The following is a 72,089-nucleotide window of genomic DNA, read 5'->3' on the forward strand; positions in this document are numbered from 1 at the left end:
TATATTTTTTCTCATTTTTAATTTAGGTCCTTGTAGTTTATTTTATTTTAATTAAACTCTTATTTGATTGATTAAATATGTTTGTTCTTGAGTGTTAAAAGATTTAATTTTTTATTTTAAAAAAATAAAATTAAAATATTTTATATTTTTATTAAGAAATTATATACTTTTTAGAATTAATTACATAATTTTTATAACTCAAGATTTCTATGTAATTGGCTTATGTCCTCTAAATAATTTTTATGCATATAGAAATTTTATAAAAAAATTAAATAAAAATGTAAAATATTAAATCAAATCAAATTTTATTTTTTCTCATTTTGACCAAAAGTATTAAATATTTTTTTATGAATTTCAAAAATAGTAATTTTTAAAAAACTCAATTATTCATTAATAATTTTGAATTGTAGAGATTAAAAAATTTAATTTATCAAACTATAAGAAATTAATTACAACAAAATAAATTACAAGAACTTAATTTAAAATTGAAAAAATTAGTAGAATCTGCATGTTAATTTTTTTTTCCTTATATTTACCAAAAATCTAGTCTCTTAAAATTTCAATAGAGCTAGCACATATTTTAATGTAAAAGGATGAATAGGCCCATAATAATTATCTTTTAAATCAACATGACTATAAAAAGCAACTCAAATATTTGCAGGAAGGAAACCTTGATTGCCTATTTGATCCAGGCAAAGACAAGACAAGCTATGCAAAGCATTTATATAAATGAACATATGATTATTTAGTAAAACTAGTAATTCAAGCTAATCAGGTTCAATTTAAAAAAATTTATTCAAATTGAGTTTAAAATATAAAAAAGTTTAGATAGCCAAGCATTGCATTAATATCTCGGGCTTATTTAGATTGGCCCAAATATTTAAATTATTAAATCTTATTTTATTTTTATTTTTTTAGCTAATTTCAATTTTATTTTTTAAAAATTAATATTTTTTAAATTTTTATCTTATTTAATACTATTTTATTACTAATAAATAAATAATTCACATATTTGAGCTAAACTCATTCTGTTTCAAGCTTCACCCGAATTTCTTTGAATTTATACGGGTGGCCCAAATAAGTTTGCAATAAAAAAAATATTTTAACTTCCATGCCCATGCCTGACTTTAAAATTTTTTAAATTCATTTGAGCTAACCTATTAAGTTTGGCCTAAAAAATTGCTTCCAATATTTAGTTACTTCTAAAATGAAATTGCATCAAAGTAGAAAGAGACAATTGCATCAAGAAGAAGAAGAAGAAAAAGAAAGAGAAAGAGACCATTGCGTGTGAATAATCCTACTTGGTTTAGTTAATTGTTTTAATTAACCAACTTTATTCCAATTTTGTCTAAAAAAGAGTTCATCTGTAGTTGAGTTACGTCAATATTTTAAAAACTCTATTAATGGTAATCCTGAAAAAAATGTTACATCTTCTCTTATCAAGTTGGTACAAACAAATTAAAATTTGAAAAATTTTATTTAAAACTCTTGGATCATACTTAATGAGAATTCACTTCAAACCGGAGGAATTGAAGTAAAATTAAAATGTAGAATAAAATTATCTCATTGTTCCTCATATCCTTTAATTTTGTACTGAAATTATTTCCTTACATGAAGTTATTTGTTAACTTATAGGAGTTTCTTATAGTATTGTTGAATCTTGATTTTCTTCCAAATGTTTTCATCATGATAAAATGAGTTGTTTATTTTTCTACATGAAATTGTTTATTGACCTACATATATAAAATTGTTCATTGACTCTAAGAGGTATTTATATCATTACTAAATCTTGATTTTATTTGAAGTATTATAATTATGATGAGTTGTTCATTTTCCTACATTAGATTATTCATTAACCTACAGTAAGATTGCAAGCTAAAATTAAATACTTAAATATTTTATTTCCAAAATCATTAATTTTCAAAATTACTAAAAGCAAAAAAAAAAATTACACCAGTAAGAACGTATAGTTAATATATTCATAATACTACATGCTAAATACTCCTGTCCCATTTCAATTGCCGTTTTAGCAAAATATTTTTGTTCCACTTTAACTGTGATAATTAATATTCGTCTTTTTTTTCTGTCAAATTCTTCTCTTAACTAGTAATATTGTTCGACTTGATAAAAAAAGAAAATACAATAACAAAAATTTAGTTAAATCACATTGCTGTCGTTAAGTTATTTATTGTTTTTCTTAATCATTACGCCAAAACTTCAATGTAAGAGACTAAAACAGAACTAGATTTAAGTTATATATATATATATATATATATATATATATATATATATCTCAAACTACCTTTTAATTACTTTCAAAGTTGCACGTCATTATAGGCTTGCTGGGATATCTAGACCTGCGTAGGGTCTGATATATGTTGTTCCTGCGGTTGTCTGACTAAAATCTTGTTAATTACTTGGTTGAGATAAAGAGAATTATTAGTTAAATATAAAAAAATATTTTTAAAATTATTCTTAATTAAATTAAATATGCTAATCCCTGGATCTTTCAAATTATCAAGACGGATGTTTTTGAAAGAAAAATGGATCTCAATTTTTTATAATTAGACCTAGTAAAAATTTACTAATATAAAAAAATTATTTTTATATAATGGATCTCAAGAATTACTAGTTAAATATATAAAAAATTATCTTTAAAATATCTCTTAATTAAATTAAATCTACTAATCCCTTTGGATCTTTTGACAAAAGAGAAAGGAGAGTCTTTTCTAGATCTAATTATAAAAAATGAATACATATGGTACATATTGTCTCAAGCATTAATTTAATTTTTTAAAATATTTCTTTTTGTACCTTTCAAATGATCAAGATCTTCGACCTGCATGCATGCATGAATGAAACAATTATTTATTCTGGCAAAAAAAATGAAACAATTATTTATTTCTTTTAAAAAGATTTGTAGAGAGTACTAAAACTAAAAGTGAAGGAGACAACAGACAAATTCATTTTTTAAAAAAATATTAAATATTTTTTTTATTAAATTTTATGAAGGATAATAATAGGTAGAGTATTTAATAAATTAAATTTTTGAAATGAATTGTATGGATTACAAATTCTAGGTTTATTCTTTTTTTTGCAAAGGTTAAATGACAATTTTTTACCCCTAAATTATAAATCCAAGAACATCCAAGACTATACATTTATTTTTAATGTAATGTTCTCTTTTAATATTTTAAAACAATGCAATATTGTTCATATCGGTAACAAATGTGAATTTTGATCATTACTTAACTATAAAATTCTAGAAAATTAAATTTTATGTACTGTGAGGCAAACTTTTGTGCTTATTTACTTTCTTAGCATGCCTTAAATTTTGTTGATAATTTCAAGTGTGCTTTTGATTAAATAAAACTTTTTTTTCAAGAATCAGTGAATGATGAAAAGATTGTGTCTCATTTTATAAGCTAATGTAGCTTGTATCCATTTTTTGAATTAACAGATCTTTATATTATTCAAAAAAATTCTAGAAAATGACCTTAAAAAATGGCACAAAACAAAAAAAATTGCATAAAAGTCTAATCTTTTATATAATTTTTAGGTTCTTATCTATAATTTTTGATTATTTTTCAGTCATTTTAATTTCTTTTTTATAATTTTTCACTTAATTATAATTTAAGTTAATTTTTATTAAAGATCCAAATAACATTATATCATTTTTAAAGAGCGGAGTAAAACATTACACTAAAAAGTACTCAACCCTCTCTCTCTCTCTCTCTGGATTGAAAAAGGACTCAATTCTCAATTCTCTAGTTGAAGAGTGAAATTGCCAAAAAAAAAAACTTGTTAATAAATTAAACATTAAATGTGAAGCAAAATTGCTACATTGCATGTGAATATATTGATAACAACAGATCTTTTGAAAAGTTTTCCTTAGGTAATGATAACACATTATAGAAGGCCGATTAACCGAAGTGCAACTTTGTCACGAGGAAGAGAGAGTACACGTGTGACCAGTGCAGCGAAAGAGAAGAACATCAGAAGAAGCTTTTGCGGCACAAAAGAACGCCGTTCCCCTAACTATAATTTCTACTCTTCCCACAAACTAACTCGCCACGTAACCCTCATCTGCGTCCCACTAAATGAACACAATACCCAAAGTACCCCCTGATTGATACGTGTCAACATAAACTCACAACTTTTACCTATGCTGCATTCCACCTAATGAATGGCATCCCAACAGTTCGTTTTTATCTCAGTTTTTCTTATCCCTTCTCCAGTCTCTTGGCAGCTTCTTTCTTTGTTTGTTCTTTTTTTTATTTGGCGGCTTTGGTTGTTCGCTTTCCGTGATTATTATTTCACTAATTAATTAAATTAATATAAATTAGGCTGGTACTAAAAATTAGTATTAATTGGACTATGGATCCTATACGCATATGAAGCTTACAGTGAGCCACAATTTATGTGTAGACTTATAAATTTCCATTTAGACCTGGTATATAAAATATGGCAAAGATGAAATGGGTGTAAAAGTTATCATTAGATTTTTTTGGTTATGACAGTTATCATAGGGTTAAACATTGTTAATGTAACAAAAATAAACTTCCAATAAAATTGACATTATATATTGATATATTCATATTTATGATTTATTAGCAACACTTTTTTTAGAATTACACATATTATGTATGAGGGAAAAATCACAACATTAATGACCTACAAATAATATATTTTTCCTATTTTTTTAGTACAAATTAAATATATTGATATCTTCAGGTTTACATATCTATATTGTATTGATGCAGAAAGTTGCATTGTATTTGAGTGATGCATACAGTGTGATTCGTTCACACAGACTAAGTATTTTATACATATGATATCAATATTAGTATATGGATTGATGATAGATTATTATATTAAAATATATCGAATTTCGTGTGTTGCATGTAGATGGTGAAATGGGCAATACCACCACTCATTAAAATTTTTATATTACGTGTAGGTAGATAAGAATATTATTAATGATTGATACTGATAATTATAATTAAATATTCATAATTCTAACTAATTAATATTGTAAGTAAATATCTAGGTCACAGCCTGCCAGCAGACTTAGCTGGCAACTCTTCATTTTTTTTTTTAATTCATTTTCATTTTCTTCCTCCCTCTGTTCTTCATCGAGTCCTCCGGAAGAGAAGAGAGAGACACATTCCGCATCATTGGAATTCTCTCTCTCTCTCTCTCTCTCTCTCTCTCTCTCGTTTTTGACTTCACGTTGATTCATCTGCACTCTCCTCAGAATTATCGGAGTTCAGGTTCTCACCTCGGTGTTCATTTTCTCGGGAAAGATTTAGGCGAGAAAACTGTCGCGCACACATTCGGCCGTATTTTGAGGAAAGATCTGTGCGCTCAAATTTGGCAGGTTCAACTTTTTCATTCCCCTGTTTTGTCACTTTTCTCCGAAGAAAATAAAAAAAGAAAAGAATAAAAAAAGAAAAACTCCGCCGGAGCCGATTCTTCTGGTCACCGACCGGCAATCTCATGCGGTTGCCTTCAACTCCAAGATTAGGATATTGATAAGCTCCAATTTGTCTTCTCTTCTCCAAGACGCAACCGATTAAAGTCTCTTGTAAAAAAGCTCTGTAATGCGACTCACCTGTTTCTAAAACAGTTTGTTACAGCCATTGGTTCGAGTGGACGGCTTCAAGTTCAAACTCAGATCGCTGAGACTCGCAGTCGCGGCAACGAGAGATCTAATTATTCTAAGCTTCGTTTGGCTTTGGAAATTGGAATTCAATTCACACAAACACTTCGTTTCTCGCGAGGAAGAAGATGATGAAGATGAACGGAATCTCAGGCGAGCCGCCGGCGGCGGCGGAATGGGAAATGAGACCTGGAGGAATGTTGGTACAGAAGCGAAGCGCCGAGGCGGATCGGAACTCGGTGCCGGCACCGACAATCAGAGTTAGGGTTAAATACGGGTCAACTTACCATCAAGTCAACATTAGCTCGCAAGCCACATTTGGTAATAAATAACTCTTGCCTTATTTACTTTATTTATTTCATGTTACTTTTGTTTATAAAACACTTATTTATTGTTTTTTATGGGATTATTATTATTATTATTAATTTACAGGGGAATTGAAGAAAATGCTATCTGGGCCTACTGGGTTGCACCACCAAGACCAGAAACTGTTGTACAAAAACAAGGAGAGAGATTCAAAAACGTTCCTTGACATAGTAGGAGTGAAGGACAAGTCCAAGATAGTGTTAGAGGAAGATCCAATTAGTAAAGAAAAGAGATACTTAGAGATGAGGAAAAATGCCAACATGGAGAAAGCTGCAAAATGCATATCACAGATCAGCTTGGAAGTTGATAGACTCGCAGGCCAGGTATTGAATCTGAATCTGGTTAGTGATTGATTATGGAATTGATTAATTATGGAATCTGATTAGTGATTAATTGTGAGACTAATTGGCTTAGGTGGGTGCTCTTGAATCGATTATCAGTAAAGGGAAGAAAGTTGCTGAATCGGATGTGATTAGTCTGATTGAGCAGTTTATGAATCAATTGCTTAAATTGGATGCTATAATGGCTGATGGAGATGTTAAATTGCAGAGAAAAATGCAGGTAAATTTTTATTTACCTTTCAAACTGACCAATGAGTCTGAGTTCTTGTCATTATTGATTAGATTTTTCAGTTCAACCAAAACAATAACAAATTATTATGTAATGTTTGAGAGCTAGAAAAGTATTTTAAAAAAAGGTATTAAAGAAATGAAAAATATATCTACCACATTTTTTAGACCTACTTTCCCTTTTCTCTTTATTTTTTCTTTTTTTGGCATGCCAGACATAATATTTTGTCTTAATTTGATTTGGTTTTAAATGTTTTCAAAAGGAGTGTTCAACAAACCCAGCAGCTTGTTAGGCCCTGTCCTCTTGCTATATCCGGTTGGTCTCAAACCAGGCTATGTCGGCCACTTATTTAAAATAATTGAATAAAAAAATAATAATGGAAAACAATAAAAATCAATTAGGAATATATAGAAAAAAGTTACATTTATAATTTTTATTTAAAAGCTTAAAAAGTAGTCCCTCCTATCCCTATTATAGAATACCTTTTAGAAGTATTTTTTAATTATAAAATAAGATACACTATGGGATATGTATATTATGTTTTCCCAATATTACTTCCATTTAAACTTATTGATTATGAGAGAGTGTAATGCAAATTAATAAAAATATAAACATTGTATTAAATCAAAATTTTTTCCTTTTTAGCCAAAAATATTAAATCAAAATTTTTATAAACTTTAAAAGTATTCTTGTTTTGAAAAAGTTTATCATTCATTAATAATTTAATTTTTAGAAATTAATATTTCAAAATTATAAAAGTTTGATAAAAAATAAATAACATGGATCTAATAATTTTAAATTAGGAAAAATTAGAGGCCTATTTATTACTTTTTCACATAAGTATATACAATATAAAATTTGTAAAAAGTCACACTATTCATGAGTCAAGCGTATTTTAGGAGGCTAATTTTTGTGCCCATTTTTTAGCTATTAATGCTCAGGATCACTTAGGTGTTTGAATTATTTTTGATCAACTTCCACCTTACTTGTCAAGGAGGTGGATGAAGAGAGGAAGTCCTCTCTTGATCCTGGTTGATGTAATCCTGCTTTGTTGGGGTTGCTTTGCTTCTTTTCTATTTAAAAAAAAAAAAGCGTATTCTATTTTAGATTTGGTACCAAATACAGGTTCACTTTCGAAGTCAGTATTATAATGGTAATAAATTATAATGATGTACAGGTGAGAAGAGTTCAGAAATACGTGGAAACACTGGATATGCTGAAAATCAAGAACTCAATGCCACACAAGAACGCAGGTCACAAGCATAATACCCAGCAAAAGCAAAGTCTTGCCCCAATTGTTGAAGAGCAACCACAACGGTATTCAAACGCTGGAGGAGTTGTGGTCACCACCAATTGGGAGACATTTGACTCTGCCCCCTCACCATTAATCCTTGCCACGTCACCACCTGCTTCCACGTCAGCCACCAGAACCACCACAACCAATAGTAATTCGGTTCTTCCCAGGTTCAATTGGGAATTATTCAACTAATTAATAAAAAGTCATGGGAGTACCACGTATTTGTTGTTGTAATATGTGTCGTTTTGCTCTTGGTAGTGTCTTTTTGTTCTTCATTCTTTTCTGTACTTAGATATCTTTACCAAACCCCTTTTGTTTGTCACTTAGTTCTTCTAAAGAAAAAGAATAAAATAAAATAAATGGGGTTGATATTATGTGATACGATAGTCATATTATCATAAAAATTGTAGCGCTCTTGTGATTCGGCTACCATTTGTACGGTCCAAATTTTTGTATGGATATGTAATATATGTAATTGTAATTTCTGTTATTGTAAAATTGGCCCACCCATCTATGCAGACTGTGGCCATATTTGATATTTTTATGTAGAAAAGGAAGTTACTTAAATTCGATCCCTTGCTTCTCTCGGGGGAGAGAAACCAATAAAGCAAAGTAAGTTAAAAATAAATAAATAAATAAAGAGACGTCTGAACTGAAAGTCTAACAAATTGATGATTAAAAATATTGTAATTTAAAAATTTTCAAAGGTTATCAAAGAAAATCAATATTGAATAACATGATTATACTATTTGGGTTATAAATAATGTACCTTCTCTGGACATTGTTTATTACAACTATAGCTATCTTTCTTATGTTTATAATGTGGTATTTTTTTAATGTTATTATTGGGGGAAAAAATCTCTTGATGTTATAAATTTTATAACTTGTACTCCATATGGTCTTAATTATAAGTAAAATTTTAATCCCTATTTAGTTCTAAATACAAGGAAAAAATATAGTAGTTCAATTTTTTTTCCAACCCTCCCCCTTCTTAACTATAACAAGTTGTTGATATAACATTTCAAATTTCTAATTCAGAAACTAATTATTAATTAGAAATAAATTATTAAATTAGTAAATTAATTGAAAAATCAAGATTTTGGATGGTAAATTGATATTTGGACATGTTAGAATGTTGAATGATTAAGATTGAATGAAAGAATGGCAATTTGGCATGAAGTGTGTGAGCTATAGTGGGAAGTTTCTCATTGTGCCATGCGTTGTGACATATGTGTCATGGATCAGACGAGAGGAGAGAAGGAAAAAGGGAGGAGGAACATGAAAGAGAGGGAGGATGTAACATCTTAATTTTTAATCCCCTAATTTATTAAGCTTAATTATAGTAATTAAGCAAATTATAGTGGTGTATGGCTAAGGAAGTCTAATGACTAGTTTCGATTGTGTTTCAGCCCTAATTGTGGGTTTGGTATGAAGTCGGTCCACCCGAGCATCAAAAGAAAAAGAAAATAAAGATTTAGTTTTACTGTGCCAGATGCTGCGGCACATGGACACAATTGATGTGAGAAGGGAACCTCTCTATGCCATGCGCCACGACGCATTCAGTGTTCGTCGCGGCACATGGCCATTTTTTACAATTTATCAGTCCTAAATTAAGGCAAAAAAACAGAAAGAAGAAAAGAGGAAACGAAGAACTAATAGAAAAATCGGCTAAGGTTCATCTTTAGAGGATATTTAGGACATTTTGAAGCTATTAAACACTTAAGGTAAGTACCCTAAACCCCATTCCTCATATTTCTTTCATATTTATGAGTTTATAGTTAAGGTTTGATAGTGGAAGATGATTTTCAGTTCATATAAGTTATGGGTCCGAATCCATTGATTCAAATGGAGCTAATGGGAGTAGATTATAGTATCTAAACCTAGATATATTTGATTTTGGTACTTTTGGTGGTTAGGCCTCATTATTATGCAAAAATGACATTAATGAGGGTTATTGGAAGAGTGTGATGGCATTAATGAAAGTTTAATGACTTACCAATGGGTAGGCCCAAACTTAGACAAAGTGAGCATTGGGTAATTTGGAAGTAGAGATGAGAGTTGAAATGTGTGTTTTTGGCAATGTTGATGAGTTAGAGAATTAGCAATTGAACTCTTGGGACATCAATTTAGCTTGGGAATTCAAGCTCGGAAATTATAATATTGAGGGGTAAACCTTTGACCTCTTAAAAGTTTGAGGTAACCGACAAAACCCTATTTTAGGTAGTTATATATCAATTGATTGTTAATTGTGGATAATGTGGATTGTTACATGCATGAGTTGATTTTAATGTGAAAACATATTAATACTTTTGATCTATGTTTTGAAAATATGAACGTGCATGATGTTATATCTAACTTGTATTGCAAATGTGAAATTAAGATAGTTTTCAAACTATGAGCATGCATATACTTTTGGAAAGATGAATGTGATATTAAGTTGAGGTAAATGTGGATTAATGAAGAAATAGAATGTTGTGACAATGAGAATAAAGTAGTAATTGTATGTGAAAATGGGTAATATAATATCATGTTAGGCTATAGCATCACTAGACTAATGAGGTAGTGGTGAGCCTAAGTAGAGCAAAAAACCTTAGAGGGTGTGGTGAGATGTTACACTTGAAAGTGAAAATAATGTTGAGGAAATGAGATTTGTAAAAATAAGTAGGCATTATACATGGTATGATCAGTTAGCAGGAGTTCTACTAGGGATTGGAAATAGTTAAAATCCATATGGTATTTAGGCTACCCTCTAGTGCACGAGGGTATAGACTTATCCCACAATTTGTCGAGGGACTATTCCATAATTTGTTGAGGGATTAGAACCTAGTTTTCTCTACCAATTTATTGAGGAGAATAACTTAGGGAATACAACATCCTAGAGATTCAAGAGTAGGGGAAGCTGTGGTTTGAGAGTGAGTCTTATGATTTTTGACCAAGTTACACCTTACGATTGGTGAGTTTGGGTAGTCTAGTCACATGGATGGAGCCCTATTCAGTGTTATAGTCCACAGTTTCAGTCAAAGGAAATAAAGAGGGTATAATGTTGGTTGATCATTGTCTATGTAAATTTATAACGTGTTACATATTTTGAGTTGTGGCAAGTCGTGTGATATATTGGGTCATAGTCATATGTTTAAGTATTTTGTAATTATGTACCAAGCATGTGTGAGATAAAAATGTGTTAAGTGGATTAATAAGTTATGAAATGTGCTTAAGCATGTCTTAAAAACTTGGTTTCATATGCATGTGTATGGTTACAATTAATATATAACTGCATAGGTTAGGTTTTACCTTAGTTACTAAGTAGCTAGACTTACCCTTTTCATTTAATATTTTACAGGCTTTAGTTCTAGTGTAGAGAGGGAGAAGGCTTAAGAGGCTAGGAATTACTTCATTTTTATTGTATGTCTCTAGATTATATTTATTTTGTGTAGCAGAATATTATTGCCAATTTTAGGTTGCATATTGTTGCAAATATCTAAATTGTATTTTAAGCTCTAAGTATTTGTGTATGATGAGATATGTGTTGATAAGGCCAAAATACTAGTGCAAATGTAGAAGTGATGTTTTGAGCATGTTGTGATTAGTTTTGATGTAATGCAAGGCAAATTACCTCCCCTTTTTGTTTTTGGTGAAAAAGGGATTGATGAGTAATTTTGTGTTATATTATTAATTGAGTCTGCATGATATGTTGTACTAATAGTCCTAGGTCCAATGGACATATTCGAGAATTATGAAAGGCTTTTGGCACTTGTTTTGGATTTTGGACACCCTTTGTTGTGAAAAATTGTGAAAAGTAGTCAAAATGGATTTGGGTATTCAACTTCTTGGTGTGACTTGTTTTAAAAATGAAACTTATGCCATTAGCTAGTTTATGAAAAGACCTTTCCATAAACACCTAGATCATGGCATTTGGACATCAGATGGAGAATCAGGATGTATTCAAAGTTCCCCAATTCTATTATAAAATGACACCAGAATTTGCTGTTATTAATGTGCACCATGTTGCGGCACATTGGCACTTGAGCCGCAGCACGTGGCATAGAGAGAAACATTCCGCGACGCAATGTGCACAAGCCTCAGCGCATTGCCTTGTCTCATAACAAGCATGTCGTTTTTTAACTATTTTCAATTTCTTTCACTCTTCAGAGAAATCCCATACTTCTGTAACTTGTTTTTAATCTGATTGATAAGTCAAAGAATGATTTGAATATATTTTTAACTTAGGAAAACTTGGGATCCCTTATTTTGAAAACTAAAACTTGGTAATCTCCTAAATGGGTTAATCCTTCGATTATCATGATTTTTATTAGTTCATTGAGTTTAGTACTAAGGGGTTTTATAGAGGAGAAGCTCTGCTTTGCTAGGGCAAGAGATCTTGGAGAATTAAGAGATAGTTCCCACAAGTCGCTTATTGGATAAGTTTTATATCACCCTAGTTTCTCTTAGTTTAGGATATAAAGAAATTAAATCAAGGAGTTTTAAAGGATTTTTTTTACCCTTTGATAATAAAAAGGTTTATAGGGGTTAAAATAAGGTTTTGTGATTGGTTTGGAAAGTAACAATTAAAATTTGAAGCTATAAGCTCAATTTAACCTAAATTATGAAGTTTAAAGGAGTAATAATGTGTGTATGGTTGAAAAGAAGCTAATGGAAGTGGTAGAAGGTTTATGTAGCATGGTTAGGACCTAATGTAGTTATAGGAAAGTGATTAGATAATTATTAATGGTTAATCATGTTAATTAGTATTTTTGGTCAATTTAATAATTGATTTATAATGCTAATTTGTGTAGATTGAGGTGATTGGTGTGAATTGAACAAGAGCAAGCTAATAGGGTGAAAAGAACTATGGATAACTTTTATAGTAATAAAAGTGTTGAGATAACCAAATAATTCATTCTGCCTGTTAGTTAGATTAACTGATTATAAGTGAATGCGCATGGTATGAGTGTGATTTTAATTGTTGGCATGATTTGTAAATTTACATGATTTTGTATCAAAAAGAAATTTATTTACAAAATGAATAAATTGTGAAAGTGGTTTTAGAAGTGAACTATTATTTCATATACATATATATATATATATATATAAAGAAAATGGTATGCATATATTTACATCATTTGCATTAGAGAGGGTAGGAGTTCACTTTGTATAGAAGAGATATGCATGAAAAACTATATGGATTAGCTAACACCAGGGGACCCATGGTGTAGCAATATTAGGGGACTATACTCTAAAAAATTCAAGCAGTTTGACAACTCTTTAGTGTTTGCAAGGATGAGATTAGGAGTCAACAACAGCCCGGTTACGCATAATTAGGGGAATTCATAGTTTTGAAGTGAGATAGAACACATTGGCCTAATGGTTCACCTACAGAAAGTTAGGTGAGAAATAATCTCTTGGTGATAGTCAGAGTCACCTATAAATTCATTTGGGCATGTATGAGGAATGGATGGATTAGGATGATCATATGTGTGAAAACAATTTAGTCAAAATGAATATACATATTACGTATATCCTTTGAATTGAGAAAGATAAAGTTGTAGTTACTTGTTTATGGTTATTCTCTTTAATATATGGTTTTGAATTATCTTAATTACTGAGATGTAAATCTCACCTCATGGTTAACATTTTATAGCTTTTGAGATTGGTAGCAATAGAGAGAAAGTTGGACCAAGAGTAGTGAGACTATGATTTCTCTTGAGTTTTGTGTAATGAATTAGTAGTGTTGTAAAATATATACATGTTTATAAGTTTCTATAGGAATACATGCATATATGTTGTTGATGCACTTTGCTGGATAGGCTGGCACCTAAAAGGGGGTGAATTTGGTGACACTAATTTTTTTTGGAGACTTTGAAGGAGAGGAAGATAGATGCAAGAAGTTAAGAAGTAAGACACAAGAGATTTATCTTGGGTCAACCCAAATCTTGGCTTACGTCCAGTTCTCAAGATCACACTTGAGATTTTTAACTAAATTCACAAGATTTAATATGTGCTTGCAATCTTAGTAAAACTCTCAAGATTTGACTAGTCTTGATTCAATAAAAAACCTTGCTACAACTAGTAAGTTATTACAAATCATTTAAAAAATTCCTTTTCAAGATTTCAACTAAAGTATATAATTCTCAAAGAAGAACTCTTTTAAAAGAGTAGATTGATTACAATTGAAAGATTAGAAACTTGTGATAGCTTTTTCACAAACTTTATCAAGAATGATAAATGAATAAATGAAAGACTTTAATGCATGACTTTGAAAGCTTTTTAAGAATACTTAAATGATGAATAGCTCACTAAAAAAATAGAATTCTTGTTCTAGACATGAATTGAATCACATATGTAGTTTTAGCAGTTGATAGATCATTAGAACAATATTTATAGCCATTGGTGACATTTCTTGCATGAAACCAAACGATTCACGTGTGAAATGGAGCTAACCAAGTTCCAGTCAAGCATATGTGACAATTCAAGTACAAATACTCACACATGTTTTTGTAGAATAAAGAGATATAAACAATTATGTATGACAAAACAAGTGTGTGACCCTTAAGTTCCTACGTGTGAATTGGTTGGTAGAATGCCAAAGCCATTTAGTGTGACAAATCATGTGTGGGACCAACATACTATCACGAGTGAAATGACTGGTTACATAACCTAAACCATTATAGAAGACAGCTCACACATGGAACACTCTACAACACACGTGTGAAAGGCTAGTTACAACACCAAGCCATTTTGAAAGATAAATCACACATGGAAGCAATGTGCATTCAAGTAAGGATTGTCTGATTGAAAAGACTTAGAATAATAAGTGACAAATCACGCAAGTATACATGATGAATCAGGCTTGAAATGGCTTGAGACTCACTTAGGCAAAATGTTTTCAAAAGACTTAGTGACATAACACACGTGAATATTTTCCCATTCAAGCGTGAAATGGCACTTCATAATATGCTGGGGAATACAAGGTGACAATTCAAGCGTGCATATATAAGGATATCTTGAGTGAATTAGAGCATAGAAGCTTTATCATGGTATCACACAAACACAAGTGACAAATCACACATGGATCACTACTAATTTAGGAGTGAAACATCAATCAGTATGCCTAAGGTGACAAATCACGCATGGGACCATACTGAATCACGCATGAATTATCAGATAGAGAAAAGCTCAACTTTTATGATCCAATATAAGCAAGAGTTACATTGCACCAAAGCTTAAATTGATTAAGACAAGTCCTAAGATGCACAAATAACATTTATGAGCTTAAGATGATGCATTCATTTAAGATTGATAACATGTGATTAAGCTCTTAAAGTTTTCACATTGAATTTAAGAGAATTAAATAACTTATTCTATAAATTTTTTCTCATCTTGATTTTTTATGCTCTTGAGGTTTTGTCTTCATCTATGTTTCTTTATGTATCTGCACATATAATACACATCTCTTCTCTTAAATTTGTAATCATTAAAACCTATGATTCAACATTCTCTCCCTTTTTGATGATGACAAAACCTTAAGATTAAAGTTCTTTGTTTAATGCAATACTCCCCCTTAATCAGATATGGGAGCTTAAAAATTATAAGTGTAGAATAATAAACTTAAAAAGTAAAGATTGAAGAGACATGAACAAAATATTTCATGGATAAATGACAAAATACAAGAAGTGTCAGAACAATTCCTCCAAAAACTAAGAAAATTCTTCCTAAGTCTATGATAATCCTACTACAACTCCCCCTTAAGCCTATAATCCATCCTAGCATTTTCTCCCCCTTTGGTATCATAAAAAAGATGCAAGTTATCAGAGGAGAGAATGAACTCTTGATCTAAGATAGGCTTCCAAAACTTCTATTACATAGAGAATTTGGTTTGTAGAGTTGTGTAGAGGGAACCATAGCCCATGTAGAAGAATCATTTAGATCCATAAGAGGAATAGGATCTAATGTAGCCATTGAGCCATCAGTAGCTTGAACATTTTCATGCAAACATAAGGATCATTTTCAATAATCTCCCATAAATCAAGATTTAATGCCTTAAAGAACAATCTCATTTTGCCTTTTTAGATGGTGTAGTTTTTGCCATTAAATATTGGTAGCCTATTAATATCGGCACCTTTAGGGAGAACACTATTACCAAAACCAATAATAGGATCCTCTTAGACTATTAAGTCCTTGATTAAAAGTTCAAACTCTGATACCAAATGTTGGATAGGTGAGCACCTAAGAAGGGGTGAATTAGGTGACACTAAATTTTTTTGGAGACTTTGAAGGAGAGGAAGATAGAGGCAAAAAGTTAAAAAATAAGACATAAAAGATTTGCCCTAGTTCAACCTAAATCATAGTTTATGTCTAATCTTTAAGATCACACTTGAGATTTTCAATTAAACTCACAAGCTTCAATGGGTGCTTGCAATACAACTCTCAAGACTTAACTAGTCTTGATTCAACAACAAACCTTGCTACAACTAGCAAGTTGCTGTAAATCTATTGAAAAACTCTTTTTCAAGATTTCAATTAAAGTGTAGAACTCTCAAAGAACTCTCTTAAAAGAGTAGATTGATTACAATTGAAAGTTTAGAAACTTGTGAGAACTTTTTCACAAACTTTATCAAGAATGTTTTATTAATGAATGAATGTAAGATTTTGACACACGACTTTAAAAGCTTTTTAAGAATGGTTAAATGATGAATATTTCACTCAAAAATCAAAGTTCTTGTTCTAGACTTGAATTGCATCACATATATATTTTTGATAGTTGATAGACTGTTAGAATAGTGTTTATAGCCATTGGTGACATTTGTTGCATTAAATTAGAGGATTCATGTGTGCAATAGAGCTAGCCAAGTTCTAGTCAAGCATACGTGACAATTCAAACATAAACATCAGGGTGACTCATACGTGTTTTGTAGAATAAAGAGATGTAAACAATTCCATGTGACAAAAAAAGTGTGTGACCTTTATGTTCTCACGCATGAATTGACTGGCAGATTGCCAAAGTCATTTTGTATGCAAATCATTTGTGAGACCAACATACTATCATGTGTGGAGTAGTTGGTTACATAACCCAAACCATTTTGGAAGATAGATCATGTGTGGAACACTCTATAACACACATGTGAAATGACTAGTTACAAAACCAATCTATTTTGGAAGACAAATCACGCGTGAAACTAATGTTCATTCAAGTAAGGATTGCATGATTGAATAGACTTAGAATAATAAGTGACAAATCATTCAAGTGTACGTGATGAATCAAGCTTGAAATGGCTTGAGACTCACTTAGGCAAAATGTTTTCAAAAGACTTAGTGACATAACATGCGTGAATATTTTCCCATTCAGGCGTGAAATAGCACTTCATAATATGCAGGAGAATACAAGGTGACAATTCAAGCATGCATACATAAGGGTATCTTGAGTAAATTGGAGCACAGAAGCTTCATCATGGTATCACACAAACACAAGTGACAAATCACACGTGGATCACTACTAATTCAGGTGTGAAACATCAATCAGTATGTCTAAGGTGACAAATCACCTGTGGGACTATACTGAATCATGCATGCAACATCATATAGAGAAAAGCTCAACTTCTATGATCCAATATAATCAAGAATGATATTACACCTAAGCTTAAATTAACTAAGACAAGTCCTAAGATGCACAAATAACACTTACGAACTTAAGATGATGCGTTCATTTAAGATTGATAACATGTGATTAAGCTATCAAAGTTTTCAAATTAAATCTAAGAGAATTAAATAACTTATCCTATAAATATTCTTCTTTTCTTGATTCTTCATGCGCTTAAGGTTTTATCTTCATCCATGCTTCTTTATGTATCTACACATATAACACACACACACACCTCTTCTCTTAATTTTGTAATCATCAAAACCTTTGATTCAACACACTCGTGTAAGTGTGTGTGTCTTAGCCTTGAGGTGTGGTGATGTGTTTGATGGTGTAGAATTTGGCCATGTGTGTGTGTTATTTGAGAAAAAGTAATCTTGTGTGTGAAAGGCTTAATTGTGGCCAAACTTGAATATGTGTGTGGAATTGTGTGAATTGAGGTTGAAAGGACTAAGATACTAGTATAAGTATATAATTGTATGTTTGGAATGTTTGTATCTTGAGAATTTGGCCATATAGGTGAAATTCTGGAAATATGTGGAAAAAAAGGGCCTCATTGTGTGGTAAAAAGCATGTTAACAGCCAAATTTGGTTATTTTTGTATTTATGATGTGATATGTGGTTAATTAGGTAAAAAATTTCCCATTAGATGTGGTTAAGCCCTTGAAAGTGGCTAATTACATAAGATGCGATTTTAGGACGCTTGGGTGAGCGAAAATGACATAATGTGGTCATTTTGCATGTGAATGTCTAGCTTTTAAATGGAAAGTAAAATTAAAGTGAAAACTTATGTTATTAGTTATATTTTAAAATAAGTTTTGTGTGGGTGCTTAAAAATATTGTTTGTGGAAATGACACTAGTCAAAAGTTCATGTCAGAGAACTGTCATGACATCAGAAAAACTGTCATGTGCACCATGATGCATGGTGACATGCTGCTGTGCATGACAAACAATGAGAACTTATGGCTTTGTACCACATGTTGCAGTACATGTACCACATGTTGCAGCATATAGTCTAGTTTGGAAAAATTTAGTATTTTGCCCTTGTTTCCCAGTATGTAGTATTTATGCATTCTTAAACACTTATGTCTTGCATAAATACATATTTTTGAATTGTTTGAATAGTTTTCAAAAGATATTTGTGACTGCTACTTTTTAAAGAGTTAATTTCTATATTTTAATGTTTGTAATTAATTGGTAGTTTAGAAGCTTGAGGAGTTTTGATTACCTAAATGTGGTTTGTGCGCATGAGTTTAGTTGACATGCTTTTAATTTATATATAATACTTTATTATGATTATTAATTTTAATGAAAGATAAAATTGAAAAGTTACATATTTTTATACAAGTTTTAAGGTATCAACTATTGGATTTAAATCTTTTTCATACTCTCCATCAATATACCTCTCTGTGCCCAATCTCATGTGTGCATTTAGTTAGTTATTATTTGTTTGGCTTAACAGTGTAAACACTACTTCAATAATTGCTAATTATAATATTAAAATAAATATATTATTCATTATTATCACTTAAATACTTGTGAAATTAATATTTTAATACTTCTTTATGGTTGTCATTAAATAGATAATATATTTACTTTAATGTTATAATTAAGTAATTAACAATAATCTTACATTGTTAAACCAAACGAAAAAATAGACGGATGAGACTCTGGTCGTGTGTGACACTAGGCAATTAAAGCCGTCACCTTTATGCAAAAAAAATTGTTCACTTACACCCTACATAACCTATAATTATTTTCCTATTAAACATTAATGTTAATTATATATTTTCATTTTGAATTTAGTACTTGCTTATATTCTATAAAATTGGTCACTAGGAAAAGTTATATGAATATTAATGAATAATATTCCCTTTGATCCTTGTTATAATGTGCTTTCAACTATTTTACTAAAATTAAAGAATGACAATTAGTTCATTTAATCTGTCTTAAAATAAAAAAATTTCTAACTTTATCTCTATTAAAAAGGGCATTTGCAAATATAACTTATGTTAAAGGACCAAATGAAGCAAACAGCTCAATATTCATTATATTTACATCATGACCGATTTATTATATTTGTTAATGATATATCATTGTATATCAATGATAAACTTCTTGTAAATTTTTAAATTATCAATGATAAATTGGCCGTGCTTTCAACTTTTAAAAAATTTGGTCTATATTTTTTGGACACAATATTCTTTTTTCAATCAGTGAGCTAGTTTATCCTCTTAAAAATAGGAAAAGAGAGAATGGATAATATGCGATGAGTCATAAAATTAAGTTTATAGTAGAGGTAAAATTGAAAAATAGTAATAAATGACCTTTCATGTGTCTAATATTAAGGACCAAAAAATTCTTCTAAAATGTATCTTATAATAAGATTGCCTTAGGTCCAAAACTACTTCATACATCTTTGATGAGACTGGGTATAGAAAAATTCATTGAGGGAAGGTAAAATCTATCAAACCATCATTTTTTAAGCTTGGTCAGTAAAACTACCAATTCTTAATAAACATAAAATTAGTGAATGTTATTTTATAATTAACTTTGAAAACATCATAAAGGATACTTTGTTACGATAATCATGAAGAGATACTCTGATTTTTAGTTTCTTTGAAGTTTGAGAACTATTAATTCTAGAAGCCTTGGGTCCCCTTATATTATTTATTAGAAGAATTACGTTAGAGCTCCATATAAGAGAATTAATTATTATAAAATCAATTAATAATTAAACTAAGAAAAATAATAATATATTGTGTTGTCAATAATTTTAGTTTAATTGTTAATAGGCGTTGTAATAATTAATTTTTTTATACGAGACTTAATTATAATTCTCCCTTATTATTTCCAAAAAAAAAGTGAGATAAAGAGTATTTTAAAGTATTTGCAAGTCAGCATTTAACAAATCAGCCCAATGATACGAAGCCGAGTCTGAAAAAGGAATCAAAAGCAGATATGACCTTATGATTATGGATTAGTTTAACTAATTACGGGGTTACCATGGGTGTGGTTGGGCATCTCTAGTGTTTTCACCCGACCTATTCTATAAACCATCTTTTCTTTCCCTGACGGACAAATTAGTATTGATGATAAGGATCCCATAGCCTGCTAAGTACTGGTTTGAATCCAACAGATGTGACCATCAATATAATTAATAAACACACTCTTTATTAAAAAAAATAAGATATTTTTTTTGGTAGGATTGTTTGTTTAAAAATATAAAATGAATATAAAAAAATGATGTTAATTTAAAAATAATTTATTAATTTGTAAAGAATAAAATTTATTTAAAAATGACTTATATTTTTTAAAGGGAAAGTAATTTGTAAATATTAATCTGAGTACTTTTAAAATTTTGAAACAGACCCAAAATTGAATTAGATTTTAAAACTCAACTCACATAAATTTTCATTTAAAAAACCACTTTTTTTTTTGTTTTGCCAAAACTATTTATTTTTCAACTTAACCAATTTATAAGCGGTCAAAAAAAAAAAAAACCTTAACCAATTTATATTTAACTAGTTTAATTTCAAACCCGTGTGACACCAAACCTTTTTGAACGCTAAGTAAAGCCTAAATACCATGATGACTTACGAGGAAATAAAACAATGGGAAACATGGATTCAAGCGTGGGGCGGACCTAGGTTTAGCCTTATGGGGTAGCGGCACCACTGAAATTAATGAGGTCTTTTTATTATAAATAATAAGGGAAAATTTTTATGAAAAAATATAATAAAATTTCTTCAAATTATATAAACAATAATTTAATCCCTTAAAATATAATAATACTAATGAAGTTTTTAGAGACATATTTATCGATAATTTTTTTTAAAAAAATAGTTTACCCTTATTGAAAATAAAAAGACTCAATCATAACTTTTATTTAAGAAATCACAACTTTTATTATGTAAATCGCAAGAGCTGAACAAGAACTTATAATTTATCAAGTGTAATTTCTATTAATAAAAAACAAGCCTCAATCATAATTTTTGTTTAAGGAATAATAACTTTTATTTTGTGAATTGCAAGAGTTGAACAAAAAATTACATTTTTTCAAGTGTAATTTTTATTATTAAAAAAAAAACTTTTAAAATAACAAACTCCATTCATAACTTTTGTTTAAAGAATCACCACTTTTCTTTAAAGAATTACAAGAATTGAATAAGAAATTATAATTTATTAATAAGAATAAAATGGTATTTTTTCTAAAAAAGCTATTGATGAAGAGGTTTCTAAAGACTTCATTGGTATTATAGCATTTCAAGGAATAAATTATCATTTATATAATTCAAAGTATTGTCATTTTAATGAAGAGGTTTCTAAAGACTTCATTGGTTTTATTGAGTTGTCAACCTATAGATTCAGTCAAAAGATATGAGGAGAGTATAAGGTGGTGTGTTAATCATGCATATTATTTTATAGCGATATGCATGTGTATGTAACTTGTTATATGTGTTTTAAGCACCATATCACATGCTCACTATCTATTCTTATGCATGACTATTTTGATTAGACTATTTGGTTATTGAATCCTTGACTCAACCTATGGTTACATATTTTAGGTGAAGGCTCTAATAGAGGCAAAGGGAAGGAAGGTACTGCTAAGCATTGAGAGGACTTATGTTTGTATTGTCCTTTCTATTTCTTTTGGTTTTGTAACGAATTAGTTATGTTTATACCAACTTAGGATCATAAAGCCATTTTATTGTCACTTGCATGAATTCTGTTATAAATTATGGTTTTCTCAACCTGAAATATTGTAGTTGTGATGAAACAGTTGTGAAATGTCAATATACTAGTATAAATGTTGTTTGTGTATTTAAATGGCCATATGTATGATTATTGAATTGTTGTTACTCCTTTTTGGATTTATGTTAATTCGGGGTTTAGATGGCCAAATTTTGTATGGAATGATATTGTTGTGATTTAATTGTGCAAACAGGTTGTTGGTGGTCCATTTGAGTTAGTTCAAGTGGTTCCACTATTGGCACTCTGTATGTGAATTTGGACACCTTAGTTGTTGTTTTGGAAAGAAAAGATATCATTTTGTGTCTGGGTATCCAAGTTTTAATTTGAATAATATTTGGTTGTGAGACCAGTGATAACAGTTAGGTGGCTCAAAAAGCTATGTGTGGATGCTTGAATCACTTAAATCAAATATCAAATGGCGAAATGACACACTCTAAAAGTTAGCTCGTAGTGCTGCGATGATAGCAAGCGTGCACCACATCACATAATAGGCACGCTATGGCGTAATGCACAGAGAGGGACGTAGTCCCTTTGTGCCATCTGCCTTGATGAACAAGGAAAATTTTTGGTATTTTCTAGATTGTTTTGGAATCGGATTTGTGTATCAAGTAATGAAGAGATAGGGAAGACGATCCTAGATGAAGCACATTGTAGTGAGTATACTATTCACTCTAGTGTCACCAAGATGTATCGAGATATGAAGTAGATGTGGCAGTGACTAGGAATGAAGAAGGATGTGACATAATTTATGGCTTGATGTTTGACATGTCAAAAAGTCAAGATTAAGCACCAGAGGCCTAGTGGTGTGTTGCAACCATTAGAAATTCTAGAGTGAAAATAGGACAGTATATCCATGGACTTCATCACTAGTTTTCCTAGTGGATTATGATGCAATATGAGTGATTGTGGATCAATTGACAAAGTTAACACATTTCTTACCTGTAAAGATAACTTATTCATTGGAAAAGTATGCTAAGGTTTATGTGAATGAGATCGTGAGGCTCAATGGAGTGTCAAAGGACATTGTCTTTGACCGTGAATTGAGGTTCACATCAAACTTCTAGGGAGCATTACAAAGAGTAATGGGTACTAGATTGAGATTTAATATGGCCTATCATCCACAAACAGATGGCCAGACTGAGAAGACCATTCAGACATTAGAGGATATATTGTGCACTTGTGCACTATAGTTGAGGGGTAGTTGGGACACTATCTACCTTTAGCTGAATTTTCCTATAATAACAGTTATTAGTCTAGAATTAGAATGGCTCCATGTGAGGCTTTATATGGAAAGTGTCGATTGCCTTTATGTTAGACGGAACTAAGTGAGAGAAGTTTGTTGGGTTTAGATTTGGTAGATCAAATCACCCAAAAGATTTAATTAATCAAGCAGAAGTTGTTGACAGCCTAGAGTTGATAAAAGAGCTATGCAGGTTGATGTAGAAGGCTGTTAGAATTCTTGATGGGTGATCATGTGTTCTTGAGGGTCACATTCATGACTGGCATTAGGAGATCGACAAAAGGTAAGAAATTAACTCTAAGATTTATTGGTCCCTTTGATATTTTAAAAAAGTTAGGACTTGTGGCATATCGAATTGCCTTGTCACTAGTTTATCGAGTGTTCATGATGTTTTCCATGTGAGTTAGTTGAAGAAGTATCACCCAGATCCTTCTCGTATCATGGAGCCAGAAGATGTAGAATTGTGAGAAAATCTAACATATTAAGTTGAATTAGAGCAGATTATGGATGTGAAAGACTGACAATTAAGGAATAAGACTATACCCTTGGTTAAAGTCTTTTGGAAGGGAATGACTCCTAGTGATATGACTTGGGAGACTAAGGACAAGATAAGGCAATTGTATCCGCACCTATTAGCTTAGGTATGTGATTAAGTTAGATCTTGAATTTTGAGGGCAAAATTCCTAAAAGGAGGGAATAATTGTAACATCTTGGATTTTAACTTTAGGAATTTCCACTATTTATAAGGGTATTTTAGTCAAATTAAGTGGATTTTTGTTTAATAATATTTTAAGGAGATTAAGGTAACTAATGGATCCTTGAACAGCCTTAAAAGAGGGCTAAATCAAAGTACAGGCAGGCCATGGCATGGAGAGAAATTTAAAACAAGTATAGAGTTCTTTGTACCATGTACCACGGTGGGTGAGCCATACGCTGCAGTGCATGTACAAATTTTTGCTTTTATCAAATCTCAAAATCAAATAAAAAATCATAAAAAGAAAGAGAGATACCGAGAGGGCATCAAAGGGAGCTCGTGGTCTACTAAGGCTCAACTTTATGAACACATTAGAAGCATTTGGAGCAAGATTTAGCTTTGGGTAAACTTCCTTTACTTCTCCCTCTCCCTTTGTGCGAGTTTTTCTAATGCTTTAGGTATTTTAGGGTATGATTTCATGTTTTATTGGGTAATAGCTGAACCCATTGCCTTAGTTAAGGCCTTAGGTAGTTAAATCAAGCTTTTAATCCTATATTTTTGGATTACTTAAAGAGTTAGAATTATTGGTTAGGGTTTGAACAAACCTTATGTAAAAATTAGATGATTAAGAATAATGTGGGTAATGTAATGGTGTTGTTTATGTGTTGGGATGTTAAATAGAGTTATTATAGTGTGTTGGAAAGATTGTTGGGGTTAAATTAAGGTTTTGAGCATAATGGATACCCTTTGTTGTATTATAAATGAGGTTATTAGTATGGGAATTTGACAATTAAGGGTTTAATTGTATAGATTTACTTTTGATCGAACATTGTGGTGCTAGTGGATGCATGTGGAGCTTTTAGTAGACCATGGTAATTTTTTAGTGACCAACGGATTGAGGTAATTGAATTATGTAATATCCATTTTTTTGTGTTTAAATGGTAATATATTCGATTTAGAAGGTATGTTTTGGTGTAATACTAGCCTATTATTAATATGAAATCATGATTGTGAAGTTATGTGAAGTGGAATGAAAACTTGCTTTAATGCTTTTGCATTTGAAAAGCTAAATGCTATTTTTATGTATAATTACTTGCAAAATTCTATGGTTTAAGTGGAAATAAGAAATTGTACTAAATGATATGTTATGGATATGTGTTGGATGTATGAAGCATGTTGGCATGATCATTGTGAGAGGGTAGGAGTTCACCCTAGTGTGTTGTCGAGACATTGTTTAGAAATTTATATAGTATACTGGCACCATGGAGGCCATGGTGCTTAGTATTATATTGTTTGACAATCTTAGTACTACAAGTGGTAGATTGGGTATCGACATCCCTAGTAATTGTGAATAGGGAGAATCTATAGTTCATAGTGGGTGAAGGCACTCTTGGCCGAGGATGCCTCTTACTAATGGTAAGCTTGGGCCAATCCAGTCACATAGACTTAGTCCTATCAAATTGTCAACCTACAGATTCAGTCGAAAGACATAAGGAGGGTACAAGGTAGTGTGTTGATCATGCATATCACACTATAACCATATGTGTGAATTTATAAGACATGTTATATAATTTATTATGCCATTTCACATACGCACCAACTGTTTTCACACATAAGTAGTTGATTAGACTATTTAGTTATTTAGTCCTTAACTCACCCTGTGGTTACATTTTACATGTGAAGGCTCCGATAAGGGCAAGGGAAAGGAAGGTGCAACCAAGCATTAAGAGAATTAGCTTTTAGTTGTATATTCCTTTTATTTATTTTTGGTTTGTAATGAATATTGTATGCATATGCCAACTTAGGACTCACACACATTATTTTGTGATGCACTTACATGAATTTTGTTGTGAACTGTATGTATCTTTACCTAGGTTTATTATATCTAAAGTTGAAATGGTTGAGAGGTTGAGATGCTAGTATAAGTATTAGTTTTTTATTGATTTATATGTTAGATTGGCCATTAGAGTGTTCATGAGAACTTGTTACCCTTTGTGAAATTATGTTGAAAATGGGGTTTTTGTCACCAAATCTTGTCTGGATTATTGTAGTTGTGATTTAAATACTTGAATAGGTTGTTTGTGGTCCATTTGAGTTAAGTCAAGTAGTTCTATAGCTATTGGCATTTGGTTTAAGAGTTTGGGCACCTTGGTAGTGTTTTTGAAAGAAAATGAGCCATTTCGGGTTCGGGCATCAAAATCTCATTTAACTCAGTGTTTAGGTGTGAAACAGATGCCAATAGTTAGGTGGCTCTAAGACCTACATGTGAATGCTTGAATTGCTTGAATCGGATGTTAGACAAAGAAATGGCGTTCCTTAAAAGTTAGCCTAGAGAACTATCATGACAACAATTTGCTATTATGATAGGGCACGCATGCTGTGGTGCACCATCCACCTTACCGCAACACGAGGCACAAAGAGGGGGCATTTTTGTGCAGTCTACCGCGATGGATGATGTATTGTGTTGCGACACACTATGCCTATGTGGCTAGAAATATTTTACTTTATATGTTGTAGTCTGATAAATTTTTTATACTTCTGTTGACTTATTTAATTGGTTTTAAATCATAGTTTGAACTCAAATGATCTTTTGAAAAGGGTTTCCTCAGGATCTCAGTTTTCTCAAATATTCTTTAACTCTTGGGTTATGATGAACATTTTCTTTGGAATTAGTCTAATCTTGATTATCATAACAGTGTTTCATATTTGGTGTTCCGTGTGCTTGGTAATGTTGGAGATGATGTTACACATGATCTATAGTTTCTAGTCCAATTTGTAAAGCCAATGTTTACCATCCAAGAAGTTATTTGCATTCAAGTAGGTGCTTTATAATATTATAATAAGTGGTTTATAATATTTTAATGGGTGCTTATAATATTATGAAATCATTATAATATATTTTGCTTGGCCACATATGTGTATAAAGACTAACAACAATCATTCTTGATACAATGTTCATCTTCTTTATGATTATGCATGTTCGTAAAATGTTTCTTGAGATAATGTTTAGTGTGGCTACGTATAACACTAGATAAATACATGACCTATCATCCACTTTTGATTTCCATTAAAAAAAAAGAAGATACCTTAGGGAGATGGTGCATGATAGTTATATAACTTGCTTTAATCCAATTAAGACGTATAGATGTATATTTTGTCAACTTTGTGGCATGTTAGAGATAATAGGTGGTCTTTAACCAATTGGAATATGTTAATTGATGAAAAAGTTTTAATCTTCTTGCATATACTTGCTCAACATGTAAAAAAAATTAGAGTTATTTAGTTTGAATTTGGAAAACAACATAGACAACCACATTGAAGCTGAGTTTTATGTAATAACCTACCAAATCCTCCAATAAAAATCACTCCCATCTTAACTATGGATCAATCAAATACTTGGACTGCTTTTCAAGAGAACATGGCCAACGAAATGTTTAATGAATTTATAGCTTGTAAGACTAAAAGATAAATGACTTTGTCTACTATGAAATGTTTTTAAAATTTTTACCTACTACGCCTTTGGCTAACTTGCATTATTATGTCTGGTATATTTGCATGACTTTTATTTTATATATTATGATATTTTATGAGTTGAAATCTTTTAGGCTCTTATTCCTCTTTCTTTACTTTTTATTATATAGAATGAAAACACAACATATTAGTAAGAGTAACAAGCATGTTTGGATAGTTCAAGAAGATAGTGCAATGTTTACCTTGACATTACCAGGACAACACTCTAACACCATTGTGATAACCAGGATAAATAATCATCCCTAAGAAAAGTCATCACAACCCAAGAGTTTAAAAGTAACTAATTTAATATATTGAGATTTCAAGAAAACCCTTTTGAAAAGTCATTTAAACTCAAATTATAGTTTAAAATAAGTTAAACAAAGTCATGGAAGCATGGAAATCAAAGCAGCACTTGAAAACAATTAATATTCTAGAAATTTTCCAAAAACTAGCTTGTCTACTATGGTGCAAGCCTTACCTACTACAATAGATGGCACAAAGAGTGTAACCTTTCTCAATATCTACTTGATATCAAGAAGAGTTAACCAAATCACCACACTAAAAACCAAACAATAATCAAATATGTTGTTTAAAAAGCTTAGGCCCAAGACTTCAAAGTATTACACAATGGAAACAAGTTACATGCATTCATAACAATCATTGCATGCATTAAAATTTACAAAATCAGGTCGAGCTATGGGCCATGCATCACAACAGACAATACTTGTGCTACAGCATATGGCATAGAGCTACACACCCAAACCTTCTCTGTGTCATACACCGCAGTGCACAAGACTAATTTTGCAATTGTCATTTGACAATTGAAATAATAAACTTTTAGCGTGTGCCATTTTCACATATGATATTCAATTAGAGTGATTACGAAGCTTAACTCATAAGCTAACTAATGAGATAGGTTTAGATATGATCTAATGATCCGATTAAAATTTAGACACTCAGGTGTAAAAAGTCATTTTTTTCTAAAAATTTCGTGTACTTAAGCACTTAAATCAATCCTATTGTCTCATTAGACTAACTAGGCCTTAAATCAAGTCCAAAAAGGACTTATTACACTTGATTAACTACATTATACATCATATACACACATATATCATAATTTGGCCACTTAACAACCAATTTTCATAGATACAAAATCTATCACAACTTGGCTCAAAACTTTCCTTTGGCCATTTTTCACCACATTTTCACTACAAATCACCACTTTACACGTTCACAACATATCTATAACTAATTCTTAGTCTTTATTAATCATTTCACCACATTTTCTCACATATAGGCTAAGAATAAAAAAAAATCACTACAATTTTCTACAAATCTCTACTTAAACATGCATACAATCCCTATGAAAACTTACAAACACAAATTCATATTAAATTAATTAATTACACAAACTCAAAGACACAACCTTGACATACTATGCCGGTTCTGACTTTTTTTCCTTGCCTGACTCATGCACAACTATCAGGGAGTAAAGCTAATATACATCAAAACATTCATTTAGCATAATCAACATAATATTTTCAACATTCATGATTTATTTTCACTCTAACATGATCATCCTACCATTTGAGCTTCTAGATTACCTCGACTGAAATCATAGGCTTGTAGACCAAGTACACTTTCATAATAGCCTGAGCTTACCTTCAATAGTAGAATCACCCAACCAAAGGTGTCCTATCCCACTTTTGGCCTATGGTCTCCCCCTATCACATATGAATCAGGGTGTCATTACTTCAATACCGAATCACTGATGCTAAGAAGCATCAATCTCTAATACCGTATCCTACATGAATACTAAAGCAATAATCTTTAACACTATACCTTACTAGGTATTAAGGAGTTACATGGCATATGGAATTCCATTACTCCTACCTATAGGTGAACTCTCGCCTTCTATAATGATCATGCTCGCACTTATCATACATACCACATTTTTAAATCCAAATTACATTTAATTTATATAAAATATTTTCACAAATTTTCATCACTTGAAAATCATTTCAAATGCAAAAAAAACCATATTTCACAAAATGCAAAGCTTCCAAAACATATATAGGCCATTTACATATCTACTCACAGACAGTTAGGCATTTAATTGAATAAAACAAATTATTCTGTTACCTCAATCCTTTTATCACAAAAGGGTTACCATAGTTTAATGTTTGCTCTATATGTTTAACACGCACAACCACACTCAAGCTATCGAGCAACATTAAATCTATATAATTAAGCAATAATTGTTAATTATCACTTCAATTACACCCTAAAATTACTAAATTTTAGGTACCCATTATACCTAAAATCCTTATTTATTAACTTCAACTCTTTTAACACTCTCCATCAATTATATTTAACATCCAAACATACTAACTTAACTAACCATCTATCCACATGGTCCTAAAACTACCAAATTTTCACATAAGGTTCATCTAAGCCCTAATCAAAAATTTCAAATTACTATAAAACTTATAAACGTAGGGTTAGAGGCTTAATTTAACTCTCTAAGACCTTAACTAACTCATTAGGTTCATTCTAAACCCAAGGTAAACAAAAATCAAGCCTACATTGTCTCAAAAGTTAGAAATTTCACATAAAATTGAGAGGGAAATGTGAAGGAAGCTTATTCAATGTATATCAAACTTGTAATGCCTCCAAGATGCCTTTGAGATCATGCCCTAATAGTGTAACCTCTCTGAGGTTAAATCAATAGATAACTCTAAATTATGGTAATCTAGGGCTTAACTCATAAGAATTACCAAACTGTAGGGTTTATAAAACAATTTCTCAAAATCTATTTCAAGGAATCCCAATTTGTCATTTCAAATCTCAAATACAATTTAAGAATTCCAAATCAGAGTTTTCAAAAAAAAGCAGAAGCTTGAAAATCAATTGGGAACCAAAAATGAGTTTTAAAACTCAAATCAGATTTTCACATAAAATTTAGACACATGCACTGCGGCTTACAGTTCGTGCATCGTCGCATGTCTCCTTTGTGCCATACGATGCAACGTGAGGTGCCACACACCACGGCGCATTGCATGAAATTTTACAGATTAATGCTGTCTATTGACAGCACAGGGAGTGAACTTCTGACGCAACCTAAATCTCCGTCCGACGTCTGATTGAGGTAGTTTTGGTATCTACATGGAGCTTTCTCCTAGCTCTAGCTAATGATACTGGTTTCACACTCAAATTCATTTTCCATCAAAAGTTGAACACTAAAACTCATTTTGATATATTTTCACAAAATTTTTCAAATGGGGTGTCCCAACTTAACCACACGTTCCAATAGCCTACACCAACCCTTCGAGCACAAACAATGGACTCTCGAGAACTCGTGCAACACACCACACAAAACGACAAACACTTATTTCACAAAACCATCACTCAACCCTAACTTTCACAAACTATAGAGGGGGAGAAAATATTGCACAACACCAACCATTTCATTTATATTTCTCAAAAATACATATGTTCCTATTTACACAAGTATTTTGGCCCTATCCACAGGTTCACAATAAAAACTCACTAACCCAAGGTACAAAATACACTAGTTAAATACAAAATCATGCAAGTAGTAAACTAATCATGACAATTTATCCTAGTTGGCAATTACATTGACAAGTACACATGTAAACAACTAAAGAGAGATAAAAAGAGGATTTACTTCACAAATCCTAAGTCTCTATGTGTTTTCCCTAACTTGGATCCAATGAGCTAGTCCCTGAAAATATTGAGAATTGAGGGTGAGTACAACCACTCAGCAACCAAGTTTCACTTAACCCTTACAGTTACATATTAATTGTAAATAGATGGAGGAAGGCACATAACACATATATCACATAGTATTGGGCCACGGTTAATAAGAATAACAACCATGTGACCGAGCTTGCCACAAAATCTATATCATGTTATTTTTAAAAACATAACTTAGGGTCACAAATATAACAACCATGTGCCTTTAACACGTGCCGGACCACAATACTAACAACCATGTGGCCGAACTTATATGGATGATCATGTGCCAACCTTATATCCTCTTATTACTTCCGACACGAAACTGATGGTTATCTTGTGGCTATGTCCTTCACAGATTAACCCAGCCTTCCACCTGTGAGAAGCTACTGAGCTAGGGTTAACTCACTTACTTATGTAATCCAGTTTCCCCAATACTAGCAACCATAGGGTGTCGTATCCCTAATCTAGCCTCTTCATGAACTAGTAGAGACTAGTTAGGTTTGAGTCCCTTGTAGAACAAGTGGGATAGTCCCGAATCAACCATGGGACAAGGGCTATCTCCCAATTCCAATGGTCGTACCAAGACTAGTTCCCGATTCCAATAGTCACTACCAATACCACGTAAATTTTCAATCAAACTACTCCTCTCCCTAGGCGAACTCCTGCTAATGATCATGCTATGCACATTTCACATATAATATGCATTTTAACATTCATTTCTCAAACATTGAACTCACATAACACTTATGCTCATAATTAACTCATATTTCATCATAATTGTCTATCTATGGTAATAAATCACAAGTAATTTCAAAAAATATCAAGGGTGGTAGAATCAAAGTTTTCTTTTTTCTAAAACCATTTCACAAACAAGTATTTGCCAACATGCATCATCATATTAATTATAAAACACATTTCACAACACAATTAACATACAACTTTAAAAATTAAGTTTTTCTCGCTTCCTTAAACCTCTGAGAGGTTAAAGGTTTACCCCTCACTATAGCAACTTCCCCAAGCTTTAACAAGCTCGAAAGGTGCCAAGACAAATCTCTCTACAACCAAACCATAGGGATATCATCATCATCTAGCTCTTCAAGTTTCATTAATATAAAAACTCTTCTTATACTATTTTACCAACTCATGACCACTACCTATTCATACCTACTAAGCTCGTTAGATTTTATTAATGTACATTATCATTAATAACACCTAAAACCATCATTAATGCACATTAACCTCTCCCAACTATCTCATAAATATCAATTTTCAGATATTAAATGTTTCTATGGACCTACCACTTCCAAAATCATCAATGTGTTATTTCGATACATTAAATTACTCCCATTAATCTCATTTTAATTAATGGAACTAGACCCATACTCTTATGGACTAAAAATCCATCTCCCAGCTCAAACCCTATCACAAATAATAATAAATGAGAAAGGGAAGGGAAGAAGGAAGCACCATAATCTTATCTTGGGTATTTAGGAGCTTCAATCTATCCATAATGGGCCTAAATATCGTGCCCTAGTAGAGCCAAAACCAAGCTCTTTATTTTCCTCCTCTTTCTCTCTTTTGTTTTCATGCAGCTCACGAATCAAATTTATCATATTTTTAGCTGTGCGCCACGGTGCACGCTACCCTCTGTCATGGTGCATGGCACAGAAGAGCCTGTTACGTTCAAATTGTGTCCATACACTGCAGTAAACCAACCATGCACTACGGTGTGTGGCACAGAACACAACCCTTCACTTTTTCTTCCTCTTTTCTTATTTGGGTGGCTCGCCATCAATTCGGACCCACTTCTAAGGCTGAAATCACATTAATTATGCCAAGTTAAGCTCCTCTAGCCACACACCTCATTAACTCACTAACTACCCTAATTAAGTTAATAAATCAAGGTTAAAAATTTCCAAATGTTACAAATAGCCTTAAGGTCTTCTTTATTGTTTTTCTCTCATTTTCTCACTTTTCTTCTTCTAAAATCAAATGTAACTCGTGTCTGATTTATTCTTAAAATTGATGGTGTGTCGTAGTGTATTGTGTGTGCATTGCAAACATAGCATAGAAATTGCCACATGCCATTTTGGCTACCTTCTCGAACTTGGTTGACCTCTATACCATCTTAACTCATCTCTAAAGTTGTTCAAAGGTCAAATAACTATATTAGTGTTCTAAAAATATCATTAGTTTAAAAGTCACATATTTTCACCAAATTACCTTTCTTAAACACTTAGAGTCTTAAGTTAAAAACTTAGGATGTTACAGATAGCATGCTTGATTGAATTATTGGTCTAGTTAAAAATTGATGAAAAGTTTGGTGTGGATACAAGATTTAGTAATGGGGATTTAAAAAGGCTAGAGGATATACTAAAGGCGATTGCTCAAGGTTGTGGATTGCTTGATAAGCTTTATATTACATTTAAGTTGAGGACATTCTAGAAGTCATGGCCAGTTGTATATGATATGGTGAATAAAAAAATATTTTTGGCTTTGAGTGGTATACTAAAAAAAAGTGTGACAATTGAAGATCACGTATAGGTTGAATATGTGAAGGTAATAAAGTTACTATTTACAGATAGTTAGATTTTATGTTACATATTATTATTATTCATATATATTATTATATGAACTATATATTCTTCATTTTTAAGTTAAAAAGCATGTTGGAAATTTTAGGAACAAATGATTACCCCACTTTAAAGATCTAACATATGTATGGGGTAAGGATTGTGCAACTAGAATGAGTGCCTTATTAACTTCATCTCTTGTTAAGGATGATGAAGATCGTAAAATTGAAGGTTAGATCAATGTTGAACAAGAATTGAGATAAATACAAATGCTACTACATCAGAGTAGCAACTTGTTTAGTTAATCGAGGTCCAATCATCTGTGAAATGGAAGTAGAGGACTAGCCATGATATTGTAGAATTGATTACTAAAGCTCTGAAGGACTCATTTTCTAATATAGACTACTGAAATTCTCAAAGAATTGATGGAGGGAATTTGTTGAAATACTAAAAGAAGTGAATAAGGCTTGGTCTTGTTAATTTAGATAGAGTAGAGGAAATATATAGGCAACTCACAGGAGTACGGGGACTCATATAAGGTGAGATAAACAAGACTCATGAAAATTATCAAGTCTCCATTACTACTGGTTGCATTCTTACTAGTTCTAAAAGATGGGATGGCTACTTGGTGCACAACCTTCTTGAATAAATGTGTGGAATCTTTAGATATTTAGCTCTGCAAGATTATGGGTTATGTAAAATACAAACTACTTCATTCATATAAAGGTGTGGTAGTATATATTTTAGGTTAAGGGGGCAAAAATACCCACCAAGCAGTTAGCTAGGAGAATCCAGTAGTTTTAAGGGAAAAAAGGACAAAAATACCTATAACATTATCAAAGTTTATGCAAAAGTGACCAAATCATTAAGGGAGAATGATAATTAAAGACCCCCTAAGGATATTAATCTCAATTAGAGATCATAAAATTTTAAAATTTTAATTAAGGACCTGCTCATTATTTGGGATAAAAAATATATCCAACTTTACAAAATTGCCTTTTCCCTAAACACTAAAACGAAGTAGCAAATTAGCTTATTTGTGTTCTCTGTTCTTGTTTTTGGGTGAGAAAAATTTGCTCTCACGCGTAAAAAATTAGTTGAGTGGATCATCATCTGGGTCATCATCTTCTCCTCTTTTAGTAACAGGTAATTACATGATTGCTTCTTTTACATCTTTTCCTCTATCATGCACCCTAGAAAAATCTATAATTCCCCCTTCTCTATCTTTAACATCTCCTTTGTCATGCATGCGCGGAAGAATTTTTAGATATTTGTAAATGCTGTCTTACACTATTTTATTTTTATAACTAAGAAAAAAGTAATCTTCTTGATGATTAATAGATTATATATATAGACATATATAATAAATGATTTTTGAGAATGATAGTATTAAAAAAATTGAGTGAAAAATGAGAAAGACGTAAATGGATGTTGAATTTTTCTGTTCTATGATGAAAAGTATGTTAATATTGAAAAATGCAACATAGAAGCTAAATTGTTGTAGTCGTGGTTGGGATTACAAAAAGAATAGTTGTGAAGTAATAAATTTATATGTTGCTTCTAGTTGTTGCAGGTTTATTTTCCATATGGCAAGTACTTCAGAAAAAAAAGTATTTTATTATTTTCACATTGAAGGACATTTTGTAAAAGATTCACAAGGAAAGATAACCTATAAAGATGGGAGATTAATTTTTAAATTGATTAGAGAAGGCATAAATCATGAAGAGCTGTTGAAGATGGTGTCATCAATTATAAGAATTCAAAGTATTGCAGCTGACTTAAAATTTACAGTGAAATTTTGCTATTGAATGAATTTTTATATAGACACCCACACCATATTTTTTGTACTTGTGGAGGTGATAGGTTATGTAAATAGGTTTGCAGTTTACATTATTTTTTCAAGAAGAAGACTGTAGAAGTACCATTTAGATAGATAGAATATTTTACGTGTAAAAACGGATGCAAATATGGTGTACATGTATTGAAATCAGTGTAATATAATGTTGATGTTTGTTTTAGGTTCCAATATCTATAACTGTAAATGTTGTCATCACATAAGACTGCTAAAATCACTAACATAGCATAGGAATTTTGCTACTATAATTAGTGAAAATATTGAACCTCACTTGCAAATAAATTTTTATGTAGTATTTTAGACTTTGAAGTGTAAATGTTGTCATAACATAAAACTCACTTTTGAAATGTTCCAAGGCCGCTTATGAAAATACAAGCATCACTGAAAAAGTCACTAACTTCAGTGAAGAATATGAATACTAACGTGACTCATCAAATTTATATTAACCCAACTTTACTTAGGACACTATCAATAGGATTAGAAGTTTTTTCCTTTTGATATAACTTCTCTTTCTCAACTTGATGGCAATGCCTTTTTTTTTAATGTTGATTAAAGGGAGCTTTGGAGTTCCTCCATTTTATCTCTTATATTTTCAAAATGTGAACGTATGAAATCCAAGTTTGATTGATCAACTAAATCATATTAATAGTGACATTGATGATGAATGACATAATCATAGTGGTGATAATCAACATAACTATATTAATGACGATAATTATGCTAACAAAAAAGAATGTTATCATATTGATGATGGTTACTATAATCATATTAGTGATTGCATGAGCCTATAACATTATGATTGAAGGTGGCTTTCTTTTGTGATTGTAGGAAATGGAAGGTGAGATGGAAAGAGATAATTTAATATCCTATCTAAAAGAAAAGGTTCCCTAGTTGCTTTTACCTAATAGGTGAACACCTTATCTAACAAGTCTAACTTTTCGAGAACTCAAAAGTTCCTTAAGGATAACACTTGCTAAATAAGTAATAACTTAAATGAAGAGTTCACAATAACCTCCAGGGTCCTAGAAACCTCTTAGAAAAATAGATAGAAACTTCAACTAGCCTAGGGTAAATTTTAACTCGAGTATATGGCCAAACTCTGTGTGAGAGTTGGGTGTGGGTTAAGGTTATAAAAGAGAGGATTAAAATATATAAATTTTTTAGCTTAATAAAAAAAATAAGGATAAAATGGTTAAAAGGGAGTATGGATAAAAAATGGAATTTCAAAAATAGGAAACTAGAAAAATAAAATTAGGTAGCAAAAAAAAAATGCAAGAGTGCAAAATAACTGCCTTCACCATAATCAAAAGCTTTAGAAATTTAGGATCAACTTGCTTTACCAAATAACTTACGGAGCTTTAAGTTAGAGCTTTAAGTTAGAAACTTTACCCACAAAACTATTTCCATATGATGTTTGTTGACAATAGGATTGTGTTTTAGGGTGAGTTTAGCAATAAAAGTGGAGTGGCAACCTAACTCTCACTACTACAAAATAAGTTTACAGGAGCGCTTTCATATCGAGCGCTCCGAAATGTATAGAAGTGCTTGAAAAAAGCACTCCTGTATGTACGCTATACAGGAGCACTTTTCAAAAAGCGCTCCCGTTAGGGAGCTCGCACACATCACACACAGGAGCGCTCTCTAAAAGAGCACTCCCGTATGCAATCATACTGGAGCGCTCTTTATAAGAGCGCTCCCATATGCCTGACCATATTGGCGAACTCTGTTAAAGAGCGCTCTCGTATGAATCATATAGGAGCGCTCTCTGGAAGAGTGCTCTTGTATGTTACTTTACAGGAGTGCTCTTCAAATGAGTGCTCCTGTATATTACTTTAATTTTTTTTTAAATCAAATTTTTTAAAATTTCTCCTTTTACGTCTCTTTAACAATGGCAAATCATAATATCAAAAACTAATTTAAAAATAATATCAATATAAAAATTTATATACAAGAAAAGAATTTGAAATTGATACAACAATTTCAATTTCCCAACTAACCTAGTTTAATTTCTAACAAGCTTAACAAATGAAACTATTGTTAGTTTTTCTAACATTAAAATCTGACTTCCTATCACAAACAGCCAATAATATATTCTGACAACTCTTCAACTAAATCTTCTATTTGCTTTGTAGTAAAATGCGAATGAATATCTTGCTCCAACAAAATACTACACAAGATATGAAAGTAATATATAAGTAATTAACATTATATCAACTTAATTTCAAAGCTTTTGACTTGCATTTTTAGGAATGATCAACTCTTATTGTGTGATTACTTCTCTCATAAACTTCATAACATAGTATCCACACTCTCAACCTTGTAATTGTGTAGGTACTTATAAAACAATAAAAGATGTCATTATCAAAATATGGTAGAAATAAATTCTAACTTAATTTAAAATACTTCAGCGATGAAGTTATATATATGAATTATTTCATTAAGATGGTCAACATCATATGTCCCACTATCACGATCAAATGTTGAGTAGCTCACACTATCCCTTCAATCATTTGCATTATTCCTTGTCTCCCATGTATGGTCCAACAAGTATAAGTTGGATCAATCCCATTACATATTAAATAATCTTTCAATTCTATTGACTTTACTCTTTTTCCATAGCAACATTTCAAACAAGGACATATGACTCCACGGGGGTCTTGATCACGACAAAATGTAAATTCAATGAATTCATCCACATCATCCCAATATTCTCTAGATAGTCGATTAGCCGACATCCATTTACAATCCATATCACTAATATGATTATCAAAATTTAATAAATAAAAGACTTAGATTTCTATTAAAAAAAATTCAACAACATCTTCCTTAAAAGAAAAAACTCCCAAATGATCAAACAATTAAATTCCACAACACAATACATTTAAACTAAAAAAATCAATTCATCCAAATAAAAATTTAGTAGCATAATGCATCTAAATTTTGTCAATCAATTGTAATTTAATTAATAACAATAATCTCCCTTAAAAGTATATTTCATAAGTAAAATAAAAATGTTCAAGTAGTTTCCTCAACTTTATTCTAAATTATCAACTACAAATACTCCATAATTCTAATATAAATAACTCCAATTCATATATTATCTATAATATTAATTATTAAAAGAAATATATGAAATTTATTCTCAAATATATATAAATATATCAATATATTACATTATGAATTAATTATTAAAAAATACCTTCACAGTGTAGTCTTCATGGTAGAAAACGATAGTCTTCATGACAGTAGTGGAGGTCTTTGTGGCGTTGCTTCCTTAGCTATACAGCAACGACACACGGCTACAACAGAGGTCTTCACGGCATCGCTTCCTCTGGGGTACAGCAGCGGCACAAATCTGGAACAGCAATACAAATCTGGAACAGAGATGCAGATCTAGAATAGTGATGCAGGAGATGGCGATGACGGTGACGGTGATACAAATATAGAGACAGATGGCGCGACATGACACAGAAACAAACGAATAACGGCAGATATTGATCTGGAATAGCGAACAACAATGGACGACGATCTGGAACAGCAAACAGTGGTGAACGATGATCTAGAACAGCGAACAGCAGTGGACGATGATCTAGAACAGCTAACAGCGGCGGAAGATAGACTGATATAGTGACGATCTGGAACTCATTGGGAACGCACAGCCTGAGCAAATGAGAGAGAGATTTGAATGAAACTTATGAATAAGGAAAAGAAAACTGATGAGAGGCAGATAAATAAAAGACCACCTCTTTCAGAGCGCTCATTAATGAGCACTCCGGAAGAGGTGGGTTTCCGGAGCGCTTATCAAAGAGCGCTCTAGAAGGTCTTTTTAAATTTTTTATAATATTTTATTTATATTAATTAGGAGCGTTATCTTATTGAGAAGCCCTGACATACAGGAGCGCTTATTTAGAAAAGCGCTCCGATAAATTTTGCATTCATATTTTAGAGCACTTTTTAAAGAAGCACTCCTAAATACCCGCTCTTAAAGATATATTTTGTAGTAGTGTTTGATGCAAATTAATGCAGAACGAGGAAGGAAAAAGGAAGAATATCAAAGAAAAGAATAGAGAAAGAGAGAAGAGAGAAGAAAGAAACTCAAATGAGAGGCAATACGATTGCAATTCTAATTCAATAATAAGTTTATACAAAGAAAATAAGTTGAGGTGCTATTTGTAGGTTCCAAACTTACCCTAGAAATAAATATGTGAAAATTCTAAAAATCCTAAAAATTAATAAAAAAAGATAACAATAAATGAAAAGATAATAATAATTTAACTATTACGACAATTAAAAAAATTATTCCTAACTAATAAGACAAAATATATTCATATCTTCAATATCTTTAGTTATTTCTTTTTCTTTCCATCATTTATTATTCCCATCAACCACCTTTATGAATTGAAGCCTCTTCTCTTCAATATTCTTTCTTCCTCTAAAGTTTGAGTTATTGAATGTTAAAGCCCAGGACACAAAAGACTGAACTAATGAGTTGTGATTGCTTGATTGATAAGCTTATATTATATATTAGGAAATGGAAATCTAAAATCGTTGAACTGGAAGTGGGGTTGTAGGAACATCAACATACGTTTTTTTTATTATATAGGAAGTATCATTGAAGTGGGAGGGAAGTTGCTAATCACTAGAACCTAGATGAACGTAGGAGTTCTTATTTATAAGCATCAACATTGTGTAAAGCTTGCTTGCATAGGGTGGGTAGCTTATAAGTCATGACTCATACTCCATATTCCTAAATTAAAAAGTTAAACCAATTTAAAGTGTTAGTGTCCAAGTAATGCTTATCTCCCTTTTTGGCTTGCTTTAAAGGAGGCCTATCCCTATGTGTGGTTGTACTTGACTCATCTCTCTATCTCTTGGAACTAGATGTTGTAGCTACAGAAGTTGCGGCTACTATAGAAGCCTCTTGTTGATCTTCAACCCACATAGGCAGCTTTATTTTCTTCAAAGTATTTGTCCCCATTACATCAGAAATAGAATATGACTTTCCTTTAAGGTATACCACCTTAGCTTCATCCAAAATTATTTAAAATCGGAGAACCATATGAGTATTGAGAAGCTCTCTGATGCTCCTACTCCATAATGGCCTTCATTTTGTTGTAGATAATGTGAGCTAGATTGATTGTGAAGCCTTTCAAAATCACAGTCATATAGATTAGCTTATCATTAATCAAGACAATGAGCCCTTGCTGCTTAGACATCATAGTCTTAATAAGGATGTGATATGTAACCCTATGTTGTGGAGGCATTGACACAAGCTTTGCTAAAGGACTAAGTAAAGGCTCTTAATCTGGCATTAAAGTCATGTACATCGTAACCTTTTGAAATTTGAAGTTAGTGGCCTTCTTCAAAGAGATATCAATGGGAAGATCAAGTAGCTTAGTTAGAGAAGCCTCTAAAATCTCAACATTTGTTCCCCTGACCTATGTAATCATCTCTCTGCCTTTATGGTCAATTTTGATAGAGACATAGAAAGCTTTACAATCTTCCTTACTGATGGCAAGTTAATTTTTAGAAACTTTTGGTAAGGAAAAAGAGTTCCCTTGACATAATACCCCTTTCCTTCAAATTGTGTAAAACTGACATATCAACATTTGCCCATTTTCTTCCTGCACATTCAACTCCACAGTGACTTAGTCAAACCATTTTTTAGTTTATCATTGATATTCCTAGCGAATACATCATCTTCAATCCTTTGCAACTTCTTTTATTTTCTCAATAATTTTCTGGAAAGCCTTACTTTGTACACTTGCCTTGCCGACATTTCTAGAACTCCAAACGTGAGAAGGGGTTGCCTCAGTCATTCTTTTAGAAGAATTAGAAGGATCAAGAGATTTAGGTTCTTGAGTCCTCACCTTTTTTCCTTAAGCCTTCTCCCTTTTTTCTAGTGCTTGCAAACTACTATGCCTTCTTATGAACCTCTGTGTCTACGCTTATGCCTGATGTAGCTTTTATTGACCACTTTTTCCTTGTAACAACATCTTGGGCATTGAAGAAGTCTTTTAGAGCAATACCCTAAGCCTCAAGAGATTTTTTGGTTTTCTCTGTCCAAGCCATCTTTTTTGACTTAAAATCCATACAAATATTTTCAAATGATGATTGAGAGATTTGGTTGATGGGTTTTGATTTGGTATGGTCTTCAAGAGTATATGTGGAAGGAATTAGGTAGAAATTGAAGGAATCAAAAGATTTGGTTGAGAGAGTGATTAGAAGTACTAATAGGGTTTGTGTGTGAAATGAGAAACTGATGAACGGGGCATATATATATATATATAAAGGACTTCTATACCGATAATGCTACCTTTAATACTAGTATTGAAAACTGGCCATTGGAAAAATAATAAAATATTAATAAATGGATGACTGAGATTAAATAACGAATATGAAACATTACCTCTCAATAACAGTAGAGCCCCTTTAGTGCCAGTATTATTAAAATAGTTTCTTAAGAGTGTTTATTGTATTGATAGAATAGGACTTATTGCCTTCTCTTCATTCCTCTAATAGTACTAGTATTATCACTTTAATACCCCAATGTAAGATTTGTTCCGATATTCTATCCTTCCTTCCTTTCTCGCTTCAATAGTTATTCAACAGTTAAGGAGTATCGGTATGATTGAGTTACTATTGGTATTGGTAACTCAATACCCCAACATTTTCTTTAGTTCTTGTATGAATAACTTATCCTTCAAAACTCAAACAAACACAGTTAGTTCCAATATTGATTGCTCAACACCGGTATTGACAAGTCAATACATGAACAAACATAGTAATACCTGTATAAATAACTTAACCTCTATTTCAACCCAACTTAATAGTTTCAATAAAAGTTCATAGTATTAGTATTAATTACACAATACCCCCAATTGAAGTTTAAGTTACCAAAATTGAGAACAAAGACTTGCAACAATTCTTTAACATATTTCGACGCTTAAGTTAGTCTTAAATTCAAAATAAACTTAAATTTTGAAAATAAGAATTGCTTACAACTCAGTGGGATTTAATAAACCCAATTCTCTCTTTATGAACACAAATTGTTTAGCTCCCATAAGCATTGTGAATATAACAAGTTGAAGCTCTGTGGGAATCACTCTATCGGTACATCTTTCTTCTTAACATAGTTTGTGATGACGTGATGTCAGATATCAATATGCTTAGTTCTTGAGTGCTAATGAAGTGATGTCTGATATCAGTATGCTTAGTTCTTGAATATTAGACAGAATTTTTGGTCGAGCATATTGTACTTATGTTGTCACAATTGATAGACGAATACAAAACAAATAGTTGAGGTACTATTTATAGGGTCCAACTTAATTCTAAAAATAAATGTGTGAAATTCTAGTAATCCTAAAATTTAACAAAAAGATAACAATAATTCAAATGTTACGATAATTAAAAAAAATATTCCTAATTAATAAAATAAAATTTTCTCAAATCTTCAATATCTTCAATTATTTATTTTTCTTTTCATCATTTCTTATTTCCATCAACCGTCTTCGTGAATCGGAGCCTCTTCTCTTCAGTCTTCCATCTTCCACTGGAGTTACTGAATGTTAAAGACCCAAACACAAAAGATTGAAGCAATGCGTCATGATTATCTGATTGATAAGCTTATATTATATATTAGGAAATGAAAACCCGAAACTGCTGAACTGGAAGTGGGATTGTGGGAACATCAACACACCTTTTTTACATTATGTAGAAGGTGCCATTGAAGTGGGAAGAAAGTTGCTCATCACTGGAGCCTGGATGAAGGTGGGAGTTCTCAGTTCCGAGCATCAATCATGCATATAGCTTGCTTGCACAGGGTGGATAGCTTATCAGTCACGACTCACGCTCCATATTCCCAAAATTAAAAAGTTGATCCCTTATTTACTTTTAAGTTGGATTGCTTTTTTTTTGGGGGGGGGGGGGCCAGGCCACTATAATATTAAATTTGATCTTAGGACTAAGTCCATACAGTTAAAATTTTTGGGGGCCCGAAAATTATACAACATACATATATATGCCTATATTGTAAATATGAAAATAATCTGGAGAGCCAACCTATAAGTAATTCTGAACCTAATTTGTGAATAATTTTTACTTGAAATTTCAAAAATATGAAGTTTCTTTTGCTAGTTTGCACAACAATTCGTAAATCCTAGAAATTTCTTCATATCTCGTCTTTTCTATTTCTTCCCCTAAATTCTGTCTACGCAATTAAATAAATAAAATTGTAGTATGTTACACAAACGGTTTGTAATTCTTTGTGATTTATGACCATGATGCGTGAAATTTTAGCCCCCATGATTGGTTCTTGGGCCTATATCGAGTACATGCCCAAGCCCAAATTACCCATGGCTCATTGTACACTAATTTCAATTGGGCTTTAGATGTTGAAGGGCCTAATTAAGCTGTGTGTATTCAACCAAAACTGAATTCACTGAATAAATGGAAGAAATACTCAAACGCAAGATTTTTTGGCCAAAAAATATAGTCTTTTATTAAACAATAATATATTTTATCTATATTGTTTCAAACGTGTCATCCTTGTTGCACTTTTAGGATGTCATCGTGTGTGTGGATCGCCAAACAAATGGTTCAATAAATATATTGAATTATGAAAGAGAAAATCGGAACAATCTAATTTTGAATTTTGAAACACTACATTAAAAAAACCAATAAATTTTGCCGACCTGAACAGAGTGCATAATATTATATATGATTTTATTTTGGAGCTGGTTTGCCCTTTTCGGCTCAAAAACTGGCCCGCCATTATTCCACGGGGAGTATGAGAGTTAAATTCAGACTTTGGTTCTTATGTCCTTTTTTTTTTTTGTTTGGGGGGGGGGTGGAGGTAACTAAACATTATTCTTAAATTTTTAATAATAAAAAAATCACAATTATTGATTTTATAATTTTATTGAGTTTTGATTTTAGTTTTTGTAGTTTTTTTTTATGTTTTCATTCCCTATAATTTCAATAAGATTAGGTGATGTTTGTTTATCAAAATTTTATAATTTCAGTCTTTTTAGTGAAAGCACTGAAAAAATTACAGAGATTAAAAGCAAAATTTAATAATAATAATAATAATAATAATAATAATAATAATAATAATAGACAAGTTGGCAGGTGATGCCCAGATTCTCGTTCATGCAACTTTCTCATTTCTTACATTTCAAGCATATATGTACACATTCATTGACGGCATGTTTATGACATTTTAGGACATAAACTACATATTATATGGAGTTTGAAGAATATACAAGCTTCATTGTATATGGTTTTATAAATGGTATGATTTACTATAAATTTTGTTATATATTCTTATATATTGATAGATAGATAGATTACAAAGAACATACTTGGTTTTACGTTGAAAGTCATTGAAACTATAATTTTGGCGGAAACAGGTAGTTAATTACATGTTTCCTTCAAAACCACTAATTTAATTTAATAGTTTCTGACGTAAAATCAAACATGCACTGAATGGTTGTGCTTTTGGAGATTGATTAAGAATGAAAGAATAAAGATGAAGTGGATGATGTTGGAAGGAATATTTGTATTTCTTTGAACGAAAAATTACAACTATTAAATAAAGCACAACTCTTTTTACTTATCCACAATCGTTTAATTAATTTAAACACTATATTTATTTATTTATTTCAATCCGACTCTCATTTTTAATTTGTTGGGGCTGCTAAGGCCGGATTTTATCCATTTATACTAAGAATCTCTCCACAAACATATCAACAAAGTCTTTATTTGAAATCAAACCCTGTGACTCATAGGATTCTTCTGATTCTAATGGTTAGGTTGAATAAGCTTTACACATAGTAGCAGGCCACCAAAATAATATTATATACATAACTGTAATATTTAAGCCAACTTGTTTCTTTCTTGTGATTTAATTTTGAACATGGAGATTCTTCGAATTTCGTCATGTTTCAATCTGACTAGATATTATTTTATTGAACCACACCAAGCTATAGCTAGCTCATCATCATTATCATGGTGATGAATGATAATGATAGAGACGAAGGACAAGAACGTGTAAAGACGCGAGAATGAATAGACGCGCATGGATGGGGAGCAGTGAAAATAAGGCTTTGTTAGGTTACTAATAATCAAGGAAAATTCAAAAACTGGATTGATCAAAAATTAATAATTAAAATTATAATTATCAAACTTGTTATAAATAAAATATTTTTTTAATTAATTAAAATACTGGTTTAATGGTTTATCAGCTTAATTTGATAGATTGATCCAGATTTTACTAATAATCTAGCCTAGAGGCCAAAAGAAGATTGAAGACTGGTCATAGGCTCATGAAGCATTTGCCTTTTAGCCCACAAATTGCACAGTACGTACACAGCTGATCACGAGTCCTATTATGACATATATGTATGCAGGCCATATTGTGTGTATTATATATTGGTCCTCACAAGTCACTTGTCGTCCGTGGCCACACAAACCTATCTAATATCTTTATCCCATTAAAGCAACACTTGGATTCAAACTTGAGTATTATTCATTCGCCACCTACTTTGTTTTGATTTCAAAATTTCTGTCTCATAGCATCACTTGTGAATCATCATCTCTTTTTACGTACCTTTTTAAAATGATTACAAGTTTCTTAAGTATTGCTTATTCTCTTCCTCATTGATCCTCTTCTTTTATTGTGATCATAATGTAGGTGGCGAAGGTGGCTTCTTTCCACTACAGATTGGATAGTTTTTGAGAAGGGAAAATTAGTTTGGATCTCTATAGGTTTCTTTAATTTTAAATTAAGTTCCTATATTTTATTTTGCTTGAATCAAGACTTTATATTTTGATTGATTAAATATATTAGTCCCTGGATGTTAAAATTATTAATGAATTATTAATTTTTCAAAATAAAAATACTTTCAAAATTTATGGAAAATTTGATTTAATAATTTTGGCCAAACAATTGATTTGATACAATGTTTATATTTTTATTAATTTTTAATGAAAATTCTATATGACTAAAATTATTTAGATGACATATTTTGAGTTATAAAAATTATGTAACTAATTCTAAAGTTATAAAATCTTTTAATAAAAATATAAAAGTTCCTAATTTTACTTTTTTAAAAGAAAAAATTAAATGATTTTAAACTTCAAGGATTAACATGTTCAATTGAGATCATAAAATTATAAAAACTTAATTAAAATAAAATAATTATAAAAACCTAATATATATCACTAAAATTTTATCTGAACAGTTCAAGTTTGCGATAACATGCAAAAATCAAATTTAAGCTCTTTGGTATCTAGGACCTAGGTTTCCATATTTTATTTTTTTCGATACAATTATTTGATATCTATTATTACCAGGATTTGGACAAATTCAAGAATTGTGAAGCCTATAATAATTCATCCAATTTGATTTTTTTATTCATAAAGTTTAAATTCTTGACTTTGTTTAATTAGGAGAATCGATTCCCTTCCATTTCACATGACCCAAACGTCGTTGGTAATATTTTCGTTTTACTATAAGTAATAAGCAATTCATCCCTTTTTAATTGGCAAAAAAATCTTAATTATCACACAATCAGTCATAACTTGTGGATATGGTGGTTAAATGATCAGTCGTCTTCCTTTTTAAACGTACACGTGGTTCGCCTTTTGATCTCGTGAAAATATATAGAAGTTTGAATAGTTATTAATTCATTAAAGGAAGATCTGTATAATTCTAGAAAAATTCAATAAATGTCCGTATAATTGGCATATCTTGTTTTAGAAGAAGTCTATCTATATATGTAAATTTCTAAAACAAAAGAGAAATTAAACATGTATATATAATGTTAATAAAACTCAAGAAAGCCCAAGTAATAATTTAATCTTAAAAATTAACATTGATTATGTTGTACTTTTAATCTAGTGTGTGTTTTTCAAAAACCAGTTGCTAATGTGACAAGTATTATAAAGTCTATCACCAACTATTTGTACTTTAACTAACTTCAATTGCTTGCTTACGCGTTACATATATTAATTAATTAATAATTAATTACGTAGTTAAAGCAATTCAAAGTTGGCGAACATTGTTTGGACATTCTGTAATTGGTGACGGTTTAAAGCTAATTTGTTCTTTTGCATTCCTATACATGGAAGACAACTCAACTATAACTTCTTAGGTCATAGCTACATCTTTTGACGACATGTCGTTTAATGTGTGATCAACTAATCAAGCACTGAGATTAAAGCAGAATCAGATTACATATATTTTATAGTAATAAAAAATTTTTATCCCTCAATCTTGTTTCAATTATGGATTTGGTCTTTTATGTTATTAATATTTATCAATCAAGTCAATAAAATTTCATAATCGTTAGTTCTTATATTTTTATTTTCCCCTTCAAACCATAAAGAATAATTGTGTATAATTATGAAATTTTAAGAACTTGATCGATAAATTAAATTTCAAATTTTAGTGACCAAATTGACAATTAAGATAAATTTACAGGTTCAAAAGTTTCATTAACTTTACTTTATGTAAAGTAGTAGTCTTTAAACAAATAATCTCATTTTTCTTACCAACATTAGATTATAATCCTTACAAATTTTTCATTCATATTAGGCAATTTATTCTATATAAAACTACAAATTAATCAATAAACAGTAAATTGACATCCCTCTCAATTCTATGTCTAGTGCCATTCTTAAAACTTTAAAAATACACGTTAGAGACCTATAGTCATTGGTGAATTACGACTGCTTAATCACAAGGTTTCAAGTTTAAGTTTATATAAATGTAAAAAATACTTTTAGAAAAGCTACCTTTAATTGAACTTGACAATATTTGAATTTAACTTGTAATTAAATAGTCATATAAAAAAAAAGAAATACACTTTAGAGATTAAATCAAATCAACATATATGGTAAAACTTTAGTTTGGAAGTTGGAACTTTAACAGATACAACTTTGAATGAATTAGTGACATATAGTCCTCCACGATTGACATCAAAACAGTTGATGAACAACGTAGAAGTGGATTCAAATTTGTAACCCATTAGCCTATAATGGCAAACACAACGTCAAAATATCAATAAATTAAATATGTAGTGATTACGTGTTAAGGGAAAGAAACAAAAACGTGCGATCAATAGCTAGTAAACAAGTCGAAAGCCCTTTTTCAGCATAAACCTGCAAGTTCAATGCACTATATATGCGTTTAGCTTATCCGGTTGCTAAATTTTACTATACAATTCCAAATTAAAGGTGATAAGCCACGAGCTGTGATTTGTGGGTTTGAATTAATTTTTCTTTTGTTTGTGTGTTGTGTGTCACTTTCAGAATCAAACACTCCAAGTCGACACGCAAAGTGGGCTATGGCTGGCTACTCAGAAAACAACTGACGCATCTGTCTCATATTCTGAGACGATATATGCATTCTAAAGTTTGGTCAATATTCAACAATATTGTGTGGCTCTATCCAATGGAGGCAAAAGATATTGAGTCTAGCGTTTGAATCTTTTTTATTGACCAATCCTTTTCTTTTCTTCTGTTCTCTCTCTCTCTTTTTAGGCACCTTGTTCTATAGGGTAAAGAGTTAGTGACATGTTGAAGATACCCTTTCTTTTTATCCTAAAAAAATTTAGACGAATTAGGTCTTGGAGACTCATTAAAATTAGAGCATGCCTTGAAGCTTAAAGTATATTTATAAAGATATTTATAGATCATCTATTAACAAGGTTTTCACATTAGCAGTGGGATGACATGTTGAAGATATGGATTGATTGAAGCTCATCCTAGAATTAGATTGCTGCTAATAAAATAAAACCCCTAAATATTGCCGACACAAGCTGAAACTTCGAACTGTTTACCTAGTTATAATGTTTTGATAAGCTGTTAATTTTTTAAAAAAGTGCTTGTTAATTTGTCATAATAAAGTTGTAAATTTTAATAGGTTAGTCGCTAATGACTATGTTCAGTACCATTTCCAAATTTTTCAAAAACGTAATGTTCTGGTTGAAATGAGTCGTAAATTTCATAAAAGTAATTCCGAATAATAAAGTCATGAATTCTTGTAGTTAGTTGTCAATAATGTTCTATTAAGAAATTGTTAATTTCATATGAGCACTGGTGAATTCCCTGTAACAATAATGTTGTCAATAATCCTCATATTTTTTTAATGATTGAGTTTTCATAGTTTGAAAATTTGAATACTTTATATAAGAGTTAAGGTAAAGGTTAGCCTGGTGGGTATAAATAATTTTAGCAAACCTCAAGTGAAGGGTTCAAACTATATGCCCAATTTGATATGGGGAAGTGTTTTAAGTGAAATTAAAAAAGTATGTTCGGTATATAAATGAAAGTGATATACAAATTCTATTTAATAAATATATTTTGATTTCGAAAAGATCATAATACCTATGAATTGTTGTCTTTTAAAAAATTCATCTTCCCCCTCACTACTGCACAACAAAGAGCATGATCAAACCACCATAGAATGATTGAAGAGCATGAACCAGATTTCAACCAAAAAAAAAACAAAAGAAAAACAAAGAAAAGAAAAGGCCTGAACCCGGCATCAAATCTTTAGTCAAGTCACATTTGGTGAAGATAATTATCATCAAAACCCAGAACTTAAAATTGCTTCGAACCACCATTAATCTTCAGACTAACCCATCATCAAACCACCATGAATCTTTAGACTAACCCATCATTGAACCACCATAGCATAACGTGTTTTATGACCACCATAGCATAACGTGTTTTATGAGATGCTACTGGAGGTGAGGAAGAAGATAAGGGTAGCAAAAGAGGCGATCGATGATACTACTGTTCCAGACATTGGAGAGACAAAATCTAATGGGCAAATTGATAGAATATATGAGGGTATAATGGTCAGAAAATCTCACTTCCATGAAACAAAAACCAATTCCATCATACAGGATGAGGAACCAATTCCATCAATTTTGATCAAAGTGAATTTCATGTGGAAGTAAGTTTCAACCTACCACATAACCCATTTTTAGAATTATTACACTTCCACTCTCTCTAGTCTCAAATCCAGCATACCAAATAAGGCATTAGGTTTGTCACGCTTGACACACGTAATTGGCTAGAAAGCTCTAAACTTTGGCAGAAGGAATAGGTCTCGGCGCTAGTGCGGCTATGGCATGAAAATGAACATACTCAAAATTTTTATTTCATTTCAGTCCCTTGGGATATCAATGAAGTTTCTTTTTTCGATGGAACTTTATTGAAATTAGGTCTCTTCTATGGAAATTCAATGTCATTCTCCCTTTTAAAATTTGTTTCCACACAAAAATCATGCACCATGCACATCTTAAAGTTAGATTCCAAAGCGTGAAGGGACTTAGTTCCGTAGCCAACTTTGTCTCACAGAGGGAGCCATTGCCGTTGTTGTTGCCCACTAAACAAATCTTTAATTATCTTCCTTTTAATATGACTAAATTTGTTGTTCCATTTAAAGAATGGACCACATTGTTTACAACTTATAATTTGTATTTCATGCTAATAATTTTGTCTTTGATATTGATTATATGTTGTTAGAATGGAAAATATATCTACAGGTTTTTATAGTTTTCTTTTTTTATAATTTATTTTTTTAATTGAGTCCTTATAATTTGATTCATTAAATTTTTAATCCCTAAAGTTTAAAAATCTTGAATTTTTCCTTTATAAAATAAAATTTAAAAATTTTATAATTTTGTTAAAAGATTATATAGCTTTTTATAATTCAAAAGTTATATAATTAGGTCGTCTTCTATATATTTTTATACACATAAAATTTTCATAAAAAGTTAATAAAATGTAAATATTATATTAAATTAATTCGAACTTATTTTTTATTTTTGGCCAAAAAATATTAAATTAAAATTTCTATAAACTCCACAAACGAGATTTTATTTTGGAAAAATTAATAATTCATTATTAATTTTAACCTTTAGGGATTAATACATGTAAATCAAACTATAAAAACTTGATTAAAATAAAATAAACTATATCTAATTTAAAATTGAGAGAAACTATAAGGACTTGCAGATTAATTTTTTCTTATTAAAATTATATAGATATATATATAATTTTCTCTTGCATCTTTACATGCAATTAGAAGAATAAATTGATTTGTATAGATTTTATACTTTATATTTTATATTTGATATTGATATTGATGTAAGTGATACATATTAATATATAATTATGTTAACCAATTATATGAACACTTTCAATTAGTGGCTTTTGACGTATAGGTTTTGGTTGTCAAAACATATTACTGGTTTCAAGAGAATATGCTTTTTGGCATAAAAAAGGACAGATGGATGTGTAAGATAAGTTAGATTATGTGTATTGAATAATAATGTCTTTAAATTTGTTCCCTCGTACATATTCTTAGCTTAGTGCTTAGATACCTACGCATCATAGCATGTGTCTAGCTTTGTAGCAAACCAAAATGATAACTAAAGAATAAGATTCTACAGCTGCACGAAAGAAATTAAAATAGCTTAATTCATTATTTCAATTGTTTAATTTGTTTGTAAAAGTCTAGTTAATGAATTGAATTATATAAATCTGCGTGAATGTTTTGACTTTGTACAATTCTATGAAATACATAGACTGCTACTAGCTAGCCATCACATTTTTTATGTATTGTATGACGTTTAAATAATAAACTTTTCGGGCTGTTATTTGGGATAATAAATCCGACTTGTTATAAAATTTTATATTTTATATAGTACATAGTAATTGAAGTTAGTACATTTTTCAATGCTAGTTATCCTTTCTTTTATTTTTTCTACAATGAAAAAAATATTTTACTTCATATATTTTGTATTAATTATTGAAACCACTCATCAATGAAATTAATTATAAGCCTCCTATCTATTTTTACAATTTTATTTATTCACCACCTGTCAAACCACCATTATCTCATCAGATTTAACACTATTATGTCTACGATATCGTTCCTCGATTTATAGTAATATTTTCAACCTATTTCTTTATAATAATTTATAATAAAAATTTATAAAAATAAGAAATGAGAGTAAACATGTTATATTTATATTTTCAACCATAATATATTTAATTTTTAATATACAAAATTATATTATATAAATAAGAATTTATATTTGCGGGCATAAAAATAAGAATTTTTAATATACATCAGAATTTATATTCTCAACCTATTCTTGTTTATTACAAAGTTTCTCAATTTTTTATCTGATATTTTTGAACATTTATTTAAATATTACTATACATAATTATATATGATTTTTAATAAATATGTTATATGTTTGATATTTGATTAGTACGAAGTACTATTTGCATAATTTTTTTATATAAACATTTTGAATTTGTTTAATTGTCAAGACAACTTGTTGATATTTTTCATAAGCATGAACAGTGAGAGACACTAGTATAGAATGTATCTTTTACAGGGGACTTTTTACATCAGTTAAAAGACACCCGCTATTAAAAATAGAGGCAATGATATTTTTGTAATATTAGCTATAACTATAGGACTTTCAACATTGAGTTTAAAATAAACTCTTGTAGAAAATTTTTTAACAACACATGTTAAAAATTTTAAAAATTATAAAAAGTTAAAATATAATACTTTCAACAGCGGGTACCACCTCACTCACTGTTGAAAAGTCAACTTTCAACAATGAGTGAGGTGGCACCTACTATTGAAAGTTCAAAAATAAAAAAAATTAGCATTTAACATTCAACAATAGATGACACGTCACCCCCTTATTGAAAGTTCATTTTCAACAGCAGGTGATATGTTTTCAAAATTATTAAAAAAAATGCACCTCTCTCTCTTCTCTGTGTTTCTTCGTCTTCCCCACACTAGCACACTTGTCCCTTGCCTTTTTCCCTCTCCCTCCATTGCCCATCCGCCTCCCTCCTTCTTCTCCCTCTATCTCAGCCTCCCCCAACTTTCATCCCTTTACTCACAGCCCCCTTCCCCAACTCTTCCATTGTCTCGACCTCCCTCCCAATCCTCCACCTTTCTGCCTCCTCCTCCTCCTTTCTCCCCCTTCCCTTGGCCTTTGCACCAATCCTCCTCATCCTCCTCTCCGTCTAGGTAGTAATTCTTTTTTTTTTTTAATTTTTCATATATATTAATTATAACAATTGTTTAATTTTAGTTTCATTTTTATTTTTAGTTTAATTTATTTTTAATTTTTGTTATATATTATAGTTAATTACTTTTAATTATTTTTTATGTATAGTTGGATATTGGGAGTACCATTAACATCTGCTTAATGCCCTAAATTGTTATATGTGTGATCAAATTGTTATTGTTTGAATTGTTTATATATAAAATTGTTATGTTTTTCTTGTAAAATTTATTTGGATGTCTAATTTTTTAGGGGAAAATATGCCTATTTTGTGAAGTTCATTCTTTTCCCTCTAAATTGCTTCAAATTTAGTTGTTATTGACATTCATTGTTGTTGGGAGTACTGTTAGTGGCTTTATAAGGCATTAGGTTGTTGCATGTAATTATTTATTTGGTATAAAATTATGAACTTTCTCTCGTAAAATTTTTTAAAATTTTTATGAAGTCCAATTTTTAGGAAAGACTTTGTTGAAATAAAATTTATTATTTTTCTTAAATCACTTAAAATGTTAGATTAATTAGGAATTTATATTTTTGAAATAGTTTGAACATGATAACATGCATTTTAGTTTTATTCTCCTTTAGGTAGTGACATATGGATTATATTTGGATGAATGCTAGACAAACAAGTGATGAGTATGATAATAGAGTGGAAGAGGTTTTGGAATTTGCTAAGAAAAATATTGTTGATAATAGTGGGAGATTCTATTATCCTTTTGTAAATTGCTTGAATGAGAGGAGCCTATGTGTTGCCGAAATAAGAGAACACTTAATTTGTGATGGGATTTACAATAATTATATGGCATGGATTTGGCATGGTGAATGATTGGACAATCATAGTAGTACGTTTCAATATGTGGAAATTGATCATAATCTTGATTATGAAGTAGATATGGATAAACATCGGTTAGAGGATATAATCCGTGATGTTGGGGACAAGGCCTTTGAATGAGCACATGTGTATATTAACTTGTGCATTGATGTAGAGAAGCCTTTATACCCAGAGTGTACTGATTTCAGTTTGTTATATGGGATGTTAAAAATAGTTACCTTAAAGGCAAGAGCTGGGTGGAGTGACCGAAGTTTTACATGATTGCTAAAGTTACTGCAAATAATATTTTCAAAAGGAAATGTACTACATATCATTACTATGATGCCAAGAAGGTCTTGTACCTAATAGGTATGAATTTTAAAAAGATACATTTATACCCTAATGATTGCAAGCTGTATAAGGAAGAGCTTGAAGGGGAGGAAAAGTATTCAAAATGTGAAGCACCATGGTACAAAGAGAAGGGTATTCTTACAAGGGTCATATGGTATCTTTCGATTATACTAAGGTTCAAGCTCTTGTTTGTGAACACTAATGATGCAAAGAACTTGAAGTGGCATGTAGATGAGAGGATATCTAATGGAAAATTTTGACATCTAGTCGATTCTCCTTAGTAGAAAAAAATTGATCAATTATTTCTTAAACTTGGTAATGAGCCAAGGAACCTTAGGCTTGGACTTTTTACCTATACAATGAATCCTTACGGCAGCTTTAGCAATATGTATAGCTCATGGCCTATTTTTTTGGTGATTTATAACCTATCACCTCAGCTATGCATGAAAAAATATATGATGCTATCCATGTTGATTTTGAGACAAAAACAACCTAAAAATGACATTGATATTTACTTAAGACCTTTGATTGAAGACTTGTAAGAGTTGTGGGAGGTAGGTGTGGATGTGTTTGATGCAAATCGAAAGGAAAAGTTTAAGTTAGGTGCTATGATTTTTTACATTATAAATGACTTTTCTATTATGGGAATTTGTTTGGCTACAGTGTTAAGAGTCATAAAGCATGTCTAATTTGTGAAGAAGGCAAATGTTACCATCAATTTCAACATGGAAGGAAGACAATCTACCTTAGCCATTAGAGATTTCTCATGGGGGTTATTGTGTTGATGATATCTTAATGGATGAGAAGTTGAAGAAGAGAGAAGAAGAAGCTAATTTGATCCTTATATTCTCTTATCCCCTACCATTGCCTATTTCTCATGAGGAAAAATGGAGATATGGTCATCAACATAAGAAAGGAGGGTAGACAAGTGAGAAGGCATATGAGGTTGCTGAAAGGATTGTAAGTAACATTTAATTCTTTAATTTTTTTATTCAATTATTAATACAAAATGTTATGATTGTTTTTTGTTTGTGATAGAAGACTCTTAAGGAACAACAATATCAGGGATCCTTTGTTCTAAAGGGTAGAAATGACATCTTAGCAATTGCTAAGCATTCAAGGCTCGTTATAAGGGTTGGATTTGGTGTAGGAATTAGAGATTACTTTGAAGCACTTACACATGCTAGTAGCTCAGGTGTTGTTACAAGAGAGGAGCTAGAAACTATAATGACAAATATAAGGCAACAAGTAATTAAGGATGCTAAAGCTTCATTTGAAGCTTGCTTGGAAGCCCAGCTTGCAAAAATGAAAGAGGAGATGATGACTTTTATGACCTCATGACAAGAGATGATTGCTGATGCACCTCATATATAGTCTCTTAGATTTCACAGCATGAAAGGCAGTAATGTTCTTAGGCATGTGTCAGAGGGTCGTTTAGTGAGAAACACCGATGAACCATGTGAGCTATATCTAGAGGATCTTAATAGATGCTTAGTCACTCTTAGTAGTGTTTGGGACAAACTGTCTACCACAAGCAAATGCAATAAGATCAAGTAAGAGTGGTTATAGAATATGTAAAAGTAGCAGAGGCACTCTTCCCATTCCATACTGATGAGATCAAGACTATGTTTGAAGCTGTTGGTACTTTTATCGTATAGCCCAAGAGACTTGTGAGTATGGTTTAAGTTGTATTACATTTTATTAAATATTTCATGTATTTTATTAAATATTTCTTTCTTATCAAGTTTTTTAATTAACTATCTCTTGCCTTTTCAGTTTTCTTGGCTAAATCTTCCCCTGTCAAAACTTCCATAGTCCCTATTGCAACCACAGCCATAAATCATTCAAAGAAAAAAATTTTGCAAAGGAAAATGAAGTTGTGGGCATGGAGAATCTCATGATGATTGAATGAGAAGATTTAAATCAACTTCTCTTAAAAAGTTAGCTTAATTACCAGAATTTCAATTGAGCTATTTATGTTGAAAGTATGTTTTAGTTGAATATTATTAACTTATTAAGTTCAATCAACTAACATGATTGCATTGTCGTAGGTACTTCCATTGTTTATGCATTACATTGAACAAAGGTGATAATTTTGAATTTCTTTGCCCTTATCACATGACGAGGAAAGTGAATACTTTAGGAATAAGATCCTAGAACCTCCAACAATGAATATGTGAAGTCAAAAAGGATGTTTTCATGGATCCATATGTGCACTCGTAAGAACTAATTTATGATTGATAGTTTTTTATTAAATGTGAATTTCTTCTAACAACTCACCCTATTTTGTGAGGACTACTGGTAGCTAATTGTTCTTTCATTGAAGAGTAACATAGTCCTCTTCTTATTCTCCCTCAATTACAAATCAAACAAGGATATAAAGAAGATGATAGACTCGTAATTATACTTGTAAAAAAACTATCAAGGATCCTACATGAACTCAAAGATCCTAATGTTGATCATAAGGAAATGAAAACATATCAAGCAATGGTCCTAAAAAAGCACACATGAACTCAAGGATCCTACATGGATTGAGCCAAAGGTAAGTGAAACTAACACTTTATTAACCTATTCAATTATCAAAATTTATTGCCGATTGCTTATATATATATATATATATTTTATATAGTGATAGGCAACCATAAAAGACTAGTTTGTGTGGCATATATATGATGAAGCACATGCTCAACATCATCACATTGGGAATTACTAAATTTACAAATGAGGTAAATATATTTTTGAAAAGCTAATTTTATTGTTATTTGAATTAGTTAGTTAATGTTTTAATTGCAATTTTATACTTTAATTTAGATGTTTGACATTGTAAATCTATTCTTTGAGGAAGAGGTTGATGACATCCTCACACAGTAGACATAATATTTTGTGGATGATATATGAGGTTTAGATAGTTTTTTAGGAAATTGTATAGATCATTTGAGTTTTGTGTAATTTCTATAAAATTTTGTATTGAAATTTGGATTATTTAGATGCATTGAAACTGGTTGGTTAGTGATAAATTGTATAGAACATTTTCATTTGCAGGAATTAGGAAAGTAAGTGAAAATAGAATTAATTTTTTTAAAACAACTACTTTTAATAGCAATTATGACTATAATCGCTATTAATAGTGGATTTTTAATAGCAATTAATGTAACATCTTAAGTTTCCAAATTAGGGATTATAAGTGTTTTTAAGGGTAATTTGGTTAAATTAGATAAATTATTGATTAATGACATTTATGGGAGACTAATATAGTTTTTGGATCTTTGAACAGCCTTAGAAGACGGCTAGGTTGAAGTTAGAGGAGGCCATGGCATAAAGGAAGGTTTAAATGAATAAGGGACTTTCTGTGCCATGCGCCACGATGAACATGTCAATGCGCCACGGCGTAGTGCAAAATTTGCACTTATCAATTCACAAAAATAGACCCAAAAGTAAGTGGGATAAAGAAAATTGTGAGGAGGTGATGGGAAACAACTAGTGTCTATAACATCCCGAATTTCTAATTCTATGTTAATGACTGATTAGGGATGAATTAGTGATTTAATATAGGGATTAGAGTTTTGAGTAGTGAAGTGATATATTAACTCATTGGGATGTTATATGAACATATATGAGTAGAAGAGCAAGGTCCTAGAGCATAGCGTGTGAGCATAGTGAGGATTTTCTTCACTGTGCCATGCACCGCGTCGGATGGCAGATGTGCCGCGGTGCATGGAGCAGAAATCAAATTATTAGGGACGTGTCCAACTCAAAAAATAGAAGGGAGAAACATGGGAGGAGAGGTCTAGAGTGGAAAATAGCCAAGGCTATGTTAGCACAAGCTAAATCAGGAGCAAGGATGATGTTTTCGACTCGTTACTTATTGGGTAAGTCATGTACTACCTTAACCTCTGAATCTACCCTATTTTCTCTTAGTTTTAATCAATGACAAAAGGGAATTTGAAAGTTTTAAGGAATTGATTTCTTATCCAATAGTCATAAAAAGGTTCTCTAGAGTTAAACTAGTACTTTGTAATTAGTTTAAGTCGAAACAATAAAGTTTAAAGCTTTAGGCAAGAACTGCCCTAATCTAAAGAGAGAGTAGTGGAGAAAAATTGCTAGAAAATGTTAAAGCTTGAAATGAGGGGTGATCAATGGTAATGTGCATAATTGATTATAAAATGTAGATTTGATAGGAATTAAGTGTTTAATTGCGATAATTGGCACTTTTGGTCAATAGAGGAACTAACTCTAAATGCCAATTCTGTTTAGATTCTAGTGTGTGATGCACAAGTTATGAGAGAGGAGCTTGAATAGGGTTAAAGTTACATGGGTAACCCTTTTTCACGAACAAAAGGGTTGAGGTAACTATATAGTTTATTATATTTATTAACTATTATAACTGTGTAAAAGTGAATGTCAAATGTCAAATTGTGAATTTATGAGTTTTAGCATGAACTTTACATTATGATATGAATTTAAAAAGTTATTAATTTTTATGAGTATATATATATATATATATGTTGTGGAAAGGTGTAGAAGAAGTCAAAGTTATCAAAGAGCATGATCATAGGGGGTGAGAGTTCACCCAAGATATATGGGGTTGTGTGTGTAGAGATTTGTGAGTAAAAAATTCATATGGTTGGGCTGGCACCATGGGATATCCGGTACAGCATTTTACGGGTTGTTACCATGGGTAATCTGGTACAGCATCTTATGGGACTGTTAACATGGGACATTTGAGCAATCTGACAACTCCTTAATGCCCATTAGGATGCAGTTAGGAGTCAACAGTACCTCTATCACAAGTATGTGAAGAGGGAAAACCATAGTCCATAGGTGGGTTAGATTACCTTTGGCCGAGTGTTTCTACCATTGAAATTGAGCTTGGGTCAACAAGTGCTTGATCTAGAAGAGCCTATGGTTTCAGGTTAGGGAGCTTTAGGGGATTGGTGGATAGTTGATCATGCTGTGGTGTAAAAGTGTTTGAAATGTGATTTATATGTGAAAAAGATAATTTAGTATTGATATGTTATATATAGATGTGCTATATAATGTTTTCAGTTACTTTGTCATGATTATTTGTGGTAATAGATATTTATTGAGCTATATTTAGTTATTGAGATTTTTATCTCACTCATAGTTATTTACATTTTTCAAGTTCTGGTATTAGTGGGTCAAAGGGAAAGAATATAGGCTGAGTTGACATCTCTTGCCTAAATCTTTATAAGATATGGTGTAATGATTTATGAATTATAGGTTCAAAGTATGTATAAGTTGCCATAGGATTTGTACATGTGCATTAGTTGTAATTATGTGTGTATATAAAAAAGGGTGGAGATTATATGGAGTGATTTGGTCACATATAAAACTAGAAAAGTGAAAATGGTTTTTTAGCCCAAAGTGTAAAATGGGCAGATTATAGGCTAAATTTGTGCATGTGTGTTATATTGTGCATGTGTATGGTTAATTAGGTGTATTTTGTTCATTTGGACTTAATCAAGGCCCAAAAAGTAGCTAATGACAAATGGTTTCGAATTGAGACACTTAAGTGGCAAAACTTTGACAGAAAATGGTCAAAGTGCAATTTAATGTTTGATTTTTGATAGAAATATCAAATTGGAATGAAACCAGTGTTATTAGTTAGATTTTGAAATAATCTTCGTGTAGGCACTTGAACTATCCCACTCAGACTTTGTATGTGGAAATGGCACATATTTGAATTTAATATCAGAAACTGCCATTTGACAGCAAATTCAAGTGTGTGCGCCATGGCGCAGGTACTCGCATGTTGCAATGCACGGCACAGAGCAGGTGATTGTGGCCTCTTTGCCATATGCCGTGGCATATGTGGCACAAGCCGCGGTGCATGATGCAAATTTTTACTTTATTTTTTAAGTGATGCACATGTTTTCTTGACTTTTGATGTACCAAATCTATATGCCTTCGCTGTGTATGTAATTGTGTATGGGGTTGAATAATCCAAATGATTATAAAATGTTTTCCTAGAAATATTGTATTAGGATCCCAATGTTTTCAATAATTTAAACTCAAAGATTAGAAGTAATTTGTGATTTTTGGAGTGGAACGTACAATAATGTCAGTGAGGGCATTATATGTCTACTAGGGCACAATCTCTAGACCATTTTGGATGCATTTGGAAGTTAAATCATCATTGAGTAAGTTTCACATTCCCTTTCCTACCTCTTTATGCGAAAATTCTGACTTTTGGGGCAGTGGGGGCTTTAACCTTAGTTTCCTTGGGTTTAGATAGAACCCATTGACTTGTTTAAGGCCTTCAGGAGTTAAATCAAACCTCTAACCCTAGGTTTATGAGTTTTATAGTAATTTGAAATTTTTGTTGAGGGTTTGGACAAACCCTAGGCATAATTGAGTGTTTTTGGACAATGTGGATAATTTGATAGTAATTTTGATATGTTAGGATATTTAATAGGATAGTCATAATATTTGGAAATGGTTAATGTTGTTAAATAAGAAACTTGAATATTATAAGTACTTGGATCCTAGTGAATTTAGGGTTTTATCTAGAGTGATAATTGACAATTGTCACTTAATTGTGTAAATTGAGTGTTGCTTGAGCTTTATCGTGCATATACACTGTGTGGAGTTAACGTTAAGCCACAATAACCCTTTTGTGACAAAAGATTGAGGTAATAGAATAATTTACACTATTTGATTATGTTGCTTAATTGTTTGTGAGTAGATATATTAATTTGTATTTAAGATTTGATAACCTTGCATGTTACAAAATGTGATTTTTGTGCATGTTAAATGATTTGCAATAATGGATGATGAAAGTTTTATATGGACTGCTTGAGCAATTCAAAATGTATATGTGTTATATATGGTAAGTGTGAGCATGATCATGTTAGGGGGTGGGAGTTTACCTGTAGAAAGGAGTAGTGAAAGTTTATATAGCATGTGTCTCCTTAGTGTCCAGTGAGATGTGGTGTTAGAGATTTTCTCTTTAGTATCCATATGGGATACGGCATTGGAGAATGACGGTCCTTCATATCAGTGATACGGTATTGGAGTAATGACACCTTGATTTGTGTGCAATAAAGGGAGACTATAGTTCAGAAGTGGGATAGGACACCTTTGGCCGGGTGATCCTACTATTGAAGGTGAGCTTAGACCATTGTGACTGTGTGCTTGGTCCAAGAGCCTATGGTTTCAATCGAGATGATATGGAGGCTCAAATGGTAAAATGATCATACTAGTGATAAATGACTTGTATTTATGAAAAAGAATACATTTTAATATGCTAAAAGTTTATTTTGATATTTAATAGCTTTATTCTCTTATGGTTGTACATGTTAATTAATAGTAGTAAATTATTCTATTATTGAGATGTTTATCTCACCCCGTAGTTATATTTTATAGGTGAGAGCTCCAATAAGGGCAAGGGAAAGGAAGGGGTGACTGAAAAGTGAAGAGCATTGCTGTATAGCTCTTTCCTTTCCTCTTTTTAGGTTTGTACTAATACAAAAATGGGAACATATACTAGTACTACTCTTCAATTACCTTATTTATCTTCTCTTCCGAGTATTTGTAAGTGTATGAATCATTGTACTACTACAATGTATGAAATGACCACAATGAAATTACTATGAAATGAGCACAATTAAATGCTAGTGTTAATTAAATAAATTAATTAAATTGTTCATTGGCATTTATAATGACATATCATTTCCAGAATTGTGGTTTGATCATGGGCTATGATCTCTTTCATGAATCATATCAAGCAGTAGCCACAATCAACATTACCTTGTTTTTGTCTTGGGCATTATAAAGAACAAAAATTATATATTAATGAATTAATTAATTATGAATAATTAAAATCAATAACTACTTATTATCTTTATTTCTCTCCAAGTGAAGGCCTCGTCGAAAGATTTAACCATTAGAAGTGGTTGTTTGCTATTTGTGCGATACAACAAGATTTCTTTAATAAAGAAGTCAAAAAAATATATAGTACTAGAAATTTGAAACAATAAATAAATATATATAAAAAATTATTAAATTTAATTTCTTATTAATTAAAGTGACAAACATATTTCAATTATTTGGTTTCCCATTAAGAGAATTGTGGTAATATATTTTTTGATTTTGACCGACTAGTTTAGTGGCGACAAACATCTAGTGATCCCTAATAAAATTAAAATTAAAATCTTAACCAAGAAGCTACATTAGGTATAAAAAATAAATTTTCTAAATTAACATTAACTCACCCTTGGCAGTAAGGTATCAAAAATAAAGTTCTTGTTTAAGTCCTCAACTTTTGCCTCAAGAGCTTGGTCCTTAATGTTAGGATAAGGATTGACTTCGTGGGGACTAATGAAGATAAACTTTTTTCACAAGTTAGCAGGAACAATGAATTTATCATACAAATAACATCCATTCAAAAAAATGAAATAACAAGTAATAGACATTTAAAAAATTAAATCATAAGTAACAACAATTTAAAAAAATAAATCACAAGTAACAAATATTTGAAAAAAAAATTAAATCATAATGAGTCAATTACCTTCTCAGCACTAATTCCTTTACCCCTTTTGAAATTCAAATGACTTTATTGCAATCATTTCTAATATAGAAGGCATCAACATCAAGGAAATGACTTTCAAGTGATATCCCAAAAAATGGATCATCTTCAATTGCAATATCTTGATAGTATTGACCATCATTCATGTCTTCATTTGTCTTGTTGGTCAATAAAACAATTGACTATTTTGGTTTAGCAAGATCAGGGATATAGAATACATGTTGATCTTATGAATTTAAAATAAAAGGCTCACCTTTATATGCTTCTTTACTAAGATTGACTTGTATGATCCTCGATTCATCAATACGAAGGCCATTATTGTTATCAAACCATTTACAAATAAATACTAGAACTTGAAACTTGATGTAATAAATTTGTTCAATTATCTCAAAGTATGACATATTCACATACATAGGATTTTTGTCTTTGGCACAATATATATGCATCACTTGAGCTACAAGAGTTACACTACTGTTTTGCATTGTACTTCAATCATCTTGTTCTTTAGTGTAGGATGTCTACCCATTGATGAAATAGCCACTGTAAGAAATGACTTATTTGTTATGACCTTTTGCCAATCATATTAAATTCTCAAAAATTGAATTAGGATTGACATTTAACTTCCCAAAAATGTGCTCTTTTAACTAACCTATAAAATGCTTATTGTGCTTGTTGGCATACCAACTTTTCACTTATTACTCACTTTCAAGTTGTACAATTTCAAAATCATTAATAAATTTGTGAATTTGGAACAACTAGCATACAAGGGCTTCTCCACATCACTTTTCAACCTCTCACACATTTCAGGACAATCCTTAAGTTCCTTTTCAACCACATTGGCCATCTCTTCAAGATGATTGACCCATAAGTACTTGTGTCATGGTTATGTAACACATAACTTTTGCCCTACCCCTAAGTACTATTAATTTCATCCCTTGTTTCACCATGCTTGTACTAATACTTATAACTTTCATCTATTTCATAGCACATCAGATGGTCTTCTAACTCAGATGCATTAACCCCCTTCAAAAGACAACATCTTACACAAGGGAACACAATATTTTTAGAGTCATTCTTATGCTTAAGAAAACCTAATCAATTCTTTAACACCATTCAAATATTTCTTAGTTAATCAATTGGTAGACATCCATTCATTATCTATTATCTCAATCTAGAAAAAAATTATAAAATTGGGATGTGATCATTGACTCATTTGTGGAAACAAATTTACTCAAGTATGAATAAAAATGCTTAACTACTCCATACATAATGTAGAGTCAATGATTTTACACTTAAATGCACATATCCCTTTACATGACTAGAAAAAATTTCAGTAACATAAAGTGTAACATAAAAACCAAGATTTTCTAGGGCCTCGTGCCCTCTCTTTCAACCTAAAATGTGACTCAAAAAACTATTATATAACCTAATTCAATCACAACAAGATACAAAATATATATTTTATAGTCTAACAAATTGAAAATTAAAATTAAACATTCTTACCCTCCCCAAAAAGTGCTAAACTCTCAACAAAATATGATTTTAGAGTAAAAGTTTTGAGAAGGTTTTGATAATTCAAATCAACTCAAATAATCACAAAATTTTGCATACTACTACATTTAAGTAAGTAGTTTCCAAGACAAAACAAGTCATGTCAAATAAGTCATATACTTTAAATTACAAAATTATATAACAAATATACCATAAAATCATAGAAAAAAAAAACTAGCAAAAACATTCATTCCAACACATGATTTTTTTCCCATAAATCATTTTTAGGCAAATCATGACCTACATTAACAATCTTAGGCCAAATTATACAACATTCTAGATCAAGTTCACAACTTTCAACTCTGAAAGTCCAAGAAAAATTAAAGGAAAAATAACTGCAAACATAACCCTCTTCCACAGTTTAAACAAACAGGAACTTAAGAAAACAGGATCCCTATACAAGAAAAGTTATGAAAGCACATAAAAAATTATGAAAAAATAGAAGCTTTTTGAGGACAAAGAGTAGTTGAAAATGTAAAAAGATGGCCACTAAAGGGACGATGATGGTGAGTGGACGTGATGACATGGTGGTTTTAGTCTACTAAGAAGGTTGAAGTCAATGATAATGAAGGTCTCTAGGTAGTGAGGTGACTTTGAGTGTGAGAGGAAGAAGAAGAGGAAAATTGGTGCACAACAAAAATGAGAAATCTAGACCTCACCTGTTTCATTTACATCACCAAAAATGACAATTATTTAAAAACCTATCATTTTTGTAAATAGTAAATGATGGTAATTTTATTCTAACCTTAGGAGATGAAAGTCAAAATAATAAAAAATATTTTTTTACCCATCATTTTTAGGTTCCACCTAAATATGATGAGTAAATAATACTTGTCATATTTTGGTGTCCTTTATTCAATGCCCCACCAAATATCATGTTTTCCTAACTGTCATTTATTAGGCATTAATTTTTTTTAATTATTGTAGTAGTAATATTGAATATATTTGTCTAATATGGTTCATGTGTGAATTAGCTAATTCTAGTAACAATTGATCTGATACAACTCAAGTGACTATTAAAACACCCATTCTTAGAAGCAAGGGTTCTAACTCTTACTTGAAGTGATTCTTTTTGGCACCCTAATTCCTACATGAATTAGTTTGATTCATGCAAGAATTAGCAATCTAGAACAAGGCACCATATTCTAGAAGTCTAATTCTTGAGAGAATGGCTTTTAGTTCTTGCAAGAATGAGCTCTAAGGAATTTCTAAGGCTGACTTGAGTGTGCATGGAAAGTGGTTCACACGTGAATGGTTAATATTTTAGTATCAAACTTCTAAAGCCTATAACTCACTTAATGCAAATTCAAATTTAGAATATTACATATTGTTGGAAACAACTTGAAGTATAGATTTTAATAAAATAAGTTTCACATCTAAATTCAATGTAATTTGCAATATAGGATCCAAATATTGACTAAAGGTCAAAACTAAAAACCAATCTCACTACTCAACTTCAAACAATCATAACTTTCTCATTAGAACTTCATTTTGAATAAAGTAAAAATCATTGAAAAGCTATTGGAGTCTACTTTAAAATAAGATATACTTCATATCAAAATCTATCTTATAAAAGATACGATTAAAAATGCGACCATAGGTTAAAATTAATTTCCTACAGAATTCATATAATAAAAGCTTAAATTTCAAGAATTCATTACCTTTTCAACTCAACTGCACTTAGAGTAAATAAAATAGCTTTGAAAAGCTTATGCAGTTAATCTTTAAAGGATATAAACTTTATATCAAAACTTTCAAAACTTGTGATGTTGAACCATGTGTTTAAATGATAACAAAACTAAGAGGAAGGTGTTTGTTACTTGTGTAGAAATATAATTTCATGAATCAAGTGACAAAATCTTAAGAAGGAAGAGTAGCATAAAGAAGCTATTACTGCAATCATCATAAGTATGTTGCATTCAAAAGTAAATGAGTATGATGAAAAAGAAGACTAAAAGTCATTACATGCATGTTACACTCAAAATGAAGATCAAGAGAATATTTGGTATAATAAGTTTAATTTATTTATTCTTCTTTTATATATCCTTGTAACAACTGTTGAGAGCTAAAATACATGTTGAACATCATAAGAATGCATTATATAGAAAGTTATAGGCTTATAAGTTCTTCAGGCTTAAATGTCTCATCTAAACTTGGACAAGAAGTGACCCAAGCTTGTTTGACAATTGTTAGTATGCACTCATAATTCACATTGCTTCATTCATACTCAGACTGTAAGTATTCCACACATGATTGATTATGTTTTTATACATATAGAATGTAGAGGATTTCATTCAAGCTTCGACCATAAAAGGACCTTGCTTGAATTAGATAGTTAAAAGTAAAGATATAATACTATGTTTTGATTCATGCTTGAACATCTTAGTGTCTATGCTTCAATAGCAAGGAAGTGAAGGAAAATGTCTTAGTTGAGTTTCTGTGATCTGATTCAAGTTTAAATATTATTTTTCCCACGCTTGATTGATCCTTAGTGTTATCTTGAGGTATGCTTAAGAAGCAATCTATACTCGAATGGATGAATCACTTATAAGCTTCAAGCTTGACTTAGAATGAGTTTAGTACTGAACAAGCTATTCAAGCTTGGTTCAAAAGTTTCCCAAGCATGATTCACATCACAAAGAGGCAAATTGCCCTTGTACAATCATCCACGCTTGGTACTCAAATTGACCATGTGTGATTAGACTTACAAAAAAGCTTGGTGCTTCAAAATACATCTTTCACTCTTAGTACCCAAACTAGCCCACGCTTGAATCATTAAAGTGATTGGTGAATCTAAGTGAAGAGTAGCTCATCCATGCATGGATCATGCTTGTCCATGCTTGAATGAGGAGTCTAATAGCATTTAATACAATTCATGAGAAAAGTGCTTTCTCCATATTTGATCACTTTAGCATGTCTCTAATAATTATAATCTGCCTCCAAAGGGTTCCAACAATCCAAAAATCATTCATCTATATATAGGATCTCATTTAAGTGAGTGGGTAACACATTAAAAGAGATTTAAGAGCCATGCATTCAATTCTCTTACCTATTATTCTATGTTCATGTGAAAAAGAGCTCTTAGCATGTTCTTAGGCAGAAAATGTAATATATACTCTTAGAGAGAGTTTTATTGAGTGTCTAAATTGTTTTCTATCATCTTTGTGAGAGAGAATACATTAGAAAGAAATCAATCTCTATTGTAAAAGAGATTCAAGGGTGGTTATTCCTTTAGTTGAAAAGAGGATTTTTTCTATAAGAATTGAGAATGCTCACTGTCTTGAAGTGAGGGGTTAAGGAGACTCACTAATATAGCGAGAGACCTTGTAAATAGCTCATAAGTGCTCATGAAATCTTATAGATTGCACTATGATGACAAGCATTTATTGAAGCTTGTGAATATAGTAACAAATCTCAAGCGTGAGCTTGAGAACTGGATGTAAACAAGTGATTGGCCTAAATTGGGATAAACTCTATGTGTAGTATTTCTCGTCTTTATTCCACACTCTCTCTTAGTCTTTGATTTTTAAAGTGCTTATATTTCATAAAAACACTATGTTTAGCATAACTCATTTTATAAATTGACTTAATAGAAGTCTTAGAAATTTTTCTTCACTTCTATTATGTCACTTATCAGTTTTATTAAGTTACTTGATTTGATTTAGACTTACACTTGTGCTTAAAATCTTCATCTATCTTTTTTCAAATATTTGCTAAACTTTGCAATTAAAGCATTTAAGTTTCTTATTGTTTTATTAGCTGAAACTTCAAGTTGCACCTTGAACTTATATTTAACCTTGCAAAAAATTTGATTTATTGTTGTTGCTTGATCTTACATGTGAGATATAAATGACCAGAAAAGATAAAAAAAAACATGATTGTAGAAATTTGCATGCTACTATTTATTTTTAGAACTAAAAAGCATGTTTTAATTTGAAATATCTTGATGAGGCAATAAATGCATATCCAAATCAATAAACTTAACACTTTCTTTGTGCTTTAGCCCCATCTTTTACTCAAAAAAATCAATTAGTTTAACATGAAAGTTTCTAGTATAATGATATTATACCTATCAAGTCCAAGGCTATGATGCATCCAAGCTTGTATGTCTTTATTCATCTTAAGCTTTTCTTTAGTTATCCTTCTCTTTATCTTTATATTCTTCAATATTGAGTGCAGCATGTTAATGATAACTTCATTTTACTCCTCTAAATGCTCACTTTTATCTTTACTTTAGACAACTTTCAATGATATGTCATTCACAAAGTAATTAGTTCAAGCATCAATATATGTGAGAATAAAGTTATTATGTCTTGCATATATAAAGTCTTATATTTAGTATATATCCAAGTTATGAAAATAATACTTTGAACATTCTTGGATGTATAACCATTTTAAGTTAAGGAAAAAATATGATTTAGTTAAAGTATAAAATAACTTCTATGCATATAAATTATTTAGAAAAATTTCACATAGTATGGATAATAAAAGGAAAATATTTGAGATAGGGATGCACCTACATATAATGTAGAGGGGGTAGGTGTAATATTTGCCTTAACATTACCAAAATATAGGACACACTACTATTATAATAACCAGGATTAATTAATGCCTCATATTATGTTATCATAGCATAAGGGTTTAAAGTCAAGTTTAAAAGTTGAGATCCCAAGAAACTCTTTTTAAAATGATGTTAAAGCTCAAGTCATAGTTTAAACAAGCTTAATAAAGTAATGGAAGAATGGAAAAGCAATAGCACTCTCAAGCATAAAAAAGGCAATATGAATAATACCTAAAATGCACTGTCCTCCATGGTGCATGTGACATTTGCCACAGTAGGCGGCACAAAGTAGGAAACCCTCTCGCTATGCAATGTGTTGAGGTCGCACAAGCCCTATGTCATAGTGCATTGTTAATGTCATGACAGTTCTGCAATCATCACAACACCTCTAAGCGAATTTCTAAAGCACTTTGTTTCACCATCTAACATCCTATTTGAGTGGTTCAAGTATCTACATATAGCTTTTTAAGCAATCTAATTATTAGCACTAGTTTTACAACCAAATAGTTCACTATCTAAAGGTTGGATAGTTGGGAATAAAATTACCCTATTTCCTTTTAAAACTCACCCCCAAGTTGTTCAAAACCACTAACCTAGTGCCAATGACGTTAAAACCACTTAAACTAACTTATTTGGACCACAATACACCTAACTAAATAGATATACAACATTACACACAATCTAAACACTATATGGCCATTAAAACCTCAATTTTGTAATAAACTAAAGGGTGGCAATAATCACACATAACAATCTCTTAAACCATCATACTCATACAGTTAACACAAAACTATACTTACACTAGTATTTCGGCCTCCAATGATAATTTCCACTTCAAATACAATATTTTAGGTTGAAATACACTTAAAATAACATAAATTCTCATGCAAGTGCACCCAAAACAATATTCATCCTAGAGTTGGCAATATATATAACCATATACCAAGTAAAGAGCTATATATACTAGCTCCTTAGGCCTTATTTGGTATGTAGACCTTAATTTAGAGGGATTGGTATTAGGATTAGGATTGAAATTGGTATTGATAGTGGGAATGGTAATAGGAATGAGACTTTAAAATTATGTTTGGTATGAAGTAATACTTGTAGAAAATACTTATTTTTATTTTATTTTACAATTAAACATCAACTATGAAAAGACTATAATATCCCTTAAAATTAAAAAAATTGTAATTGATCGCTCTCCTTCACCTTCACCTTCTTTTGAGGAGTGACCATAGTAGTACAATTCATCTTCTTTTACCATGCTCCACGCTCCACCATGCTTTCGTTGCAAGATCTACAAGCTAGTGGCTATGAGATCGGATGAGGAGAAGGTGATGATGTTTGCAAGATCCAGAGGTTAATAGCTGTGAGATTAAAGGAGGAGAAGGCGGCTTATGAGACCCAAAGGCCAGTGGGTATTAGATTGAAGAAGAAGGAGAACATATTAAAGATGATGGTGGAGATGAAGGTATGAGACTAGACGTATTCAACAAATTCGAGCAAACTAAAGAAGATGATGATGGAGCCGAGCAAACATAGCAACAAAGATCATCCTATGACTTGGAAACAGATCTGAAAGGTCTTGAACTGAAGGCGATGATGTTGGATCTAGATACTCAAACTAGTGAAGGAAGAAGATGAAGTGCACGAAAAGCAAGGGTAAGGACATTTTGATCTTTACAAAAATCAATCTCAAGATTGATTTTACAATACTAGGGGATGGTGGCATTGAATAATCCCACCTAGGTAGGATTAGGATTGAGATTGGGATTAAAATCTTCATTCCCACATACCTAACACAAAAGCTTAGGATTAGTCAATCCCAATTCTAGTCCTCCTCCCTCCTTCCTTTATATTGAACATGACCTTAAATCCTCAATAGTGTCCTCATTTCCTTTGCCCTTAGCAGAACCTTCACTGTAAAATACAACCATGAGGGTGAGTCAATAACCCAATAACTAAATAATCTAATATATTCACAAGTATACAAGAATATCATATCAGTGCATGATGTGGCAAGTAAAAAAATTATCGAATGCACACAAATAAATGCTTATCATGTACCAATCCATACAATGAATGGTCAACATTCTTCACCTTATTTCCTCCGACTAAATATAAAGGCTAACAACATAATGAGACAAAGTCTATGTGATTGGGTCAATCCAAATTACCAATTATAGGAGGTAGTCTCAACCAAAGGTGCCTTCACCTATTTTAGACCACAGA

At 31.1% G+C, this 72,089-nt stretch overlaps 1 protein-coding gene across 2 annotated transcripts; it reads left to right on the forward strand.

The window, feature by feature from the left end:
- The first annotated feature begins 5,112 nt into the window (after positions 1–5,112).
- On the forward strand, positions 5,113–8,393 carry LOC129302266 (BAG family molecular chaperone regulator 1-like). Of its 2 annotated transcripts, none has more exons than XM_054941023.1 (5): positions 5,113–5,380; positions 5,630–5,983; positions 6,095–6,351; positions 6,443–6,589; positions 7,776–8,393. In XM_054941023.1, the coding sequence occupies exons 2-5, from the start codon at positions 5,791–5,793 to the stop codon at positions 8,085–8,087; spliced, it is 909 nt and encodes a 302-aa protein (XP_054796998.1). In that variant the 5' UTR covers positions 5,113–5,380; positions 5,630–5,790; the 3' UTR covers positions 8,088–8,393. The 2 variants fall into 2 exon arrangements, with proteins under 2 accessions (XP_054796998.1, XP_054797008.1); XM_054941033.1 differs by having other exon boundaries at positions 5,640–5,983.
- The last annotated feature ends 63,696 nt before the right edge of the window (positions 8,394–72,089 follow it).

This window comes from Prosopis cineraria, unplaced genomic scaffold (genome assembly GCF_029017545.1).
Source record: "Prosopis cineraria cultivar Desert tree isolate PC_DT_omini unplaced genomic scaffold, ASM2901754v1 PC1, whole genome shotgun sequence".
NCBI lineage: Eukaryota > Viridiplantae > Streptophyta > Magnoliopsida > Fabales > Fabaceae > Prosopis > Prosopis cineraria.

Excerpts from the sequence above, each read along its gene's own strand:
- LOC129302266 (XM_054941023.1), top strand. The coding sequence starts at position 5,791 with ATGATGAAGATGAACGGAATCTCAGGCGAGCCGCCGGCGGCGGCGGAA. Across the intron at positions 5,984-6,094 it reads TAGCTCGCAAGCCACATTTG|GGGAATTGAAGAAAATGCTA; the intron begins GTAATAAATAAC and ends ATTAATTTACAG. Across the intron at positions 6,590-7,775 it reads AATTGCAGAGAAAAATGCAG|GTGAGAAGAGTTCAGAAATA; the intron begins GTAAATTTTTAT and ends AATGATGTACAG.